General features: G+C 50.9%; 2 protein-coding genes and 2 non-coding genes across 5 annotated transcripts; 2 read left to right on the top strand and 2 right to left on the bottom strand.

Annotated features, from left to right (window-relative positions):
• Positions 1-1,004: 1,004 nt before the first annotated feature.
• LOC122391659 (molybdopterin synthase catalytic subunit-like) lies at positions 1,005-28,081 on the bottom strand. 2 transcript variants are annotated; one of them, XM_043385789.1, is made up of 7 exons: positions 28,018-28,081; positions 27,166-27,305; positions 24,838-24,948; positions 23,175-23,333; positions 20,031-20,133; positions 2,327-2,589; positions 1,005-1,978 (listed from the first exon to the last, which is right to left on the bottom strand). In XM_043385789.1, the coding sequence occupies exons 6-7, from the start codon at positions 2,566-2,568 to the stop codon at positions 1,768-1,770; spliced, it is 453 nt and encodes a 150-aa protein (XP_043241724.1). In that variant the 5' UTR covers positions 2,569-2,589; positions 20,031-20,133; positions 23,175-23,333; positions 24,838-24,948; positions 27,166-27,305; positions 28,018-28,081; the 3' UTR covers positions 1,005-1,767. The 2 variants fall into 2 exon arrangements, with proteins under 2 accessions (XP_043241724.1, XP_043241725.1); XM_043385790.1 differs by lacking the exons at positions 27,166-27,305; positions 28,018-28,081 and adding an exon at positions 27,478-27,557.
• Positions 22,840-22,911, bottom strand: Trnad-guc. The gene has a single exon. It is a non-coding gene; the product is annotated as a tRNA-Asp (tRNA).
• On the top strand, positions 25,566-25,649 carry Trnal-cag. The gene has a single exon. It is a non-coding gene; the product is annotated as a tRNA-Leu (tRNA).
• Positions 28,082-28,396: 315 nt separating the features above from the next.
• LOC122391657 (neuroblastoma-amplified sequence-like) lies at positions 28,397-52,975 on the top strand. The gene is made up of 16 exons (XM_043385788.1): positions 28,397-28,540; positions 34,107-34,869; positions 35,242-35,421; positions 35,682-36,277; positions 36,670-36,865; positions 37,188-37,648; positions 37,916-38,081; positions 39,748-39,848; positions 40,165-40,399; positions 40,744-41,355; positions 41,660-41,914; positions 42,263-42,429; positions 42,789-43,001; positions 44,090-46,288; positions 50,369-50,696; positions 50,970-52,975. Exons 2-16 carry the CDS (start codon positions 34,123-34,125, stop codon positions 51,840-51,842), a joined length of 7,329 nt encoding a protein of 2,442 aa, XP_043241723.1. The 5' UTR covers positions 28,397-28,540; positions 34,107-34,122; the 3' UTR covers positions 51,843-52,975.
• The last annotated feature ends 1,315 nt before the right edge of the window (positions 52,976-54,290 follow it).

The raw sequence follows: 54,290 nt of genomic DNA, 5'->3' as shown, positions 1-54,290 counted from the left end.
CGGAATGTGGAGGAATTTATGTCCGGAACTCGCCTGGTGAGAGGCGAGCGAACTCCCAGCTGGTCGACACTGGCAGAGGCAGAATGGTGTGGTGTCGAAGGTTGAGCGTGGTTGGCAAGGTCGCCGAAATAGGCGGGGGCAATCGGCGGACCCTTATGAGGGCTTTGCTGGGTGCATCACCGGGTCGCTGAGATAATTTCAATTTGTCACCGCCACAGGTGAATAGGTGGTCTAGAGCGTACGCTGAGTGAGTGGGAGGTCAAAGAAAAATAATTTGAGCCGAAAAATAGGACAATCATTCGACAGAAACAGGGTCGATTTTCAGCCACCTTGGCTTGGATGGCACCAGTTTAGCTACTTATAAGACCTTCCTGAAATGATATTTATGCTCAAAAAACAAACATTTCAGTCGCTATGGACGTTTAGCTGCGACCGTTCCTTCTCTGTACCAGCAGATAAATGCGCATTGGTTGCCGCCGGCCGATCCAGACCCATTAATCACACATTGGTCAAGAGCAGGTCAATTGGAAGTGGCCACTTTCCGGGAGGCCGCAGCCGTAAATTGTTCTCAGTTCCGGAGATACCGACACGAGGCGGAGCCGGGCGCGGTCAAACGCCGGTGAATGGGGTTCGAACGGCGCCTCCAGACCGTGTTCCGGCTCACCGCAGCGGTGAACACGAAGATACGGCGGTCAGGGGGTCGCCGGGTGCGGCAGTGGCGGCGGAAGGTCGGTCGGAGAGCTGGCCGGCGATAGTCACAGAGAACTGTCCGGTGAGAGTCCGGAGAGTCCGATGAATTGAAGGTAATGACGGGCTCTTGCACACCCGGCAATCACCAGACCCGTGGCTGCTGACTGGCACCCTATCACGGGCAATGTCGACTCGTCTTCTTTGGGCTGTTCTGTTCGCTAGGCGCCGTTTGGAGTCATCCCGCCGTTTGTTTGTTTATCTAGGACTTAGGGCGCTACGGATGCTATGCCACTCCGGCGAAATGGCTAAACAACTTCGAATCACGTGTGTGCGTGTATTCTATAAGAAACACAGTTACACCGAAGGTGAACATAATTCCGTATTTTACCACACCGTACTAACAATACCGTACGTCAGACATCTCCGGTCTATCAGCTTTTCGCTGGTGCGTGTGCATGTACAATAAAGGTATATTATACAATTCAATTAAAGACGATACAATCCGGTACACACATGGTCACACATACACCTTCAACAAACTCATTAAAATTCGGAAGAAATTGCACTTCTCGAATTGAATTATTCATGCTTCTATTCATTCTGTGAGTTTCGTTAGAAAGTACTAGTGATGCACCATGACAGCATGCACCAAACAAGAGCAAAGTCACAAAACAGAATAACTGAAGAATCGCCGCCATAGCTTGCCTCATAACATAGGGCGCATTCAAAAGACGCTCACATGTTGCTTACACAAAACGATATCAGTTAGATCTACTGACTGTGTTTGGTGAAAATCGGCATCATCGACTTCATCGTTTACCAGGATCATCTAATGACACTTCACAAGTTTTCATGTCCAGCTGGAACTTTCAAATGGTGACACATTTTGAAGGTCTTATTTATAACCTTTCAAATGCTTAAAATACATATTCATCGTCCATGAACACAAACCCTGATTGACATTACCATCCATCAATTTCAGTCGCCGTTCCCCACCCTAGTGTTTCCTTTCAATATTTTACTGTGCCATCACCCGCCGTGCCTTTCAGCGTTAGTGTCGAACTCTCCACCCCAACCTCAGCTGCCCTTAGCTTTTTGTCGCCAGTGGCACTCAGCGTTCTGTTTCCACTCTGCGCCGCCCCCCTCGGCGTACACCTCACGTTTCCAGATGGGCACGCGCGCCTTCAAGGCGTCGATGGCGTGCGCCACGGCCTCCAGCGAGTCGCGTCGGTGGCACGAGCTGATGGCGATGATGATGGAAGACTCACCGACCGGCACCACACCGAGCCTGGCGGACGGCGGGGGTGAGGTCACGTCAGGTAGCGGTGAGAACTACTTACTTAAAACACCTTGCATCTAGGAGATAATAAATACCAGCGAAATTAACGCTTGCACCATACGTTGTCTAAAAATAAATAACAGCGAACTGGGTTCTCTCCAAATCCTGGGCGAGAGTTGGTGGATTTTAAAGTGACTGATGAAATAATAAATACAATTTTAACGTGAAAGTCTATAACTCTCATATTTACTCTTCTTTTACCAGAGCATTTCTTACAAATGATTTTCGAAAACGCATACAACATCCCGAGCAGGCACAAAGGATTGTGATTTTATCCCCACGAAGCAACATCCTCACCTGTGATAAATGGCGATATGTTTCAGACTCCACTTTTCCCTCAAAGCGCCGCAAATTTTCTTCATCTCACTAACAGCCATCTCCTCGTAGGCCTCATACTCGAGCCGCACCACCTGGCGGTCCTCGAACGAATTACGAGTTGTGCCGCAGAACGAGGAGATGGCGCCACAGTCGTCACTGCCCACCTCCTTGCTGATTGACTCCAGTGAGAGGGGCTCGTTCGTCAGACGCAAAATATCCATCGTGGCAGTCTACGGATTAGCCTGGAATCACAGAGACGACTATTCACATCCCAATGTATTAAGATATCCCCGATAAACCAGACTCTAAAGACTAGAGAGTCGAGGGCAATGGGCAATGGGCATTCAAGAAGTCACAGTTTCACATTTCAATCTTTCAACTCCGCAGGATGCAGGCATTTGTATCAATTCAACTGCTAAGAATGTTTTGACGGGGCCGCATTACCCAACGTTAGGCGGCACGGGGGGACATCGATAGCAGCGCCTCTATCGGTCACTAGGGAAAGCTGGGCTGTAGGCGACGAAATACCGGCTGAGTTGTCATATTCATATTCATATTCATATATTTAACGAATCATTCCACGTGTGTGGCTTATTGTGCGATCCGTGTTAGGTTCAGTAACATCAGTAAGTACATGTGCAACAGAAAGAACAGAGAACGAGTGACCAGAGACAAAGACGAAATTGACGACTAGACGATACAAATTTCAGGGCAGTGCATGTTCATCGAGCATAGCCATGAGACGGGCACGGGTGCGAGAAGACCTAAGTTGTTGCGGCAGGCGGTTCCAAGTTGCGGCCGCTCTGTAGGAGAAACTTCGCCGCGACATACTGAGGCGAAAACCAGGTAACTCAAGTACCCCCGTACTGCTGGCGCGCGTCGTTCGCGCACTGACATCAGCCCGGTACGAAAACAGTGCGCGGGTGGCAGTAGGAGCGCGGAAGTCATTCAAGGCCCGGTGTATGGCCATACAGTCGCGACGGTTAACTAACTCTGAGACAGTGCGCCAGCCTAATGCTGTTAGAATCGGAGATATATGGTCGCTACGCCGCGCTCCCGTGACGATCCTCGCAGCGAAATTAAGAGCTTTCTGCACGCGGCCCAGACGGTTTGCGGTGGCTCCTCCCCAGACGGAAAGACAGTAAAGGATTAAGGGGAACACATGTGCCTGGATAAGTAGTTGACGTGCATCAGCATTTAAATGATGGCGGATTTTGTGTAGACAAAAAAGAAAGGAGTTGCACTTTTTAACAACGGTGGATATATGAGCTTCCCATGTTAGATTGCTATCGATGGTAACTCCAAGGATTTTAACGGACGAGGAGGGCTTTAGAATGAAGTCATGAAAGTTCAGATGAAAGGATGTTATCTTCTTGAGAGAATTGGGGGTACCTATTAGCAAGAGAGTGGTCTTTGAGGGGTTCATTTTTAGTGAATTTGCAGTAAAGTAAGACTGAACGGCTAGGAGAGAGTTCTCCTGGCGTGATTTAAGAGATGATAGGTCGTCTGGATGTGCTGAGTCAAGCAGCTGGGTGTCATCGGCGTAAGATACCAAACGACCGTGGGGGAGATAGGATGGAAGGTCGTTTGTAAAGATGCTAAAGAGAATCGGACCAATGAGGGATCCTTGTGGGACCCCATGGGATAGAGGAAGGAAAAGAGAGCCGCCCCTCACCATCTGTCGTCGCCCTACAAGATAACTTTTGAACCAGGTCGGGTCAACACCGTACCACTGGAGTTTCATCAGGAGCACACTGTGATCAACACTGTCGAAAGCCTTGCTTAAATCCAATGACGTGATTGCTACCACATGTCCATCATCGACTCGTCGCGAAGTCCACTCAGTCACATCAAGGACGGCGTCCTCGGTCGAGTGGCACGGCCTGTAAGCGTATTGTGAGGGAGAAAACAAATCACATTTGACAAAATACGCGGAGAGCTGTGCACACACTGCTTTTTCACACAGTTTCGAGAGAACTGGTAGAATGGAAATAGGCCGAAAGTTGTTCGCGACATGGCGCGGTCCTGACTTATGGATTGGTACCACTAATGCCATTTTCCAAGCGGCCGGGAAGACACGGTTGACAATCGACGCATTGATGACATGAAGTAGATGTGGTCCTAGAACGGCAAAACAGTTTTTAATAGCAATCAATGGTACACCGTCGACACCGACGGCTTTTGAAGAGGATAGTTCATTCAGATATTTGGAAAGCTCAGGAAGTGTCACAGGATGTAGGATCAGGTTTGTGGAGATGACACGGGGCGGCTTGTGTGAGATATCAGGCATGTCGTTGCCAATATGACGCTCCTTCAGCTCTGTGGCAATGCGGGGACCAACCGAGGCGAAGTCGCGGTTGAATTCGTCGGCTTTTTCAGTCCCTAAAGGTTCGGAGGAGCTGTCAGTCCCTGGGCGTATGGCGAAGTTTCGAATGTTCCTCCAAAAATTTGTTCGGTCCGATAGCATTGAAGAACACAAGTAATCCCGCTTGGATTTGGCAAGAAGACGCTTGACACGGTTTCGAAGGTGGCGGTACGTTGACAGATCAGACTCTGCACCAGATGCACGCCAGATTGTAAAAGCACGGTCCCGCTCGTCCATGATCTCTCGCAGTTCCGGGTTATTTTCAACCCAAGGACAGTGTGGACGGCGCGGCGTCACAGTTTTAGTTGGACAGTAAATATCAATAGCGCTGAGCCATACTTTCATGAATTCCTCTAATTTGCTTTCGATCCCCTCCGCCCGATACAGAGGTTGCCAGTCGGCCTGTAACAGATGCAGACACAGCGCGTCCCAGTTAACTTTTCGCCAGGGGCGGATCTGAAAAGACTGGCGCGGTGATTTATGACGACGGAGTGGAACGCGGGCCAAGATAGTCATATGGTCGGCTATGGGCACCGGAGGTATTGTTACCGAGCATTCCGAAATGGGCAGGCTTGTGATGATATGATCGAGAGTGGAGGGTGGATTGAATCGAGTAGGGGAACTGATGAGCTGTGAGAGGTTAAGATCACTTAAAACAGATGTATATAGACGCGTGCTTGGAGCAGAGGGACACAGGAGGTTCACGTTAAAGTCACCAAGACAGAACACAGGCCGACCAGTAGCGATGGCGGCTTGTAGTTGGAGATGGAGACTGTCCAAACCTGCTGCGGTCGGCTGAGAGGGTGGGCGGTAGAAGACACCCACAGTGATTGAGCGTCTCCCGCCCCCGCTGATGGAGACCCACAGAGATTCACTAGAAACACTGTCACTGGTAATCGAGAGAGTATCACATTTTAATTGTTCGCGGTAAAGAATGGCAACGCCGCCTCCACGAGTTCCCGCCCCCGGACGATCGCACCGCACCATTTTATATCCAGGGAATACCAGAAATTTCTTTTTGACGTTTTCAGATAGCCAGGTCTCAGTTAAACAAAAAACGTCAATTTTGTGATCAGATAGAGTCTGCTGGACACTGTCCATGTTGGGCATCAGTGAACGGACATTTGCGTGTCCGATGATCAGCGAACGAGCGGTGGCCGACCGGGCTGGAGCATCGTCATTGCCGGATGGCCGCTGTTGCGCTGAGGTCGGCGGCTGAGTGAGGTGTATCGCCGTCCGCCTGGTCTGGCTGATGGTGAGCCGAACAGAGGCCTCCGGTGGCTGGCCAGGACTGTCATGGCTGGTGTCACGGTTTGGTTGTCGGCACCCTACACGACGGGGAGAGACCCCGGTGCCTGGAGCGCTCAGATGGCTGTCGGCGCTCCATTCCCCCCGGAAGATTTTCACCTTCCTGCCGGCCCTGCATCCCCTCCGCCGAGACCGTCGGCGGCGGGCGGGACGGCCCTGCCCATCGACCACTTCAAGGTCGTCGTTAGCGACGGCCGCCGGACCCGCCCCAGTGGGACGGGGAGGGGAGCGGTCCGTCGCCGGACAGCGGCGACTCGACGGTGGGGGAAGTTGGGGTGCTTGCTGATTGGTGACTGGCCTGGTGTTCATCCGCGCCGATGGGAAACATAGTTCTTGGTTTTATGCCGATAACTTGGAAGCCGTTCAGAAAATCGAAGATATGATGATGTTGGAGTGATCCTAGCCGGAAATTGACCTTGGTCGAAGTGTTGCAGGTGTTGTTTCTCGAAGTTCAGATTACTGGCGAGACACACGGCGAGCACGCTGGCGACGAAGATCAGCAGATGATGCAAATGTTTTTAGCCGATAATAAGGTTGAAAAGCACTCACGATTCCGAATGTTGGCTTCAGTAGTACACAGTCACACGTTGAATAGGTTTATAGACATCCGTCTTGTGAAAAAGTTGAACTTTTGCCTTCAATATTTCTACAGGCAATTTTAGAAGTGTCTTCACATAAATTACAACACCGTTCAGATTATTGTATTCACTTCAAGCCTTCCCTATTGTTCTTGATGATGCGGGAACTATTTCTAATTAGTGTTTCTAGCTTAAAAAAAGAACATATTGTGCAAACGATGAAAGAGAACATAGATGGAAGATTTTAAATGCAATTTTCTCTAGCAATTAATGGTAAATTCTCTACAGATCAAGGAAAAGATGCATGCTAACTGATAATTTAAAGTTCTTGGAGCCAGTTGTTTTCTTCTTTTCTTACGTCGCCCCAATGGCCGCGAATACACTTGTGATAACGCCTATCGATATAGGTCTACTGCCCATAGCATCCGCCCCCGCCATCCTCAGGATAAACCCATCCGCGTCCCCCTCACGCTTCTCTTTCCAGGCTGGCGGTCACCCCACTTGATAACCGGTGGATAGGGTTGGGTCCACACCAGGGCCCAATCTTATAAAGGTTGTGCTACCAAATGGCGTACTATCATTCCACCCCACTCTATTTACGGCACCCTATTCACGCAATCTTATAAAGAGAATAGTATGGTAATTCTATTCACGCCATTTTGCCCACAGTACAAATCAACGCCAGCTGGAAACACGCAACATGATTGGTCAATGTCTTGTCGCCGTCGCTATTGGAAATTATGCGTACTGTTTGCGAACAGCAAAAGTTATGTGTTTTAATTTTTATTGGGCATTTATTTCTTTTAGAGACACACATATGTGTAATAAACAAATTATTTATGGAAAACGTGATAGCAAAGTATGGAAAACACCAACATGCTTGAAGAATTCTCCTGAAAAGTGGATTGCCGACCAAATAAATTTCAGCGAGGGCATTCTCGCGCTCAGAAAATCGAGTGAATAAAGTGTTTCTTCAACTTATCATTTGCATTTATTTGCTGTTAAGGCATTGTAATAAATTTGTTAAAGAATTATTTAAATAATAATTTAATTATAGCTCGGCTACTCTTTCAGTAATTGAAGTAATGCCGTTGACAATGAAGCTCCTACAATTTGAGCATCAGGATACGTACCTTAGCTGGATCAATTCAAGATATAGCTTATTTTCCTTCTTGTCTTCATGAAGATAAAGCCACGATAAAGCTACTGAAATTCGAAGATTACGTAAATGAATTGAATTAGGTCAAGTTACAGCTTATTTTCCTTCTTATTCAAGCATAGGTACCTATTACCTAGCCTAAAGCTAAAAAGCAATTCCTCAAAAGATTTAAGTACCCAGTCTACATATCAAAGCTATATCAAGAAAAATACTTGGTTCAGAAGTCAGATCGAGATGCAGGAAGAGAAACAACAGATTGATCATTGATCAGTGACTGTGCCAAACAGAAAGTGAGGAAATACGAATAGTGAGTAGGCATTTATATTTTTTTTGACAAACTAAGGTATATCATCATTAACTTAAATATCTAATCAGAAGCCATGAAGTGCCCGTTATTTGTGTCATACGTGAGACGTGAGAATAGGCTAAAGACCCATACCGATTCTATAATGCAGTGGCTGCCGAAAATCAAAGACGGTTACTAATGCTAAAATCCTCTTAAAAATCCCCTTTTTATTTGAAAAATAAAGCCATATAACGATGAACACTCGTTTTTATGTGTTTTAGTGTCCATTTAGTTCCTGGAAATACATATTTTGAAATTGATCGTTGTCTGTATAATTAAGCATCATTATAGTAAATCATGAGTTAATATGTGGAGGATGTTTTAATCTTAGAAATATCATAATGTAAAATATTGCATACTTATATCTTAAAAACATGGAATTTATCTTAAATCAATTAAACTGTCTGAGAAGCTCGTCAAAGTACGCCACAAATTCTGGCGTGAAATGGACGCCGCTGAAACCGCAAACAGCTGATGATTGTCGGTGTTTTGAGATGTGCACAGCTGCTCACGGTTAAAATCAGTTTACGGTATCCTCAAAACCAGCGGCTACCAATACCGTAAAGAGCGTGCCGTGTTTTCGATTTCACAGAGTTTTATAAGATTGCGTACTATATATCCAGCCTTAGATTGCTGCCATATCCATTTCACGGCGTTTATAAGATTGGGCCCAGGACTCAATCTTATAAACGCCGTGGAATGTATATGGCAGCACTGGCTGAAGTTCAGATGCAGAAAACGGCTTTCAGATGCAAAATGGTTTTCACGCATTCCAGTCCATCCAGTTGACGGTCCAAAGAATCATTTTATTGACTCGGATAACCGTTTGTCGGCACTGGTATCACAACGTTACCAAATGCCGTGAATAGAAAAGTACGGCATTTTATAACATTGGACCCATTAAAATTACTTCCAGGGTGACCGTTTGGGAGGCGGGCGGACTGTCCCATCGGGATGATCCGGTCCCACCGGGACGGTCTCGCCTCTACGGATCACTGTCAGTGGTCCCGCACAGCTAATGTCTACGCCCTATCTATCTTATTATCCCATAGCTCTGCAATGGCCTTTTTAGACCGAAAAAGCTTGCGCCCCCTCCCCCCCAAAAAAAACGTAGATAACAGTACATTCGCTATTTATGGGCTTACCTTTAACCCTAGAACGCCTAGGGGGGGGGGTGTATCACCCCCCCCCCTGAGGTTTTTTCGAAGTGCACGCTAAACGGCTTGTCGTAGCGGGCTGAAATTTTCAATACCCTCTGGGGCAACCTTTGCGCATCTTTTGCCGAAAAAAAAATTGATCGGGTCATGTCAGGTCACGGAGTTATGACGTCATAAGAGGTACAGCCTCCGGCCGACAGTTACCAAAGTCTGTCTTTCTCAGTTTCATAGGCATATTATTTTTCTTTATTTTGGTTTTATTCCTTGTTTGCAATCATGTGTTTGCCTGTTTCTGTCTGAGGTTAAATTGTTGGAGTTTGTTGAATTGCCATAAAGTAGAGTTGGCATATATTTATTTTTGTTTGTACATTGCCAAGTTGAATGAATTGAACCATTTGCACTTAGCTGATACATAACATACATGCTCGTTTTTCACCTGTCACTCGCTGTCGCCGCCCATCGTTTACCAGCATGTGTTGTGTTGCAGTAGCCGCCGCCGTTCGGCCCGGGGTGCCCGTCTGCCGCGCTGCCTTCCCGCCCGACTCGGCACCAGTGGTGGTGACCAGCAGCCGGCCGCTCTCATCGTCCAGACCAGACTCTCTCGGCTCTACTCCGGCGCAGGCTGGTGCACCTCCAGCCGCTCACAGTCCCAACATCCCTCTCATCATCCTTCGAGAACCTTACAGAATGCCCTTTGCACAATCACCCATAAGATTACAATTAATAACTTTAGCCCAGCCCGCCAGTCATGGCGTGTTCCCCACATTGACACTAACGAACTCGCAATGGTCACTAAACAACCTTTACAAGAACATTAGAATTATGCTAGTCATTGGTGGCATTGAAACAAACCCTGGACCCGAATTGTTTGACCACCTCAACATTGCTCACATAAATATAAACAGTATCACTGCAGGGGATAAAAAACACGAGCTAATGCAATTTGTAAGCATGAATAGTATAATGTTATGCGCTCTTACCGAAACAAAACTTGATGATACGGTTTCTCCTTCGTTATACCAGCTCGATACTTACCATGCCCCTTTCGTTCGACACAGAGATAGAAATGGCGGAGGAGTTGCGTTATATGCTCACGCTTCGTTACCGATAAAGAGACTTAGAGATCTAGAGATCGGAGACGAAGAATGGATCTGGGCCAAAGTCTCGGTGCATAAACTTAGCTTGGTAATATGTTGCATATACTTACCACCAAATCAAACAACAGCCAGGTTACAACTGTTTATTGAGCGAATGACTGAAAGTGTTTCACTTGCACAGACCCACTCACCCACAGCTATAATAATAGTAGGGGACTTCAACGCTGGAAATATATATCTAAATAGTACTAAACACAAGCATAGTGGCATCACAAACTTTGATCGCCAGCTTAACGACACTTTTAACATGCTAGACATGAAGCAACTCATATCACAGCCAACACGCATAACTGACAACGTCAGTAATCTGAGAGACTTAATTTTTACAAATAATACTGACATTATTCTACACAGTGACACGCTCTCAGCATTCTCAACTTTGGACCACCTTCCTGTAATCACATCACTGCGTACAACACACAGCTCATCAAACACTGACGTTACGTTTAAGACAATCTGGGACTATACGAGACTTGATGCTGATCTTTTTACCAGACTTCTTATAGACACGGACTGGGATCATATTATCGACAATGACGTAGACATAGCAGCGGAACAATTCACATCTGCCATCTTAAAAGCCGCCGAGACATCAATACCACATAAGAAGATACCAGTGAACCAGCGTAAAAAACCATGGGTGACATCAGACTTGATTAAACAAATAAGAAAGCGTGACAGACTCTTCAGACGGGCTAAACAGACTCAGACCACTTACGACTGGGAAAGATGGAAATATCAGCGTAACATCGTAACGGCGGTAAACAAACGACTAAGACAAACCCACATACAAAGCCAAGTTCAGAAACTCTTACAGCACAAACAAGACCCGCACAAGTACCACCAAACACTTCGCAAATTAACAGGTAAGACAGTTGACAGCATCATTCCACCGCTAGAAACGACTGACGGAAAAGTACTGACAGACGACTACGAAAAGGCGACATTGTTAAACGACTACTTTGCCAGTCAGGCAAAGCTCGACATTCCAAATTCGCACACCGTACCAATGGACAACATAGGACACACGCCGATGCCCACCCTCGGTACAATTGAGACAACTGAGAGAGAAGTCCTACGAATCTTAAACTCCCTTGACTCTAATAAATCCACTGGCCCAGACAAAATCCCAGTAAAAATATTAAAATTATGTGCACTCATCATAGCAGGCCCACTTTCGAAATTGTTTAATAAGTCTCTCGCGTCTGGAATTTATCCTTCAACGTTTAAACAGGCCAATGTGAAACCCATATATAAAAATAATGGATCACCATCTGATTATACCTGTTACCGACCCATCAGTCTTTTATCTTCCCTTTCAAAAGTTTTTGAAAAAATTGTCCACAAACGCATTTATGATCATTTAACAGAACACTTATTATTGACTGACAAACAGAGTGGATACCGGAAAAAGCACAGCACGGAACAACAATTACTTTATTTGACCCATAACATGCACAAATCACTCGACTCAGGACATGACTTCACAGTAGTTTACCTGGACATATCAAAATATTTTGACAAGATCTGGCACCAAGGACTATTATACAAATGCAAACATGACTTTGGCATAACTGACTCACTGTTAAAATGGTTGACTTCCTACCTCAGTGACAGACGACAACGAGTGCAAATAAACAACACCTTTTCGAACCAACAAATTGTTAACGCTGGCTGTCCTCAAGGCTCTGTACTCGGACCTCTCTTAGCCTTAATGTATCTTGACGGAATTCAACAAAATATCGACAATGAAATTTTACTTTTCGCAGACGACACATCTCTCCACGCATCCCACTCAAAGACAGACCTCCACGACGTAGAACTTTCACTTCAACGCGACCTTGACGAAATATATAAATATGGCAGAAAATGGGCAATTACATTCAACACAGCAAAGACAGTCCAGCAAACATTTTCACGAAGAAATAATTTCACAGCACCACGTCTCACATTTGGTAGGAATCCCATACCCATTCATGAAAACCACACTCATCTGGGATTAACGTTCTCTAATGACCTACATTTTCACCATCACATCAACAAAATTTGTAAAAAGGTCAACAAATCACTAAGCCCACTATATCCAATTGCACAGTACGTACCCAGGCCCATTCTCGACCAAATTTATAAGACGTATATCAGACCACACTTCGACTATTGCGACACAGTATACGACGGACATATCACGACACACGACGCCATGCGACTCGAGAGACTACAAAACAGAGCGGCAAGACTTGTGACAGCAACCTTATTTAGAACACCGACTGACAAGCTTTTACTCGACTTAGGGTGGGATAGACTATCGACGAGAAGACGCATGCATAGAATAACACTTTATCACACATTCAACAGCCACGAAGAGTACACACCACAATATATTAAAAATACAATGCCTCACACACGCGCTGAAAACACCGGACGAGTCTTAAGGAATGCCAGTACACATACAACAACACCTAGCCGGACCACTTCGTACCATAATTCATTCTTTCCATTAACGGCTAAACACTGGAATGATCTCCCCGAAACCATCCGATCCCTGCCACGAACATCCTTCAAAAAGACCATTTCTGAGCGGCTGGGGGTGACCAAGCCTCCGAAATTTTATGAAACTGGGTCTAAATTGGGAAATATTTTACACACAAGACTAAGAACCGGAATGAGTCACCTGAACTCTCATCTCTTCCAAATTCAAAAAAGTGAAACATCAATGTGTGCTTGTGGCTTTCTAAACGAGAACGTTCGGCATTATATCCTTGACTGTCCACTCTACGAACCACTAAGGCTAGAAATGTTTCAAACTATTTCTTATCAAATAGGTATTGAACTAAATGAAATTTCTCCTAAGCAAAAACTTGACTTCCTTATTCACGGTGAAACTCTGGACGATGAGAGCGGCTGCGCGGTCGCACATCTCTTTCAAAAATTCATTTTATCATCAAACCGGTTTACAGAACACTAAATTCAACACCAAGATACCACCTTGATCTAGGTTGTAAGGCTGCGGTTGGACGTGGCGCTCCGGGCTGACCGTGCGGTGGCTCGCGCACACTGCTTTACTGCTCGGTGTCTGTCGTGGCGGCGACAGCCAACTCGTATGCTTTGAGTTTTGCCTATCAAATGTTTTCTGTATTTTAAGTTCAGGATCTCATCTGGTATGTTTTTGTCTGTTTGTTTGTATTTTCTTCTTCCAGAGCGATGCTCAAACTCAAGCGCTTTGCGCTTTTGCATCCCTCTGCTGCATTCTTCCGGAATCTTTCTGTCTCTGATAATAAACATTGTGTGTGTGTGTGTGTGTGTGTGTGCGCCGAATCCCTAGGTTTTCTGCCGGTGATACCCACATTGTTTGATGGATCATGATGAAACTTCCCATGCATGTTGGGGCAAGCATTGGCTGTCGTGTGGTGCAAGAAAATTGACCGGGTCAGGTCAGGTCACGGAGTTATGACGTCATAAGAGGTACAGCCTCCGGCCAGGGCCCTGTTTCAGTGCCCGACGCTGCGCGCGCTGCAGCGCGCTGGGAGCTCCTGACGTCACTCAAATGACGTTGCGTGCGACCCGTTAGCTTATGGTAATTCACGTTTGGAACAGAGACCCAGAAGAATCTAATACCAATTGAACAGAAGCTTCAGTGTGAATACTGCTAGCGTGCGGATGGTGCTGGCGCCGGGGTGCCAGCGTTTTGAGATGACGTCATAGCGTAGCGTCAGAGGGAAGTTTGTTGATATTGCCATGGAAACCCAACGCGCCGACGCGCGCAGCGCACTGCAGCGCTCCGCCGTGAAACAGGGCCCGGATTTTCACGAAGTGTGTACCGAGTCCCGAGGTTTTCTGCTGATGCTATCCACATTGCAGTGGATATCCACATATCTTTTCTGAGTCGTTACCTACAGTATTTATAGCGGAGCAGTGGTCAACAGCCGACGAATCGGGACAAACACCGGAGGGTGATGTGACACCATATCACTCATCAGCAATAGGCCTCTTACTTTTATAGGGTAAATACACCAAAAACACCATACATGATGCAGAATTGAGTGGGGAATACGTTGTTGAAGGTTTGAAGTTAATATCTCTCACCGTTTTGCCGCAATCGTTGCGCAAAGTTGAAAAAGTTTGATTTTTTCGGAAAATTTGACCTTTGACCGGTCATAAGTAGGTCAAATGTTGACCTAGGACCAAAAAATATACCACCAATCGCGAGATCTCGTTGAGAGCAATCCGTTGGTTTTTTCCGCTAAGCTCTACGACCTTCCGTTTCGAAACGCCAGGGGGGGTCGTAACAACCCCCCCTGGTCGTTCGTGTTATGAGAAATGGCCTGGTCGTGCGAGGGTTAAAGAGTTAATCACACATAACATAAATGCACGCAACGGGCGAAGCAGCGACAACCTAAATCATTCCCTAAAAGGACGGTTTCAGCGAGGGTGGACGAGGAGGTTTTTCCCCAATATTGTCATATAAAGTGGCGCAAACTCCGGTGGTAGTGAGACATACTAGCAGCCGCAGGGTGGAAGTCGGCAAAATATCTGCGGCCCATTGTAACACTGCCCACAAGTGACTGTAGTCTGTACCAGTCTACCTGTTACCAAACGAACGTCCGTTTCATGCTGTGCTGTATTACACGAGTTAGTTCTTATTCCCGTCCATAGATGTCACTACAGACAAGCGCCTGTTTCACGCCGTACCGCATCACACGGTTTAGTTCTTATTCTCGTCGATAGATGTCCCTACTGACGAACGCCTGTTTCATGCTGTGCCGCACGACACGGTTTGGTTCTTATTCTCGTCAATAGATGTCCCTGCTGATGAACACATGTTTCATGCTGTGCCGCACGACACGGTTTAGTTCTTATTCTCGTCAATAGATGTCCCTACTGACGAACGCCTGCTCCATGCTGTACCGCACAGCATGGTATGGTAGTTCGAATTCCCGCCCCTAGATGTCTCTACTGACACACGCCTGTTTCATGCTGTGCCGCATCACACGGTTTCGTTCTTATTCCCGTTCATAGATGTCACTACTAACAAACGCCTGTTTCATGCTGTGCCGCATGAAACCGTTCCCTGCGGTCGCTCCCGAGCAGCCGCGGAACCAGCAGGAAGACGTGTTACATGATACCCAGAATGCTGCTCTCGACTGATTGGTCGCCAGCCTTTTTGGCCGCGGGAGCCGCCCGTGGCGGCCGCAGACACTTGAACAGGGCCCGCAGTTTTGAAGCCACATATAGGTAATAGTGTATCACAAGCAAGACGAGGATGTTTCACTATAATTGTGCTGTGCCAAACACCGATGAAGTTAAAGGAAATAGTTCACATTTTAACATGGGTTTTGAACTGGAATAGCAGTTCCGTAGCTTGGGCTGAGACGAGCATAAATCAGGAGCTTTTACAGCCCAACGATCACCCTAGGCAAAGATATTCTATTTCTCGTCCCGAAAAATGTGTCTTGCGTTGAGGATGTGTGCCTTGCATATATTCGCATCCAGTATGAAACGAGCATGGGTCCCGAAAATTCTTCAGAAACTAGAGAAATTATCTACGAGAACTCTAGAGAAATTCGCTCCAGTGAGGCGCTCCAGTAACAAAAGCACGAGCAGATCCATAGAGATCTTATATACATAGAGATGACACGCCTATGTTAAAGCACTTGATTTCGTGGCGATTCAGTGGGTCTTTTTAAGCAAGGTTTTCTGGGGTGCCATGGCCCGTGACTTGCATTTTGTAAGGATTCGGTCAAGGAGATTGTGTTCACATCAGCTTATTTGTAAGTACAGTTTTTCTTTTTTGTCTAGCTGTGACGCTTTCGAGTGTTATTATTGAAATGAAATTAGGCATGTTTTAACCTTATGCTCGTATCAGGTACTGCATGGATCATTAACCCTCGCCGTCCGACAGGGGGGGGGGGGGGTGCCGCCTCCCTATAGGGTTTTTTCACGATAGCTCCGAACACGCAGGCGATAGAGAGCTGAAACTTGGCATAGCTGACCTTTGATCCAAGTCGCATCTTGTGACACCAACCGCATTTTCAGGTCAGGTCAGGTCACTGACCTGTGACGTCATATGTGAACCTCTGCACAGTCCTCAGATGTCGCAACTTCGCAACGCCGTCAGTGCCAGAGGAACTTTCACAGGGAGATGAAACTTACATACAGGATGTAGTATCATCCAGAGGTCTCACAACTTGTACATATATCTCGGATTTTCCCTAAAAATCACATGAGGTCAGGTCGGCCATGTGACCTCACCATTAGGTATAGGTCAATGGGGAAAAATGAAAACTGCTATTTTAGCGCCGAGAACTATCTCAAACTGTCTCCAGCACATGGAATCGTGATTTCTTTCACGCCTTGCAAGGTCCGATGCTTCACTTTTGCATTGTTGACATTGCGTGGCGTCATTTATGGTCACTTGGGTCATTGTTAAAGAAAGCGCGGTTTTGAGGCTCATGATTACATATATAACTGCAATGAAAACCGTAAGACGGTTTGACAAAAGTCAGTTTGTCAGTTTGCCCAGCATGTCTTATTTTCTTGGCCCTATTTTTAATATAATTATTAGCATGAGGCTTACGGTTTTCATTGCAGTTATATACTTGGGTCATTAGAGTTTTTCATCAATAACTCCCCATCAAATTGAGTTAGCGAGTCGGGAAATCCACCAATAAACTCAGGAAGACCTGCCGATTCGAGTAATATGTAACATGACCTCTGTCAACCAGCTTCGTGATCTGGGGGAGCTGACCTGCCCTTGACCCGAGGTCAACACCTCAAGTTGACCTCACCCGAACAAAAAGTATACCATTCGACGCGCCTGAGCGAGGCGAACACGATGATGCCAAAATCGCGGCACTCCGACCGTTTTTTTTGCGAAGTTATGAAAACTGAACCCTGGCCCTTGGTCACTTGACCTGACCTCAAGAGACCTTAAAATCGGGTACCAGTACCTGCGTCTTGTAACGGCGCTCACGCTTGTTTTTTCCGCGACGCTCTAGCTTCATCAGGGGGGGGGGGGCGAAACGGCGAGGGAAATCGTACCAACCAACCCCCCCCCCCCCAGCCGGCGCGTATGTAGAAAACCAATAGGTCCGGCGAATTGAATGGGAACATGCAACATATGTATATTTGAGCTTGCACCGTGCTCAGAAAGGTTCAGAACAGCCGTTTTCACGACGGTTGACCGAAAGCGCCAAACTTGACCAAATCTCAAGGAACCTACCCTGAAAATTCCATGAGCCTGACCCAAATGACCTTAGACCTGTAACCTTTTTTTGGGGGGACCATGTCAGGGGGGCCATAAAACATGCATCGCACAACCCTAGTAAAGAGTAAAGTTGGTTCATGTGCTGACCCTTGGTGACCTGACCTGTGACCTGACATGGTATTATCAGTGACCTCTAATAGCAACATATATACTAGGCAACGTACGCCCTATTTTTGACGTACGTGAAACATTTTATCTTTGACCTGCCCTGTGACGTCATCGGTGACCCCGAGGTCAATGAAATTGGAGTTCCATCGACAAATTTGACAGGGCTATCGAACATCGTTTGAATGTTACGGATCCGTCCAGTAGTTTCGGAGATACGGGAGGGGGGCAAAAAAATGCCCCCCCCCCCCCACCGCGCGGAAGGTGGCCGGGAGGTCCACCGCCTGCCGGGTTGATGAGAGCCTGAATGAGAGAGAATGCTTTTAGGCGAGCTTTTAAGGAATTCAATAAAAACACAAAATGAAATCATGCTACAAATTTCATTGCTTACCTCAGGAATGAAATCAGCCAGGAAAGATCAGCAACATTTTTAACCAGTAAAACGCCTTTTGGGGCGACCAACGGAGCGAGCAAGAGGGTGGGCCTTGGACAAGCGAATTTGCAAGGGACACCTCCAACTAACTTGTGCACTGCACCCTACTAACCGGTCCCTAGCGATGTGCCAAATTTGAGCGCAATCGGCCTAGCCGTTCTCGAGATCTGGAAGCTGCACGTGCACACGTGCAAAATGGGTCATTTGCACGGCACCCTACTAACTGGTCCCTAACCATGTACCAAATTTCAGCACAATCGGTTCAGCCGTTCTCGAGATCTGGAATCGACCCCTGCACGTGCGCACGTGCAGCAGCACCCCAACTGTGGCACATGGATATGCATTGCCTAGTGGGTGCCTACCTACATACCAACTTTCAGCGCAATCGGCCAAGTAGTTACCAAGATATTGCAACAATTGCAAAACTGACACCTCTTCGTTTTGCACGTGGCACGTGCATAAGCGGTCACCCACATGCATCGAGAATAGTCCAATACTTGGTAGAAGGAATGAAGCTACCCTAGAAAAATCATCGAATGTAAATCGGTCAAGTGGTTGCTGAGATATAAGCCTCGCAAAAGCGTAACCACGGCCGGCCGGCCGCTCATACTCAGAAATTTTCGTTAATCTACGAAAGACTACGCTTCCTTCGCTCGCTACGTAATAATTTCTTCAGACTAACAATGCCTCAGCCATATTGGCACGCTACTGGCTGAAAATAAGTTGCTTAAAAAGACCCACTGAATCGCCACGGTTTTAAGTGCATGTCATCTCTATGTATATAAGATCTCTATGAGCAGATCGCCCAAATGCCGGTGGCCGCGATAATTTTCAGTTTCTGAAGAATTTTCGGGACCCATGCTATGCCCATGCTCTTTTCATACTGGATCGCGTGTGCCTTACAGAAACTGAAAAGTTCTTCCTATATCAAAAATATAGAAAATAATCTTTTGTTGTAAAAAGGTTTTATTTTCTTTGCTGATCATTTTGAACATAAAAAATCACAAATCCATTGCAAAAAAAAATAATTTCGTGAAAGTGAACTATTTCCTTTAATGTTTCTTTCCAATTCCCACTTATCAGTCTCTGCTTTCCTACTTCGCTGATTTTATTTTTCTGCAAGGGAGTCCTGTGGCTACAAGCTTTCATTTGATCGGACGCTTCCGAATAGGCACTGCGAGTCGCTAGTCCAGCGATGTTCGAGTGGCGACAATCCCATAAACCCTAGCATAGATCACATGGCTTGAATCATATTATCCATGACCCTAGTTACAATTTATGGACGGCGAAGCACTGAAAAATCACAAGGCAGTGTTCTTTATGAAGAACTCCTTAGACTTCGAATTACTAGCGTTCCTATCTACGTAATCACAATGCAACATGTCCCAGTCTTTGAAATCAAATTTCCGCTCGCTTAGCAGACTGCAAAAAGCCCAACATTCGTCAGAAGTGGGATTCCAGCCCACGCCTGGAGAACCAAACTGCGACCCTACACCGCTCGGCCATCCTGACCGCAGACATGCACAGAGACACAATTTCGGAAAAAGTCTGGGGCAAGTTTTGTAGATACAATACTGACCCCCCGTCCCCCTCCCCACACATCTTTTACCAACCAATCAACTCTAAAATAAACTAAGCTTGCCCAAGCTCCCCTCGCAGTCAGCTCTGAGCACAGAGCCCTGCAACTGTCTCGTTCCTGAACTGGACTGTAGCAGAGGGTACCCCATCCCCTCCCCCTCGGCCCCTCGAACCGAAAACACGGACCCAGGACCACGGATCACCGACCACGGACCCCGGAGACCAGGACTCACCTCCGCTGATGGGCGGTATGACGGCCACCTCGTCGCCGCGTCGAATCGTCACCGACTCGTCGGCCTCCAGGTACCTCTGGTTCACCGCCAAAATGAACGTGCCCTGTCGGCGAGCACGAGAGGTTACACACTAACCAATACAGGCCTGAGGCTATGAGCTTTGGGAAGTGGACGTCGAGATCTGTAGCACGCGTAGTGTGCCACCAGAAATGTAGCCTGTATTTGACCAAGGTAGTGTGATGCGATACTGAATACGTAACATGAAGCGGGTTAGATAATAGGTATGTGACGTGACAAGAGGTTTAGAAACTGTAGCATCATACGTGATATTTGGATGTGACGTGATACTGCGTGAAATGGGATACTCGACAGAACGATGCGGCGGCGACGAACCCAGGAACCCAGAAACCCAGGCAGAAGGAAACACAAAAACAGTACACCTGCGCCGCTTATGCATAACATCATCATAACCAAAAGTAACCGGGTGTCCCAAAAGTAAGGTCATGATTTAAAACTTAAATATCTCGAGAAGCAAGAGTCCGAATCACTTCCAATTTTAACACGTGCAAGGTACATCCATAAAATTATTTTCTTGCATGCTTAAACCATTTTTGATCATAACTACACCGAGCAGTAGGCATAAAACTGAGAAGGTCGAAATTCAACTCTTAGAGAGGGTCCGTCATTAAAACAAAGGGTAAATGCCGCCCAGTTTTCGGCCCTAAGCAGACCCTATCAGCTCGCCCCATCTCTGAACTCATGCATAGTTTCGCCTCAACCGGTAAAATGTCAGAAAAAAGGTATAATGTACGCACAGGGCATGTATACTTAGCCACCTGTGCTTCGAGGTCCTGAGGACGACAGCGGGAATCGGGTGACAATAAATCAAGAGAGGTGGCCGAGAGTCCTCCCAGTGGTTCTTCCGCTCGTCGCAACGCAGCTGTGCCGACACCATCAGCCAGCAGTGGTTTCAGCAGGATGGAGACTATGCTTGCACCGTCCTGAAGATCATGCATTGTCTCCGAGAGTGGATGTGAGATCCCGTGCCATTGAATGGCCTCCGCGGTCACCTGACGTTACACCTTCATATTTTTATTCTCTGGATACACAACAGAAAGATTGTCTTTTAGGACAACCCAACGAGCCGGGAAGAACTAAAGGATGATCCCTTCGAGCAAACATAGGCGGCATCTCACCAGAGAATCGCTCCAGAATAGTGGAGGAAGTCAAACGTAGTCTATTCATGCACGCGGCCCGAAATGGCAGCCATGTAGAAAAGCAGCAAATGTGGGGCTACGAGCCAATGTATTGACTCATATGTATGTCAGAATAAAATTTTATAAAATGCTCTTTCATATGATGTCCTATTTATATCTATCCATCGCGTATTTTTGGCAGTGTGGCCAAAACAAATGATGACCTTACTTTTGGGACACCCTGTATAGGACCAAAACACAGTGTGACCAAATTGGTTTAGCGTTAGGGGTAGGATGTATAAAAAAGTCTTACGAGGATGTCACTATTTTCAAAAAACTCGTCTTCAGCCTCATTTTAGGTACAGTTTTTACAGATAATGTGGGGGAAAAAAAACTATACCTGACGTCAAGTTCTGGTGGAAAGTAAAAAAAAAAAATATTGTCATCAAAGATGTAAAAAACGACATTGCAAGCGCGACAGTACAAGTATGACGGTGCGAGGTGCGAATCGTACATTGGAACATTTTCAGTCTTTATTCCTACACTGGGTAGGTATGCTTTCACGACAAAAACGTCGTGATGTAATTTTAAAATTTCTGAGGATGTCATTATACTTTTCATTGGGGGTGACTTTCCCCGCAACATCACCAATTTGGCCACACTGCCAAAACATAATAACTACGTTGACGCCGCGAGGAAACGTGGCGCCCCCTCCCTCGGTGTACTGCGCAACTCGGCGGCTCTCACAATACATTGCCAGGGCAAAAAAAAAAGACTAAAAAAGAAAAAAAGCAAGAAACGCCAAACGGCACGTCGCAACCTTTCCGTATTCGTGAATGTGTGTATTGGGCCGGGTTGCCGTGACTGACGGCCGCCAAGATCATGCTCCAGGGCCTGGCTGCCTGAACTGAGTCCTCCCGTGAGAATGAGCCCTCTCGTGACACCAATAAAACAGAGCTATACAAATGTCTGTTTGTTTTGTTTGTTTTGTTGGGTTAGGCCCTTTCGGTCGACAAGACCATTGCAGAGCCGGAAGGATGATAGGAATTAGGGGGAGACATTGGTCTGGGCAGGCACCCTAGAGAGTCGCCGGGGCTGAGCCCGTCCAAATGGACAGGCCGACCAGCCCCCCAAGCACTCTCTGCACCCGGCTACGGGGTGCAGCTCCCTCGGGAGCAGCGGTGCCGCTCCAAGGGAGCAGCCCGCATGAGATAAAGTTGCCTGTCCACTGTCCAGCCCGGAGGGGGGTTGCGGTGTTGGGGAGAAGGATTTCAGTATCCTGAGGATAGAAGCACGGATAGGTGACAAATGTCTGGTCACTGCCACTGGGTCGCACACTGCACTGAAATCCATAGAGTATGTGGGACGAATGCCCGGCACTAGTCGGCTCGTAGTGTCTGTGTTCAGGGAGATCCTGGTCTGATCTTTTTCCCTGGTGAAAAAGGACCTCCCTCCCTCATACTCGTTTAGCTCGTATGGCAGTTGGCCGCTCAAACCCTTTCCCATGGTGCTGTATGCTGGGTGATAGCTCCTTCAGTCAACATAGTGCTTTGAATTCTAAAAATACGAGCCATTACCGAAATAATATGTGCACCATAGCTAAAACGCAAAAGCTCCCCGACGGGGAATCGAACCCCGGTCTCCCGCGTGACAGGCGGGGATACTCACCACTATACTATCGAGGAGTGAGGACAGTTGGCGCAAAAAGTAAATCTGCACAGTATACTACCTCATAATAAATCTACGAAACGTTCGTGTTCCTTCACGAAGCGAGGTTGAAAGTCATTCTCGCGCCATTGACTAAGCGAGTCATTGTGAGTAGGCAATTCTCGCGCCCTCTCTTTCGCTTCTGAGCCTCTAGGCTCTTTCACACGGGGTCTCCGGCTATGACACTTCAGTGTCCTAACCCCCTCTCTCGATCTCCTATCCGACCCGTTGATATTCTGACCTGCAGCGTAGCCAGCTGAGGGTAGGTCTGCACCAGCAGCTCACGCAGCTCGGCGCCGCTGCACTCAGTCGGTACTGATACGGACACCTGCGGAGACCCGACCAGCTCGCGAGCCTTGGCGAACAGTAGGAGCGTCACGTCAGCGGCAGCCGGCATCCCCTGCCGGTCACAGAGGGTCAGGGGTCACGCGAGGTCACAGAGATCATATCAGAGGGTCATGTGAGGTCACATAGATCATATCAGAGGGTCATGTGAGGTCACAGAGATCATATCAGGGGTCATGTGAGGTCACAGAGATCATATCCAGAGGGTCACATGAGGTCACAGAGATCATATCAGGGGTCATATGAGGTCACATGGGTCACATAGCAGACCGTAAAGGGTTAAAGAAGTTAGTTAAATGGGTAGCACAAACCGCACGAGCCATACTAGTTCAGTCAAGTGGGTTACGGGTCATACAGGTCATACACACATCTGATACAACACACATGGGTCACTCTGGGTCACACACAGGACAAAAGGTCTCGGCCGGGTCAGACAGGTCACAATTATCGCATCTAGCTCCAAGCCTCCCTGCAGCGATAAAAACCTGTTGCTAGGTAGCACTCAGCTGCACGCTACAAAACAAGTGTAGTGCGCGGCATGACTGAAACACACCGCTGCTCACACACTAAGCACAACACTGCTAAACCGGTGCAGGTGAAGGTAGGTATATGCCATTGTTAGATAGCCCGGGTCGGTACCTTCATGCGATAGGCGGAGCGAGGGGGCAGGGGCAGGGGGGGGGGGGTTGTCGAATGTAGGTAAGCAAATATGTCGCCTAACGCGTTCTGAGAGTGTACTAAGCTCACACTGGAACGCTTTGCCCCGTCGGTGAAAGCCGTGTGCGTGCGTTCTGTGGGTTGAGCACACAACGTTCGACGCTGTCACGCTGAAGCACTAGCGACCAAGATTACTGAGCTAATATAGGCGACTATCCGTCTCGGGACAGGGCTGGGTACATGTTGGCCCAGTGGTGCGCTCTGCGAGGTAAACATACAACGGGCCCCGGCCGCCTGCACCACGGACAGCATCAGGTATGTCGGCGTTTTTATTATCATTATTCTTATCGATTGACCCAGCATACGCTGTTCCTGTTTCTAAATCGGGTACAGTAAAAAGCATCGCTATCATTAAATTAAACGGCACTTTGACAGCCCGTGCGTCGAAGCGAGTTCTTCAACTTACTAATAAACTTTAATGAATCATTTATGTTAGACCACTACCGTTTACGCTTTTCCATGATTCACCACTTTTTGCATTCAATAGGGATACATTAAATCGAATCAATTCAAATCAATCGGGATTGAGCCTCGTTAAATTCATTCACCGACAAGGCCGATACCGGGTTGGGAATATTCCGTTCGAACCCATGAGACAGATCAGCAGATCTATGTCAAAACAGAATGTCATATTCACGGCTGGTTGCATAAATTTAATGGCAACGATTAAATCACGGTAAATTCAACGGCCGGATCACCGTTATTCAATACGAGACACAATTATCAATGTAATATCGTGCCTAGTCCATTCCCGACATCCAGGCAGAACCGGATAACAAGTGACAACCAAAGTGTCCAAAACGCTCCACAGGCCACAGCCCCAAATTTCTCCCCTCTCTTACCTCCAGTGGCCGGTACTCCGCTCCGCTGTCCTCTCTACTCGGCCCGCCGACCTCGACAGACGACGCTCCTGGGCCGACGGAGGGCCAGCCGCCTCTCACCCAGGCCCGATACTGGCGGCAGGGGCGCACACCGTGACGTCATCGATCGAGGGGGGGGGGTGAGCGGCGGCTTGATTGAGACAGAGGGAGAGCCGAGAGGAGACAGAGGTAGCTTCATTATCTCTCAGACACAGTATAACGCGCTATGCATGCCCATTTTTTGATACCTGGAGACGCCTCTGTCGCGATGATGACGTTGCAGATTTGGACACCTTGAGTGTTCGTTCAGGGACTCGGGAACTTTGAAGTGTCGGCACTTCTCTCGGCGAGACGAGAGAGGGAGAGAGTGCTACAGATTACCTAGGGCATCTACAAAATGCACAGGTGTTGCCTTATACATATGTGGCTTCAGCTGGCATGCCCTTTGACCATGGTAGCTAGCTATGATGATTTAAAGTCCCTCGGATGTCCGTCACTGAAAGTACCGGGACGATACTCGTTACCAGCCCCGGGGTGACCTTGCCCGCGGTGCTGTTACGACCTTGGTCCATGCGCGCCGATCTCGATTAGTCACTGTCAGCGGGAGGGGGCTGCGGCAGCGGTACAGCCGTCACAGCTGAGCTAGAAACACATGCTGTTCAAAATATAACTGCGATAAAATAATAGGCTGTTTTCAAATCCCTAATAATGTCAGGATGGCCGAGCGGTCTAAGGCGCTGCGTTCAGGTCGCAGTCTGGTTCTCCAGGCGTGGGTTCGAATCCCACTTCTGACAAACACTTTGTGTGTAATCCTGGCCCAACCGAGGTGTTTTCGGCCAAAGCAATCCACCAGCGACATATTTACATAATCGCATAGGGCAACATCTACCGTAAGAATCCGGCCCCAGGGCCTGCTGCGATCAAAAGATCCAAACAAATTGCAACTACTGCTTAAAGTGCAACAAGTGTTTATAGATAGACTGGAAGATAGATAGGTACCCTACAATTCATGGGTGTGATGTAGATGTTGAGCACCTTTCATTTAATTTTCATGAACTGCTACAAAGCTGTCAAGAAAAATGGTTGTCATGAACAGAGATATGAATCAGATGGGATTGAATAGCATGAGTGTGGAACACCATTGCTGTTGGGAAAATGTGAGGGTACTGCCAAAGGTTTAGACCCATTTACCTACCCCATTTGCCTAACCTGTCAATTCTTCCCAGGTGCCTACCTAGCAGGGCCAATTGGGATGTTATAAACCATATCTAAGTGATCACTGAATGCACCTTTAGCATTGATGATGGGTTTCCTGTCCACCAAAACTTTGGTCTTTAATGATTTTTTTCTCTCTTACATTTAGTGTTGTATCATAACTCATTGGAACCCCTTCTTGAAAACTCCTGAATAAATAAATAAATGGATAGGGATTTGGGATTATCTTCATGAAGTTCATGACTGAGCTAGGACAAACCTGGCCCTATCCCTATGCCATTGTCATTCACAAAAATTTTCACTTCGGTTAGGAACAGACAGGGATGGGAATTGGAGCCTTATTGTTCCCCTAAGAGTCCAGCTTGTACATCCTCATCAGCTCGATGAGAGCGGGATCCTCAAGCAAAGTGGCCTTCTTTAACTCGAACTCCTTGAAAGTAAGGTAAGGTATGCAGACATGGACACAAGCTATAGCAGATGATGGGGCTGTTATGTAGCTGGTAGCACAACTGGGATACGTATGAAAGTGCAAAGCATTTTCAAAACAATTAATATGCATTGCATAGTGCTATTCACAGATGTGTGGATTGTCACTAACAATATAGAGGCCTTGGACTTTGTCATGAAAAAAGCAGGCAAAAAACATACCTACACCAGTCAGGAGCCAGCTTGATCAAGCCATCAAATGAACTCAATTTCAATAATTTATTCAAATACTGTACATACTGAGATTTTCGCCTATAGTGTGTGTGTGTGTGTGTGTTTGTGTGTTATTTACATTTCCCTGTAATGCCCACCATCTGGTGGTTATTGGAAATAAACAAAGTAATAATAATAATAATAATAATAAATTTGAACACTCAAAAAGGTTTGCAGCTTGTAGATCTTTTCGGAGTCTACAAGCCTACTTGGGGCAATATCAATAGACCCAAGAGCCATGCATTGGCTATCTGTATCTGTAAGAATCTTGGGCATTACCCAAGGCCCTATATAGAGGCATTACCTACCTTCTAGAATCAGAATCAAATGCAGATAGGTGGTTGAAAGAAATAAGAATGTTCCTCAATCATAGGATAAGAAAAGAAAGAAACTTACCACTTATCGGGGCTCCCACGCAGCATAAAATCTAGCAGCTTAGTTTACCATCATCTAACCGTTATTCTTCCTCTTGCCTCCTTATTGTTATGCCTTTGATACTTCCCGAATCCCAATGCTTCCCAAATCAGTTGGGGAAACTACGAGGAGCCAAACAAAAATTGGATTAGCCAATCAGCGGCTGGAGTGGGCGGGGCGATGACCATATATGGGCATAAAATCAGACAACTTCATCTTTTCAATGAATTTTAGCATTCAAATGAAAAAATAAGGCATAAGAATGTTTTTTAACCACACAAGGCCTACACTCACCCGGTGCATAATTAATTGGCGGCTCTAAATCGCAGAGTTACAACGCAAGGTCAAACCGTGATTAGCAAATATGGCGGATTGAAACAGACGCGCCAAAAAATGTAAGCAGTACCGTGGCTTAAAAATGTCATTATTTTTATTATTTTGTTTATGGTTTTTCTAAGTGTGGTTAAGTTATTATTTTAAAATTAAATGTCTTTGTTTATTGTAACTAAATTAAATCTTTTAACAATTTTCTTTCATAAAACCAATCCATTTATTGAATGGCCAGCTGATTGTGACGCCCAGAACCTGCAGAAAAGCCGTTTTCCTATCGTCATTTTCGAGTCAATTCGCCGAATGTAATCAAATCACGCTAATTCCTAGTGAAAAAAGGAAGCCTTTTCTCTCCAATAAGTGGACGCGATACCGCAAGTACCAGCTTGTTATACCGTTTTTCACCCTTAGTAGCGGGGGCTGCATTTATGCCCATATATGGTCATCAAAAGTCCATTTATTGACCAATCCATTTTTTGACATTCGCCTCGTAGTTTCCCCAACTGAAATGCTTCCGAAGGCTATAGAATTCCATGCTCAGCCATTCGGCGCCAAGAAAAGTGTGCGCAGTATTTTGTCTTTTTTCGTTTCAAGGTCATATGGAATCATAGATTTTCGCATAAATCTAGGTTTGATGGATAATTTTTCCTAAAAAAGATATTTGGAACAGGATAGAATCTCATCATATTTTATGCTTTCAAATTAGATACTTTAGTTACAAATATTTTTAATAAAATAAAGTCTAAAGCACCGCAAAATGATTTTACAGCAAAACAATGAAAGTAAATCTTAGAGGATTTTTTGGCAATGGAGAGAAAATATTCCGAATTAGAGGAAAAATGCCAAATCGGCATTTGCCAAATCGGCCAAATCAGCTTGCTTCTGAGGCGTGAAGCGACGCGGAAGGTTGTGCAGTGATGAATGATTTTCCTATTATACTGATTTTTTTACTTTAACGAATCAATTCTTAACTCTTGTTTATCGATAAAGCCTATCTGATAGCTGAAAGGAAGATTTTTAAGAAAAGGTCAGTTCTGACTTCTGAATCAGCGTATTTGAGGGTTCAGCATTATCAAGGTTAAGTTTTTTTTTTATCCATGTGGCCGTGGGCGGTGGGACTGGGTACTAAGGCCATTTAAGAGAGGTAGAATCATCCCACAATTTCCAATGGACTGGTCGCTTAGCATTAGTGTTACATCACCGGTGGAGATTGTTCGGCAACCGGCTCCAAGCTGTTTGTATGTTGTGGTGCTGTGGGGCTGTTCACCACATATCAGTGACTGGGTTTTACGTTAATCAGAAATGGAAAATATCAACCTGGTGCGTGTTCCAAAAATTCAATCAGTTCGATCCAAACGGCCCCAAGTAAAAGAATTAATTACAAGAGCGGGTTGTTATATTTAAATTACCAAAACGAAGTCAAAAACCAAAACAGCGAATCAGACAATGGAGCGACGAAGAGACGAGAATGAAATCCAAGTTTGCCAAATATGCCCTGCCTAATCTAAGTTATAAATCCCGGACAGAACGGGCCAAATCGCGGAGCCAGACGTGACGCGTCTGCTCGGGCCAAGAGCTCGGCCAGAAGTCCCGGGGTAGCGCGCGGCCCGACGCAGCGGGCCGGGTCCAGACATGCGCAGAAGCACTCGGACACCACGTGGCTGCCGATCGGAGCGCGGATTGGTCACTGGCCGACGCACTGCGGCAGCGCAGGCCGCAGACACGCGGTCGCATCGTGATGGGACAAAGTTCACGAACAGACACGTCCTGGGCCGCCTCCCCAGCGCCGGGGCGGGGTAGCGACGTCACAAGTCGGCGCGCGAATCGGTCTGCGCCGGGAACTCCCGTGCCGGCCGGCGACACACGTGGTTACCACAGTACTCACCGCCTCAGCGCGGAGCGCATACACGATAAGCCAAAACAATCACTTTTCACATCACTCGGTGCGCGACGCGATCGACACTTCACTGCGCGACGCAATAATCACTACACGGTACGGCGCAACGCAATCGTCACTGCACGGTCCTGCGCGACGCAAGAATCACTACACCGCGCGACGCAGTTATCACTTCACTGTCGGCGCCACGCGATCAGGATTGTCCTCGAACGCACGTACGCGGGCGCACTTAAAAGTATCGGAAGTCCGGTTGCGGCCGGAACTGCACGCGGCGGCCGCTGCGGGTGTGCACCGGCGCAGCCGCGGACGGCTTGTCGTCCTTGGCCGGCGATGCGGAAGACGTCACTCCAGGTTTTGAAGTCCTCTTGCCGGACGGTCTTGTAGTCGTCGGCGTCTGTGTCGGCTCGTCGGGCGCCCCAGTGGCGAGGGGCCCGAGCGAGGTCGACGGTGACGGCTGCTGCTCCGGAGCCGTAGGCTCGGTACTGCTCGGACCAAGCGTGTCCTCAGGTGGCGGCATGTGTGCCGGTTTGAGTCTGTCGACGCTTACAGTGTCGTGGGCGCCAGTCGGCAGCTCCAACGTGAACACTTTAGGGCTGCGTCTGATGACTCGCATGGGGCCGCGGTACGGGGACTCCAGAGAGTGCCGCACGCGGTCAACGCGTACCCACACGTGTGTGCATGTCATGAGATCGGATGGCACGTGCGTCGGTGGTGTGCGGGCGTGGTTCGAGCCCTGTGAGAGTGTGACGAAATCGATTTCTGACATACGCTTTGCCAGTTCTTGGACGTACTTTGTCCCGACGGGGACCTTCTCGACGGCGCAGCGGGGAAACAGCACCTGCGCGCCTGTGACAGCAGTGAATGCCGAAAAACCCGACTCTGCTGGCATAGCTCTTATACCTAGCAAAACTACTGGTAGCGCGCGCAGCCACTCTTGCCTGCGCGCCCGGATGGCGGCTTTGAGCGTTCGGTGGACTCTTTCCACCATCCCATTACATGTCGGATGATAAGCAGTGGTTCGGAGGCGATGGAAACCTATCATTGAAGACAAGTGTGAAAACAGTTCCGCTTCAAATTGGGAACCGCGGTCTGTGACAACATGCAGCGGAACTCCGAATCGAGACACCCAAGTGTCGAGGAAAGCAGAGGCTACACTTTCCGCGGTGATCGAGACCAACGGCACGGCCTCGACCCAACGCGTGGCGCGATCGATGCATGTCAACAAATAACGAAATGGCGCGGTGAAGGGGTGCCCGTGAGGTACTGACGGGGGCAGCGGCCCGACTATGTCTATATGTACAGTTTCGAACCGCTGTGAGGGCACGTCAAACCGACCGGGCGGAGAACGAGTGTGCCTGTGCACCTTGGCTTCCTGGCATGCTTCACACTCCTTCACCCATCGCGCAATGTCACGGCGCATATCATGCCAGAAATAGCGAGCGCTGATGAGACGGGTGGTGCCTTTCCTACCCGGGTGTGACAGGCCGTGGAAACGATCAAACACAGCGCGCCTGCATGCCTCTGGTACGTACGGGCGTGGATGTGGTCCAGTGTTTTCACACAGGACTGTGATGTCACCAGACAGTGTCACTGGCTCCAATCGGGAGGTGTCCTGCGGGTTTGAGCGCGATCCTGGACCTGACTCGGAATCCTGGTGCTCTGAATCGGCACTTTCGGTGTCTCTCTCCTTTTCCTGTTTCTGAGCCGCCGCGATAAAATGGAGGTCACATGCATCGAGGGACACTGCATTTACCGGGCGACTGAGACAGTCCGCCACCACGTTGTCACTGCCACGGATGTACGAGACCTCCGTGATGTATTCCGTGACGACACACCAGTGGCGCTGTTGGCGGTCAGACTTAGCCGTGTGCGGGCTGTGAAAAGCGCGCACGAGTGGCTTGTGATCTGTTCGCAGGATAACGTGGCGGCCTTCGATCATGTCACGAAAATGTAGTGTGGCCAGATAAGCCGCGAGTAGCTCTCTGTCATACGCGGCATACTTCTGTTGGGCCTGACTGAGCTTCCGTGAAAAGAAGCCAATGGGAACGGGTACTCCGTCCACAATCTGATGGAGCGCGGCACCCACCGCGACTTGTGATGCGTCAGTGACGAGCTCGTACTGCTCGCAGTGTGGCACTGGGTGTGGCAGAGTGCAGGCGCCAGCCAGCGCTGCTTTACTGTCACTGAACGCCTGAGTCTGTTCCTCTGTCCACGTCAGTTCTTTGCTTTTTGGGTTGAGTCGAATCAGTTCTGTCAGGTGGAACGTGACATCGGCGAATCGCGGAATCATACGCCGGTAGAAGCCGATGAGTCCCAGATAGCGACGCAGTGACTCTGAGTCATGCGGTAGAGGGAGGTCCAGAATCTCCTTCACTCTGGCCTTGGGAGGTGTGACACCTGTGCTGGTGACGTCATGACCGAGGAAAATGAGTGACTTCTTCATGAACTCGCATTTCTCCAGTGAGATGCGAAGCTTGTGCTCAGCCAGCTTGCTGAACACGAGGCGCAAATCTTTCTCATGCTGCTCCTGGTTCTCGGAAAATACCAGAATATCGTCAAGATAGACGAACACGCACGGCACGTCTCGGAAGATGCCGTCCATGACCCTCTGGAATGTGGCACCTGCGTTGCGAAGCCCCATTGGAATGAAGGCGTATTCGTACAAGCCGAAGGGCGTGGTGACGGCCGTCTTCTCTGAGTCAGCGGGGTTCATAGGCACCTGGTGATATGCACGGAGCAGATCAATTTTGCTGAACCACTGAGCGTTGTGGAGCTTGGTTGAGAGGCTCTGAATGTGCGGCAGTGGGTAGCGGTACGGTTTGGTTACGGCGTTGAGCGCGCGGTAATCACCGGTGACACGCCACTCACCCGGAGTACTCTTCGGAACCATGTGGATGGGTGAGGCCCACGGGGACCTAGACGGACGAATCACTCCTGTTTTGAGCAGCACATCGAGTGCTTGCTTTGCTGCGGTTAGTTTGTCGGGCGGCAGCTTGCGTGGGCTGGCGAACGTGGGTGGAGCGCTGCCGGTGTCGATGAAGTGAGTGGTTTTGATTGGCGAGTCTGTGTACTCCGGCTGGTTAGGGCTGAGAACAGCGGGGTGATCCTCGAGGATGGGCCGCACTGCCTCAGGCACCTGAGCGAGATCATTTATCACCAAATGAACAGACTCCCCGGTCGTCGGTACACCGGGAGCAGAGAGCAGAGTGGTGGAGTCGCGGAGAACTTGGGAACCACAATCGACAACCAACGAGTTGTGAGCGAGAAAATCGTTACCGAGTAGTGGCTCTGTCACTTCAGCCACTACAAATGTCCATGTGTAACTGCGTCTGAGTGTGGGGAGGACAATATCGAGAGTGGCCTCGCCATGCACGCGCAGTGGCTGCCCGCTGGCAGTCGTGATCGAAACAGCGGACGGGTGGATTATAGTTCCATTCACATAGGAGGGTGGAACCAGGGATACACCAGCGCCAGTATCCACAATGAATTTCAGGGGCTGATCATTCACCTTGGCTGTTACCCTAAGGAGCGGCAGGCCGAGGGCTGCGTTTACGGCCTGCTCCTCTCGTTTCCCGACTCTGAGGCTGCACGGGAGGGAGATGCAGCTCGTGAGGACGGCTGCATGGTCAGATCAGCAGCAGATCAGTTCCAGATACTGCTGGAACGTACGACCCGCGCCAGCTCCGAGTCCATCATGGACTCAGAGTAAAGATTCACGGGTAGTCATAAAGCAGGTGTTACACTTGTTAATGCAACCAAGGAGAGGCACTATACCTGGAGGTGCTTTTTTCTAACCAAACCAAGACAAACCTTACATGACCTAGCCTGACCTAACCTAACATACAATCTTACAGCTTATAACCCACAACCTAAAAACAAACCAGCAGTACCTAGTGCCTACAACCTACAACCTAGTTACAACGGTATTAGCCTGGCATCCCAGGAAGATGCAAGATTGGGATGACGGAGATATATAGACCAAAACAAACCTAACCTGACCTAACCTTACCTACAGCCTACAAACCTACAAACCTACAACAGTATCTGGCAGCTTCCTGGGACGCCAGGCTTGCTTATACCGTTACAACCTACAAACCTACAACCTACATATCTGGGTATAGAACCTTTCCTTGGTTGCAAAAATGAAAGTGTGAAGCCTGCTTTATGACTACCAATTCAGGCTATGGGCCTTTGGCTTGAGCTGGAATAGAACCCACCCAGCGGTCTTCAAAGGTATAGACAAGGTGTCACAAAGGTATAGTCAAGGTGTCTGTGCTTTGTACTCTGTGCTTTTGAATAGGAAAGTGAGTGGACGCTCACGCTACCATTTAGCTGCTTACCAATGATGTGCTCACTTCTTCCAATGAAAGATGAGATTATCAACTTTATAAGGAAGTTGCAGATCCATGCATGTCACATGTGGCTGCCAAATGTATTTTTTATTCTTCCTCTTCCCCCTCCCCTAAGCTATATAAGCCCCTCCCTCAGGGCCCCAAACCCCATAGCATCTACCTACCATTGGTTTTCTAATTCTTTGATCTAACAGTGCTTTTCTAGAAAATATTGGCCACCAATTCCTACAATATTCCAAGATCATTATGTTAACTCTATTAATTTGCATTAGAAAACACGGAATATCTGTGTTGCAGTCAGCTCAGCAATCAGTTAACACTTAACAGCGATCTGCCTGTTCCAGCTCCCTTGATCACACCATGACTATTGGAGATGGTCCAACTGAATGGGAAGCAGAGCCGGACCCAGCACCACTGGAGTCAGTGCCAGAAGAGAATGAAGAAGAAGACGGTACCTTCACTGAGCCACGGCCTGGCACGATCCTGTACGAGCTGCTGGTGTTCTGTGAGTGGCATCTCGAGCCGCGCCTAGAGAGTCAGGAGCGCACACCAGCGCCCAGTCTGCGCCAGTGGGCGTCCAGCCTGTGGACACCGGCAGCGGCGACCCTGCCAGAGGCTGTCTCAGAGCTGGCGCGATGCCAGCCGGCCTGGCACCTGGACCTTAGCCCTGACGGACAGCTGCTCGCTGTTTTACGAGATGACGCCGTGGAGGTCCGCTCCGCTCGCGACAACTTCACCTCGATCGTGGCCTGTGCGGAGCTGGTGGCGGACGCCGAGCCGCAGCGTCGCCGGCTGCGCTGGTCGCCTCCACCGGCCGGTCTCTCGGCGGCGGAGCCGGACGGCGAGCCTCCGCCGCCGCTGCTGGCCGTCGCCGCCAGTTCGGGAGCTGTGGACGTGCTGGATGACACGCTGAACACGATCTGCGTCATCTACCCAACTGAGTACGGCCGCGCGGTCGGAGCGCCCGTCACCGAGCTGGTGTGGGCTCCGCCACGCACCCCCGGATGGCAGGCGCTGCTGCTGGTGGTGGGGTATAACGGAGAGGTGTCCGGATACCACCTGTCACACACGGAGGGATACCAGCACATGTTCACCGCCTCGCTTGGGGTAAGTGGCGGCGACGGACGATAAGAGAGGCGGGCAATCTTCGAACGCTGCCGCTATATTTCTAGCTGTTGGACTTGCTTCTGTTAAAAACGCACTAGCAGCAACACGTTCTTAATATCTTAATTAGTAGTTATGATAATTTTTTACGGTGCTAATCGTAATTACATAAACCAGTTTTATTTTCCGATGATACCACGCACAGCTTTTAGTGCTGTGAGAGAAAAATGAAAAAAAACTTTGGTTTCAAACGATGCATGATCGATATATGTCTACGCGTGATCTTGTCCCTCGCTATAATTTAACCCAGTGGTTTGCCGGCCGTCGCCCGCTACTCGCTCCCCGTTAAATTTCAACCTGGCTCTGTCGGTGCAGGTGTACCCGCACGGTATCAGCAGCGCCACCTATGACGAGCAGCGTCGTCTGCTAGTGGTGGCCGGGGAGAGCTCCCAGGTGGGCTGTGAGAGGCTCCAGGGTCTGGGCAGCTGCGAGGGCATCACCTGCTGGAGGCTGGTGCACGGGCCGCCCCACCTGCAGCTATGCCAGAGTGAACAGGTGAGAAAAACTGCCTGTTTTTCTCAACCAGGCTGGTAAAATTGGCAGCTCTGGCGGGGTGAACAAGTCGGGGAAACGCAGCCCACAGCTCTGTCAGAGCGGGAACAGACTGGTAAAACTACAGCTCTGTCAGAACGAACAAGGGGAGTGAATGACGAAGTGGGCAAGTTCTTATTAATATCATGCTATCATTGAACTCGTTCTTGGGGCAGTTCTGTGGTACCACCCGAGAATAAACCGTGTATTTCTGTTTCCCGCAGGAGAAGGAGTCGTCGCCGTCACTGCTGTGGCTGCCGTGGAGGCGCAGCCGCACCACCTGGGACCCGGTGATCGCCCTCTCGCTCTGCCCCAGCTCGCGCCGCCTCCTCTCTGCGCACCGCTCTGGCGCTCTCACCATCTGGGAGTTCCCCTCTCTCCGCAAACAGTCACACTGGCCGCTGGAGTCGCAGGCGGGCCACGAGGCCATCAGCCCGGAGCTACTGCGGCTACCCACCGCCCGCCGACAGCGGCGGCTGCGCGCGCTGGGCGCCGGTGCCGCCCGCCCCGCCGCCATCGCCTGGTGGACAGACGCCGCGGCCATTCTGGCGCGCAGAAATGGCGCGGTGACTGTGAGTGATGCGGACTCACTAGAAAACCTCCTGGGCGAGAGTCCAGAGTTTTTCAGCGGCGCTCCGCGGGTGAGCGCGGGCCGCGCGGCAGGCGCCGGACAGGCGTGTCTGGTGTTGGAGTGTGAGAGGAGGACAGAGTCGGCGAGGAAGCGGGCAGAGAGTGGGAGGACGACCGATGAGGAGGAGGATGGGGAGGAGGAGGAGGAGCCGACGCCAGGAGTGCCGCGGAGGCTGCTGGACGGCGTCAGGTGGGTGATGCGTGAGTTTGGGCGGCGTGGATAGTCATGGTGCTGCTTTAGAGGCTGCTAACTTGAGTGTTACTTGAGGCGCTAGTTAGTAGCTAATGGGGGTAGAAGTGATTTCGTGGGAAAAAAACATGCTGTGGAGATGGAAAATGAAAAATGAAAATGATGTGTTGATAGGCAGTTTCCAGACATGTGCTTTCAGGTAGTATAATGATAATAGATTCCACAGATAATTCTCATAAAGTGGTACATATTTTGACTGTCCATTTTACTCTGTGATGGTTTTCTATGAGACTCAACTTGCCCTGTCCACGCAGAATATCGGCTTTCCGCTGGCATGAGTACACTCTAAGCCTTCTTTAGTTGAATGACTCCCCTTTCCTTTGCCCCTACAGGTCGGGTCTCCACTGGCTAACCGACTCTGAGCGTTTTGAGCCGGCCCGCCGCCGTGCCCGCCTCAGCCATACACTGTACCGTCTCACATGTCTACGTAGTACCACACCGCAACAGCTGTATGCCAGGAAGATAGAGCTGGGGGAGTATGGAGAGGCGCTTATGCTGGCAGAGGCGTACAAGCTCGATAGTGACCTGGTAAGAACCGGTTAACACCAGGGGACCGAATGTGGTCGGATGATGATTTGAACTGTCCGGAAACTCTGTCTCTCTGATTGCTGACATAGCAGGCCTCCTCTAAGATGGTTGCTAAATTATCAGAGTAATTCACGAGGCTCCAAATCAAGGTCGTCACGCCTAACTTTTATCAGCATCGCCACCGGCATCATCACCATTGCTGAAAGATGGCTCAATCACTGATCCCACAGGTCCCTCAAGTTTTGTCTCGCTTGGAATTTGGATGTATGTATTTAATGTGGCATGACGCAAGTGCGCTGATGCCTGTATGCTCCTTCTGCAGGTGTTTCTGAAACAATGGCAGAAGTCTGACGTGTGCGCCGACTCGATCCGTGACTACCTGGGCCGTATCACGCGGCGCTCTCTGGTGCTCACTGAATGCGTGTCTCGCGTACCTACCGACCCGGCGGCGGCCCACCTGCTACTCGAGCACGGCCTGCGCGGGACTGACTTTGAGGCAGTGCTGGCTGCCGGTGACCCCAGTGACGTTCAGTTCCACCCGTGTGACCCACGGCGCTGCTACGAGGAGCTGCCTTCCGAGCAGGCGGCGCTCCGGGAGCGGGCGGCGCGCCGGCAGCTGCTGGCTCAGCTGGGAGCCGCGCAGTTGACGGGTGATCAGAGACAGGTGGTGGAGTACCGCCGCCGCCTGCTGGGGTACCGCGAGCGGCTCAAGACCTATCTACGCCTGGTGGAAGGCGCTGGGAGACCGTATGATCCCGCCGAGTATCGACGCTTCAGGGATAGGTGGGTGTGATTGGCGCAAGAGAATGGCTATCTCACGAAAGGCTAAAAAAGTACCATTCAGAGCTGCTCACTTGCTAAAGCTTGGTATGAATTGTGAAAATTGTTCTTTGGGAATATCATATACATGCCAGCCATCTGTCGATTGATGAACTGACTTTTGTTCAGTTATTATGATCACATTATCTACAAGATCTCTGTCGTTGGGTTGCGTGATGTACTTGACACGACGTGTTGATCGGTTACAATGATATCTCGCTTGCACGTCAGGACGGCACTGGAGGCGGCGCTGGAGTTTGCTCACGACTCTGACTGGGAGGCCCTGCAGGTGATGCTGCGTTACCATGGCAGCCAGCTGGCGTCCCACCGACTGCTGCTGCTCTATCACATACCGGAGACCACGGAGCCGGCACTCTACGCGCCTCTGCTGCCCGAGGTACGGAGAGGGGATTGAAGAAGGTGGATGGAAACTGGGCTGAGGATCGAGATTTAGATGACGTGTTACAAGATTTAGCTGAGCGAGAGCACTTGGCTGGATTCCAGAAGCTTGCGGTGATATACAGGGTGTCCCATAAGTTCGTTCTCACATTATGTTTGCATGTGAAACAGAGTACATTGCGTTTTAATATATTTATGACCCCTCAATATGCTCCTCATTTAATAGGCAAACACATGAATACATGCTACAGCATGCCAACCGGCATGTTTGGCTGCATAGTAGGCTTAAAGTTAACCCAGACTGACTTGACATGCGCCGTGAGCTCCTCGAGGCTGGAACAGCGCTACGCTTCGACGAGCCTCAATTTCAGCATAACCAACAAATTTTTATGAAATTTTGATCCAATGAGGTGCCTGGCATGTGATCTTGCCACAAATGCCTGTCACAGTCTCCTTGCACCGCTTTTAAGCTTTGCTTGACCTCTGCACTGATGCACTGTCTTGCCTGAAGATGGGCCTACGACCTCCCGGATGCCATTTTCTCCTCTATAAATATGTCCATACTCGCGGTTCGAGTTCAGCTTGAGGGCTGAAACTCCTCCTAGATGTTCTTGGGAAAGCATTCTGCTTCCCAAAACTGTTTCTGGGTTGCCACTTGCAACTTGGTCAACTCCAGAACGCCTATAATCCCACAACACAGTGACCCTGACCTTTTGCATAGGAACATAACGGGACGAAACGGAGGCCTCCTCCTTCGCCCTTATGGGGTTGTTTTCGGGTTTGGACGGGTGTTTCCTTTCGAACGTGGACTAGTTAGTCCTGATGACCTGGTTGATGTCATCAGCCCTCTGTTTTGTTTAGCCTCAGGCATAACGAAACTCATGTTTGGCCATTTTAAGACGTTTTTGACTGTTTTGAGCCCTCCGGTAAGCAAAGCTTAAGTCACCTTGAGTTATGTACCCCGAAAGAACACTCTTAGACAGCTGGTAATCCATCCTGAAAAGTCTGCTTACCAACTTTGTAACCCTTTGACTTTTTTGATGGCCACTTTGGCGCCACACAGTTTTGGCCACTTGGCTCACTCCTGAGGGCTGACTGGAAAGAGGATAAACTTGCAGTGACTGACTCCCGACAAATCATCGGTGTCACTTGCTGACTGTGCGTCCAGTTAGCGATGGACATTGGCTACAGACTGGTAGGCCTCAATCACCCTCAATCGTCGCGAATGGTCACGTGCTGACTAAATACTGAGACGTACCCGTATCGGAGACCTCTATGTTGCGGCGTTAGCCGTCTCTGTAGGAAGCGGGCTCTATAGCAAAAACTATTTTGTCTACAGAAATTAGCTACTGTGGAGCATATTTCTACCAGCCATGGCAACCACGTAAGCTCAGTTACGAACCAATTTCAGCGTGCTTTTAAGCAAGAGAGGCTAAAAACGTAAAATTTAGGTGAGAACGAACTTATGGGACACCCTGTATATTATCTGTGTTCGATGTTTACTCTTTCCCTGCGAATCTGCCTTTTTGCAGTCTTCAGTCCTAATTTCTGCTGCCGGCTCCGTAGTGTTGTTCCACGGACAACTATTTTACCCCTCAGCTGGACATTGCAGGACCCGGGATCCCTATCTCCATGCTTATATATCCCCTCTTTCCACCCCTCAGCTGGATAGCGCCGACCGTGTCCGACCTCTGGAGACTGAGCGGTGGGAGGACGCGGACTGGGTGGACAGCCTGATACTGGACGACGAGTCGCCCAAACACCGGTAAGGTGGACCACAAACGGCAATTGGAGACCGATGGGACCCGTGGTGTTTTGATGGAGAACAGCCGTGGAGCTAGCTTTAGCACGATTCTACTGGATGACAGGATAACTGTGACGTTAAAGTTCTGCTTTGCTGTAGGTAGTACGTAAGTTCAGGCTACCACTCAGTCTGGAAGGAGTGGATGCTTCGCAATGCTTCAGAGTGGTACGAGTGTTTCAAATTACGTACATTGCCTTGTTTTCATCGTCAGTGGTCCAGGGAAGTCAGCATGCACCCCTGTTAGCCTTTGTAACCCTCGCCCCACCCTTCTCATCAGGCCCACAGAAGCCGACTGCCCCGCTTACGCCACGCCATCGCGCGAGCTCACCGCCGACCAGGTGTCCGCCTGGTACGCCGGCCGGGCGCGCGACATTGTGGCGCGAACTGGTCTGGTGGGCCACGGTCTGGACCTGGTCCAGCTGGGCCGGGAGAGGGGTGTATCCGGTCTGGAACCTCTCAGGGATGATCTGGACACCCTGGCTACGCTGGTGTATGATGCCGGGCACTTGGAGGTAGGTGAAAGTATATTTGGTGACTGGTGAGTCGATAATGTGGTGTTCTGTAGGGGGAACAGTGTGGTAAGCAATGTCAAGTTTTTTGTTATGTTTTTTTATTACGTTTTGCCGTTGTTGAGAAGTTGTATTTGTTGATGTTGACGGTTAACTTCAGATGCTGTGTGAGGTAGTTAGTGGTAGGTTGTGACTGTTGTCAGCTCTTGAATCTCTGGTATATGTTGTCAAACTGTTAGCTTTTTTTAATCGAGTCCGTTCCGCTGTAAAATTGTTTTGTGGTCTTGTTGCGCCCCACTATCAGCCAATGGCCCTAACTTCTTCCCCCTTCGTCTGATATTCACCAGGTGACTCTGGACTCGTTCGCCAAGATGAAGCCCGAGAGGGTCGTGGATCTGATGATGGCCGGAGCCACGGAGAGCACATTCGTCTCCCAGTTACGCGGCCGACTGCTGCCGTACCTATCACGCCGCGAGGAGACTGATCCCGGCTCAGCGGCCGTCCTGCTGCGCTCGTACGTCCTCCGACTGGCCCGCGAGGATCTGACTCTCCCGGCTCTTCTGGTTCGCTTCTCGTCACCTCCCGAACCTCGTCCGCTGATCGCGGACACCGCCGAGCTCACGGCTCTGGCTCTGGATGCCGTGTACGCCTGTCCAAAGCCGGAGTCAGCGGCGGCGGCTCGGCGGATGGTGGCTGCGCTGCCGGCGGCGCCGCGGTCGGAGCAGCGTCAGGCGCGGGAGCTACTGGCGGCTCGGCTGGCTGCTGTGGAGCTCCTGGCCAGTCATGGACAGCGGCTGTCGGTGGCAGAATTGGCAGAGGTGGCGGATAGTGAGGAGCGCGTGCGCGCCCTGCTGGAGAGGCTGTGTCGTACCCAGCTGAGGGATACGAGTGTGACGACCGAGCCGAACTGGAGGAAACTGCTGGATGATATGCTGGAGATGCAGCAGAAGGTGTTCCAGGTGGGTATCTTGGGAGACTAGCCGTCCTGGATTGAAAGTATATTCGTACCGTATGCAGGAGTCAGAGGTGTGCCAACCTCAGGTAAATGGTGATGTGTCTGACTACTATAATTACCTTGTGGCTTGGTGGCTGCTCATTTGGTATTTTATTTGCAGACATTTAAGTTTGTTTATTGTTTCGGTTTTTGATCATCAGTGTGATTTGTCATGTTATATTTACACTGATGAAGTAATTTTGACGAATGCCGCTGCCGCCGCCGTCTACTGACTGCTCGTCCTCCCCCCCCCCCTCCCCCTCCCCCAGGTGGTGAGTCCTCAGACATGCCAGGAGATCTTCGTGCTCGCTCTTCTCACCTCCTCCAACCCAGCGCACATCCGTGCGGCTGAGACCCGACTGGAGACCCGCGCAGACGCGCCAGTGGACGTCACCAACGAATACCTGCGCCGACTGCCCTTCGAGGCCTCCGTGAGGCTAGTGGTCACAGCTGCCAGCGAGTACTTTGACGGATCGGCGAACCTGGCCGACCCCGGCATCAAACTGGCCAAACAGTGCCTACAGGTCAGTGGGAATGCAGAGAGGATGGCGTTACATTTTAGGTCGGTTTAATGGAGAATGGAAATTGGAGATGCCTGTTTTTTTTTGGGGGGGGGGAGAAGGATGTGAGTTTGTTGATCTTGGCTAACCAGCTGTACCTTTTCCTGTTATCATTGATTGATACGTGACCAATCCCTTCGCCGTTTTCAGTCGATTCATAACTCTCCCTGTACCATCTTTCTGCTGATATATAATCCTCCGTGCGCTGTTTTTAGTTACCCACGACTGTTCCTCCGGCGTTACAACTGATCCGTGACCCTCCCACCCTCGTTTTCAGCTGACTCATGACCCTATCCCCCCCCCCATTTTCAGCTGATCCGCGACCCTCCGGAGCCGGTGCGCCGCGAGCTGGGTCTGGTGGAGAGTCTCGACTACCTGGTCCGGTTCGGGGTGACCCTTCTGCCGGTCCAGGTGCGCCTCACCGCCGACCGGCTCAGCCTGCTGAAACGCTGTCTGGACGCCAAACCGGACGCCTACCGGTGGGTTATAGGGAAGGGGATGGAGAAGGGACATGTGTGAGCGGTCTGGTAGACACTATGGTGTTACTTTGCTGTTCGGGGTGGGAGGCGGGGTGGAAAATAGATGGCCTGCGTTGCATGTGGCGATAGCTTGATGTCTGAGGGATAGTTGAACTATTTGATGCGCCTTTGGTGCATCCATCATTTATATTTGTTGTCTTATGGTTTATTTGGCTCGGTGTAACGCATGACAATATTTGCTAATGGTGGCAAACTCGACCGTCACGGTTGAATCTGTCTTTTTCCGTTGTCTGACGCCCGCCGAGTCCCTGAGTCACGTTAATTTCCTGACGCATCTACCCGACCCTGTATGTGTTCAGCCACGACCAGGAGCTGCTGAAGCTGGCCGAGCTGCTGCACGTGCCGGACAGCTGGCGGCTGCTGCAGCTGACGGCTGAGCGAGCGCTTGCGGCCGGCGACCCGGCTGCTGCCGCGCGAGCCTGCCGCCATCTGATGGATGGAGGACACACTACAGCCTGGGACGTGTGCCGTCAGGTGGCTGAGTTTGACGGCTACCGCAACTTTGACGATAGGTCAGTCAGGTGGCAGTGCACTGTAACTTGGTGCAGTTGCAGCATAATTAATGCATTGTCACTTCCCACCAGACAGCCGGTGGTTTTAGACCGAATGAGCTTGTCCCACCAAAGCGCAAAACAATTTGGGTGTCGCGAAAGAGTCATCCACAGTCATTCATCACTTTTAAATCTGGTGGCACTCCTTCCGGAGTCAAAGAACTGTTATTTGCTCTTTTTAGTTGATGTTTTCATGCCGATAGCAACGTTTTATTGTAAATTTCAGCGCTGCTGCATGCTGTCTTCGCATTGGAACAGGCCATTCTTAGAAGATTGTTCATAATGATGTTGCTACGCCTTCACTCCGTTGCATTTAGACCTTGCGTGCATCCACACTTCACAGTGTGATGCGATTAGAGTGGCCCTTGCACATGATGCTCCTGATAGCCCAGTTTTGTTTCCGCGAATTCCGAATGTCCTCCAAAGTGCGCCTGATCAGGGGTCAGCCTTAATCCGGGCTCGCAGGCACTTTGTTGCCTCAATCGCATGATCACTTATCAGACAAGTCGACTTCGACTATCAAAAAGCACACAATCGGAGAATTTAAGGTACTTGACAGTGTGTGGGCAGTTACAATGTTATCGCTGGTCGCAAGATTACGCAGTTGGCTTTTTGCTCCGTCTTCATCGAAAGATATTCGATGTGTCAAGACTCCGAGAGGACATGGGTCCTTAAAAGATTTATGGGTCTGTTTTACTTTTTGGTTTGATAGGCTGATGTAAGCAGCGAACGACACTATTCGCAAAGCGTTTTTCGTCATTTCAGTCAGTGGTTGTTTACGATGAACACAAATTAGCATGCTACGCAGAGTTCGAGCGAGGAGGGGTTGCGTATACTCCACTACCATCGTTGGTGTTAATAAATCCTATTCGAAAACGGTCACACTAAAACGCTTTTTGATTGCTACCTCGTCTTGTTTTCGTCTCCGTTATTTTCATTTTTCTCGTCCATCTAGCACGCATTCTCAGTGTCTCCATATCTGTATTGCTTTCCCCCTGGCCTTCTGCATTCATTCCTTCATTTAACTGTGTTCCTTTTTCTCTCGGCAGGCTGGCCCTGCTCTCGTTCTCTCTACTCCACTGCCCCGCCGCCGAGCTGGAGCGTCTTCTGCGGCTGCGGCAGCAGCTGCTGGCTGCTCAGCTCTGCGTCAAACTGGAAAAACTGGCGACCACCCCGGACAGTTCAGCCAGTAAAGCTTCCAGTCCAGAATGGGAGGAAGGGAGAGGGGCGGAGAACGGAGGAGAGAGGAACGGAGTCCGGCCGTCCGGGGAGGGTGAGGAGGCGGCGCAGGAGACGGGACAGAAGTCGGCGCAGGATGAGATAGACAGTGAGGAGTACTTTGGGGCCGAGGGTGACCGACAGCCCCCACCAGGGGAGGAGGCGGCGACGGGCGACGTCGGAGAGGAGCCAGAGACTGCTGTCGGGACTCGCTCTCCAGGAGATGGACAGGCTTCCCCGAGCGATGGACAGGCCTTCCCGAGCAGTGCTCCATCCCCAGCGTCGGAGGAGCCGCTAGCCGCGCCGGCCGACGAGCCTGACTTCAATCCGGTGTCTCTGTTGCGCAGCACGCGTGGTCTGACCGGCCACATCGTTCGTGCTACGGCTAGCACCACGCGCGCAGTGTTTCAGGCGACCTCGGAGAGAACTCGTGCCGTGCTACAGGCTACCCAGGACGGCACGCGTGCTCTGGTGGCCGGGCAGCTACCGGCGGACCTTCTGAACGCCGGCAGTGCCACAGCGAACCTCCTCCGCAGCACTGTGTCGCGACTGGCCCCGGGTGAGCGCGCGGACCGCTCCCGGGACGCTGTGTCTGCCAACGCGGCACTCTTGCGGCCCGGCGCGCCTGCCTTCCTAGCCGACACAGTGCCGGGATGTCACGACAGCGCGATGGATGTCGACTATAGATCTTTCTCCGCGCCGCAGCCGCCTCTGGCGCTGGAACTAGCGCTGGCGGCTGTGCGACTGGAGGCTCTTCAGGCGGCGGTGGAGTCGCGCCAGCCGGCGGCTCCAACTGAGGAGAGACTGCGGCCCCTGCTGCCGCTGCTTCTGGCTGAGGACACCGGTCTGGCTCTAGCCTGGAGTCTGACGCTGCCGGACAGCGATCTGCGCGCCTGCTGTGAGAGCTGGCCGCCGGCTGAGCTCTCGCTCCGCGCCGCCGCCTACTGCGTGGCTCTGCGACTGGCGGCACGCCGCGGGGAGGTGGACCTTCTGACAACGTCGCCACAGGAGCTTATCACAGCTGGCCTGGAGGGCGGTGAGCGGGACAGCGCGGACACGACGGAGCTACGGCAGCTGCTGAGTCAGCTCTGCGACAGACTCGAGGACGCCCGCCAGGCACGTCAGCTGCTGCGATTGGATCGCGGTGTAGACGTGAGTCGCTTCGCCACCGAGCCGGCCTACCAGCGAGATACGATTCTCGGTTTGGCTATGACAGACGAGGATTCAGCTCTGGAGACTGCCGACCGGCTGGCGCAACGTTATGGTGTGCCGGCAGCCGAGATGGCTCGAGAACAGATTGTCTACTTATTTTCGGCGCCAGAGCTGGCGGCTGATGAGGTCCCTGAACGACTGAAGAGGCGGAAACTGGCTGAACAAGCATTACAGGAACCAGAGGCACTGGCGACCGCTCTGCGCGAGCGTGTACTTCCATCACTGGCCGGCACAGACCACGAACGACTGCTGAGCTGTCTTACACTACTGGTTCGCGCTGACCCGTCCGCTACTGATGAAGTAACGGCTCGGGTCACCCTGTTACATCTGCTCCGCGGCACGGGAGCTGACTTAGACCGACTACTGAAAGCCGACGGAGACCAGTTGGCCGCTGAGCTCGCCTCCGCGGTCTCTGCCGAAAACGTGGACTCACTCGAGGACCTCGCGCCGCGTCTCGGCAACGCGGCTCTCACCGGCTCTGCCGTGGCCGCTGCGTGGATCGCATCAGCCGCCGAGCGAGCCGCCGCGCCGCGCCTACAAACCCTGGAGGCCCAGCGGCGGAGACTGGACTTCCTGGCGCCGGCTGACTTTGAGCGCTGTGCGGCGCGCCTGCTCTTCAGTGACTCGGCGCTGAAAATGTCACTGGCAGCGCGGCAGGAGGTGGCTGCCTCTCTGAAGGAGAGGGCGGGTGAGAGGAGTCCAGAAGAGGACTGGACTCCGGTGACGGAGAGGCTGGACGGGTGGATGGAGCACATGGAGTACCTGGAGTGGGACTCGTACACTGAGCTGCTGGAGTCGGCCGACGATGACGTCTACAGGTGAGTCGTTGGGTGGAAATGGGATGTGTGATTAGACGGTGCTATATGGACTCTAGTATGTCAGATGGGGACAGTATGGCAACGACCTGAGGCTAGGGTGTAATGAAGTTAAATATTTGCCAGACCTCTTCACCAAGGTAGTTTGAAACTCGAGATTGCTGTGTTGATGAAGGGGGCATCTACCGCGTCCCCTTTGTTTTAGCATTTTGCCGCGTCATGTCTTGTAACCATCCATTTATTTCATAAGCGACACGGAGCAATGATAAAAATAAGCAATGTATTTCAGTCGGCACACATGCAACACATGATGCTTTGAGCTGCGACGATTTCAGCTACCAATGATTGTTCGCCATTTTTTATCGTTCTGATCTTCTACCACATCTCTCGACAAAAAGTGATACCTATCTTCTAAAATTCATTGTTAGATTTTCGTCTCACATATAACTTATTTACACACTCATTATGTCATTGAACTCAAAACAGCGCACCCCGCGTCGCGTTCAGTGACAGCCCTCGACGAGCTGTGGCCAGGCGCAGGCGCTGTTGACGGTATCAAACACCAGACCCCCGGCGCACTCCATCTCTGTTACTCGCCACATGCCGCCCACATCTTCACACTCGTAGAAGATGGACGAACACTGCTTCGTTGGGTCGGGATTCAGGCCCTGGTGCTGACAGATGTGCGTCGGCTCACTGGTGGTCGGGCTATCGGTGGGAGCGGCGGTGGGGGCGGTAGTGGGGGCGGCGGTAGGGGCGGCGGTAGGGGCAGGAGTGGGGGCGGCAGTGGTGGGCCGGGTGGTGGTGGGGTTACCCGTGGTGGGCGGGGGCAGGGTAGGCGGGTTCGGAATGTCACCGTTGAGGTTGGTCCAGAGAGCCGTCATGAAGGGATACTTGGCTCCCATGTTGCACAGCCCATGCAGATCATCGGTCTCGACACTCCAGACCATGGCGCCGCCCAGACCTAGCTCACGCACCAGACTCGCCTTACGCGTGACAGAGGTCAGGTCGTCGTAGCCCACCCAGACGTCACCCTTGTAGCTGTAGACGGCGTGCTGATCGGGGTCCGTCACCGTGGTCCAGCCTCCGTCCTGCAGCATCACGCAGATCTCTGCGAACCCACAGAAGCCGGAGGTTCCCGTGTAGCGACAGGCGCTCATGGGCTGCGGGGCCGGAGCATACAGGCCGCTCTGAGTCGGGTCGGACAGCGTGAAACCCTGACCGTAGATAGGCAGACCGAGAGCGATCTTACGTGCAGGCACTCCGCCGGCCAGGAAGTGATGAATCGTGTAGTTGACAGAGTAGTACTCGTATCCATCGCCATGCTCCTGGTCCAGCGGCGAGATGTACATCGGGGCGACATGACCGGTGAACGGGTCCCACGGACCGTGGTAGTCGTACGACATCACGTTGAGGATGTCGAGATACTCGGCCAGCGCCGCCATGCTGTAGCCCTCGTCGATGATGGCCTTCGAGCCAGACACTGCCGCTGTCAGAAGCAGACTCTCCGGGATGAAGGCGTCGCTCAGCTCGCGCACCAAGTGGCTGAAGTTTTCGCGGTCGGTCTGGTTGTTTCCACCGCGCTGGGAGGGATACTCCCAGTCGAGATCAAGGCCGTCGAAGCCGAACCGATTTAGGAACTCGACGCAACTCTTCACGAAGATCTTGCGATGCTCGGGAACAGCGGCCATTTCAGAATACTTCTCCGATCCTTCATTCCATCCACCGATGGCCAGCAGGGTCTTCAGCGAGGGGTTGCGCCTCTTCAGTCCGACGAAGCGCTCGTACGCTCCACGACCCCAGTTCTCATAGAAATCATTGTACTCATCCAGTGAGATGATCTCGTGGGTTCTGGCGTCCAGTCCGGCGAAGGTGTAGATGAGATGGGTGCAGAGCAGGGGGTCGATATCCTCCACGTCTACCTGTCCGTCTCCCCAGCGGTACACCGCCCAGCTACCGTAGTAGCAGACTACCATGTAGGGCGCATCGCTGGACTCCTCCGAGGCTCCTGCTGCGGCAGAGGAGGCTTCTCCAGCGCCGGGGGAAGCCCCAGCGGTACCGCCGACAGTCTCGGTGGCCGCCGCGCTCAGGGCGATTAGCAGCAGCAGGAGGAGGGACCTCATGGTGACTCTGACCACAGGACACTGAGACGCCGCGGTCGGCGACCGACCAGCACGGCTCTTATCTGAGTGCCGGCTGCGTGATGGGGAGGGGCGGCGGTGACAGTCAGTCAGTGACTCTCGGCACGGTCAGGGCCGGGGGGATGAGGAGGCTACCCATGGTTAGGGGAGGGCCTTTCCACTGTCAGGGCAGTGATCAGGGGAGGATCTATCCATGGTGAGGAAAGGGTCTACCTGTGGTCAGGGCCCAGGGGTTTATCCAGTTTCAGCAAAGGGCCTATCCACGGTTAGGACAGGATCTTTGTATGGTCAAGGAATGGTCTATCCTCGGTTAGGGTAATGTTTTTTATTGAGTCAAGCGGCGACGTTGGCAATGTTTTACCTTTTCGTCAAGGAGTACCTGTCGTCAGGGAGCGTAATTCATGCTGACAGAAGAGAAGAGGCGTTACTTGATGCAAGAAGGTCAAGGGTGGTAAGAAATGCCGGATATCGGGTGATGTTTCAAATCAATGTCTGATGAGTTTCATAATTTGTGCTTAAAACTTTAGGCTATCGCCATGCTTTTATGATAGTCATGTTAAGCCCAAATTGGTTAAAATGTCTACAGCTTTGGCCGTACATTTATTCAAAAAAGAAATGAACTTTTTAGCTTGAAGATATAGTTGAAGCTGCTTCGATATTAATTTCGGTAATTCAAGCCAGTTGTTGATAATTTGTGATCAGTTGCGTGGCTACATTCTCCTCCTAAGCCTCGCCGTTTCGGTGGTCGGCTTCTGTAGTGACCTCATGGACCCCACACGAATTATCTCGATCAGAACGGCGGTAACGCTCCGACCTCTGAAGTGCTCTGTACTTTTGTGACAAACCCCGACTATCAGCTGCCGGTCGGATCTCCCCCCCCCCTCCCTCCTGACCCCTCCCCGTCGCTGCGTGTCCCTACCCCCTGGTGACGCACTGATACACCATCCCTCCCCTCCCTCTTCCGACTGATGTTGCACCACTGACGGTCAATGTCCAATATGCGCCAGTGTCCAATATTCGACGGTGGCTCCCAGGGACGATCAGCGCTCGCTTGGTGACCGATCTGATCTGTATTCTATAGACTTATAGAGGGTTCTGGGAACTGCCCTAGTGAATAGGCTCCGGTGATTGACAATATCGAGTACAGCACTCAAGAGTGATAAAGGCGAGATGAGCCTTTTATTCTCCTTCCTTGGATTGGATTTGTGTTGTGAAGGGTGAACAGGGTTATGGAGCTTAGGAGATTCTAGCAAAAGTTGTTCTTGGAATATATGTATCCACTCTGAAGTGTGAGACTTAGCGAGCGACAGCGCTGCTTGACAAGTATGATTTGGAGCACTTGACGGTTCGGCTGTTCATGGAATTGTTTATCTGAGACGTAAATCCTTTAGCGTCCTGTGAACAGAATTTGACAGGCAGTTACCTGACGGTCCCTCAGCCTTGATATGCCTGGCGATGGCGCACCGTGGCGCATCTACCGCAATCGCTGAGTTTAATTTGATAGGTGGTCTCAAAGGTCATCCTCGGTGCTCACATGATCATGATATCATGTGCTGAACTAACCGCAATCGCCTAGTTTTATCTGATGACTCGCCCAAAATGTGCGGAGTGATGATTTCGTGACATGCGTGTTCATTCAGCAATCAGCGTGCTTGCATCATCAGCGTATAATCTTCAGGTCAGCCTGGTGCTTCTCAGCTTCGTGCTTCATGTATTGCTGAATTTTCAATGGCTCATTTTACCAGCAAACGCTCAGTTTACAAGTCCTCTAACTGCAAACCGCAAAGAAATTCTTCTGTGCTGGCACTTCATTTTCCAAAAACTACTTTTTTGGCAATCAGTCTTTGCTCTGTGAGGTTGTGTTTGATCGTTGCCCTGATAGCACATCGAAACTGCGCTCATGTGGTACATCAGCTCAACCCCTTTCCCTTCTTCCCGGCAGGTTCGCTCGGCTATTCGACCAAACCCGGGGCGAGTCGACCCGCCTGGCAGCTCTCCGTACCCAGATGGTGGTCGAGGGCTGCCACCTATCGGCCATACGCCGAATTATGAATGTATTCCCACTGGACGAGGTGGCGCCAGTGCATGAGGTCCTGCTGAGCGTGCTACAGGAGACCCTGGCGGCGCTGCGTGGCAGGAAGGATACGTGTGACCTGCGCGCGCTGTCGGCGGTGCTGCTCCAGCTGAGGCGGTATATTGAGGAGGACGGAGAGGGACTGACGGCAGATCAGGTGGTGGAGGAGTTCAGGCAGCTGTGCGATGATACCGAGGTGAGAGTTGAGAGGGCAGGTGGTTAAGGGTTAGTGCCTTGGCAGTGCCGAGCTGCCTGCGTGCTGCAGCATCGCAACTGTAATATCATGAGATGTCTCTACGATTGTTCATGCTCCCATGGTTGATCGCTCATTAAAATATGTAGATGAATACCTTGTATTTGAGTTATCGTTGATGACGCTTTGTGTAGCTCATCGGCGGTGTTCTGCCGTTCTGTATTCTCCCGTTTTGGGTGTTTTCGCTGTGTCTGAGCTTCCCCATTTCCCCGCCAGGTGGACGCCGGTCGCCGTGTGAAGGCCGCCCGTCTGCTGACCAAACACTTCCCAGTAGACCGCGGACAGTTTCCGGCGCTGGTTCACGCGGACACGGTGGCCGCGCTGCCGGACACCCCTCTGTCCGCAGCGGACACGCGGGACGCCGCCGGCCGCGCCGCTCTCCTTCAGCGGCTGGTGGCGGAGGCCGACTCCGTGGACCGTCTGAGTGTGTTGCTGGGCGTCCTGCGCCGCTGGCCGGTGTTTCCAGACTCGGTGGCTGCCGATCCGGCCACCAGCCCTCTCTGTGTGATCTGTGGGCGCGCTCTGAGGTTGGACCCGGGTGAGGCGGGTCGTGGCCTGGTCGTGGCTGCCGCTGCGGAGCACGCGGGTACGGCAGCGCTACCGGCCCCCGCGCACGGTCGCCTGGCAGAACTGCTGGCGGAGGCTGGCGCGGGCGAGGCGGCGCTACACACCGCGCTACTCTCCATTGATACAGATCTCCGACGGCAAGCCATCGAGCGGGCTGAGCGGGTTGTGATTGACGCTGCTCGCGCCCCTCCGCCCGACCCGGCAGCCACCCCCTCCGACCACAGTGAACCGACCGCGGCCCGACCCTGGCCTCTCTCTGAGTCTGTCCTGGACTCTCTGCTGTCTGCCGGCGCTCTTCCCCTACTGGTCGGCACGTCTTTGTACGGGCCGGCCGTGGCACACCTGTTAGACTCGGGTGGAGACGTGGCGACAGCGGCCAGCCAGCTCCGAGACGCAGGGATGCAGTCTGAGGCAGCCGCGCTACAGTTCGAGGCACGCGCGGCCCGGCCTCCGCCGGGACATGGTACCATCAGTGCTGCCAAACACGCAGCGTCCAAGGTGTTCTCCAAGTGGCTGCACTAGCCTCAGGGCATGCTGACTGAGAGAACGTCCAAGGTGTTCTGCAAGTGGCTGCGCTAACCGCAGGAAAGCGTTCGACCGTAAAAGCGGCTGACTGCTGACTGACTGTGAGAGCATCAATGTTGTTTTCCCAGTGGCTGCACGAGTGGCAGGACATGCTGACTTTGGGAGACTTCGAGGTGTTCTAAAAGTTGCTAAGTAGCCCTCAGACACAGACAAGCTGAGAATGTTAAAGGTGTTCAGGGCGACTTCAGGATATGATGGTGTGGGTGATGGGATTGTGACTCTTGGAAAGGCGGCGATGATAACTGCTAAGCAGTATCATCAGACGTGTGTGCGTCTTGCTGGTGTGGTTATTCCATGGGGTGTGGTGGCTGATCATTGCTTGTTCCAGGGGACTTCCCATGACCGATTGGCGTGGTGCCTTGTTTATGACAAATCCCACTTATCCATGGGCTACGTATTTATTAATTGATGGAGAGTTACCTCACCGTAAGAGCAATCAACTGAGCTAACTCAGCCAAGTCAGACAGGTCAGACAGTGGGTTGTCGGTTTGCAGGAGTACGCTTAAATGTGGCGAAGTTGAAAAGTGCGTATCGCAATCGAATGGGCGACCCATCGAGACTTTCCCTGGTTATACGCGAGCTTCCTTACTTAGTGCTTGGGAAATCACGCGAATATGTTTTCTGAATTCTGATGGTTGTGATATTGTGGCACCCTAGCTTCCTATAGTGATATCTGCAACGAAAGTTTCGTGAGCGGTTTGACATGCTCAGCAAATGATGCATGACTTCGCGTACATTTTGTAAAAGCATTGCCGATTGTTTACCTACCTACCGTTTATCACCAAGCGCTGCAAGCCTTGTGACGGGGTATATCTGCACATGAACCGTTACGCAATAATTGTAGGTTATGTTAGCCAGGATCAGGGGCTTTCCACCGGCTTTGATGGAGGTTTTTGTCTTTGGCAGCGTTTTGGGTCACCCGCTTGCCATCACATGCACGATTCCGCTTCGTTGCTGCACTGTTCAGGGCAATGGTGTCACTTTGCTAGTAATTATGTACGCATGCCGCCTGGTATGTTGGGATGTACTGTGATCAGATGAATATATATTTTGGCTGAACAGGTAAATTATTGTTTTTAAAGATTCTCACTTGCGGTGATTATGGTGACGGGTTTGCGCTCTCGAGATGTGTGCCCCGTCTTTTTTACACCCACCTTTTTTCGTAATTCCCGTGACCTTCTAAACTTCAGCTAAAATAGCGGTATTTTATTCTGCACGTTTTCTACATCTAGCTGCCACATATATAATGCAAACGTCTGCATTTGAGTGATACAGCTGCCGGCGTTGGCGCGGCATAACATCTCCAAGCGAGCGGAATATGCCAGGAAGCCGGGCGACTGTGCTGCCACCTGTCAGTCGACTCGGCGTCATAGTTTCTCAGTCACCCGCCAGGGGCGCTGCAGTCGCCTGCGGCGTTCTCCAGAGCTGAAGTGCCGTTGAGCAGCGACCGATCGGTCCTTGGCCGCGGACCGGGACGCTGGAATATCGGCTTCTGCTGCCGCCACCGGCCAGTGCATGGGACGTCCGCCCAGCACTGTTACAGTCACGCACATAGACACAGAGACGGGCGCACTCGCGCGCCGCACATCTCATCGAAATACCGCAGTCATTCAGTAAACCTCGCACTCACACCCAACAACGCTCACCGATCAACAAGGCAATCGTCCTAAGGTAATTCTGGAATGTTAAGACGTAGATTTGGTCAATGAAGGCGGTTAGTTCGCGACGGGGCGACACGCGAGAAAAGGCGTATAAAATGCGACCGGGCGCGGCGCCCGTCCTTTCGGGCAGTATCACATGTCTACCACCATAGGCATGCCGGTAGCTGCGCGCAGCGCCGGCGGTCCGCACCGTGATCCGCGCGGCCACTAATCCTAGCCCGAGTCCACACAGAGTCCACAGAGTCCACACACGAGTCCACACAGACCACCGCCGGTGGGTGGTCGCTTGTTCTATCAGCTGCCGCCGTTGTATCCCTCCCCAACTCCATCCGCGCCATGGCACTGGTCCTACATGTGCACTTCGAACGTCTTCACCGGGCCCCCTCCAATAAACGGATTGGTCGCCTTATTGGCGCGGTTGTTACGCTCGGCGATCTGCGCCCATTCAGAGTCGAACGGGTCGCTGCGCCAGGTATCCTCTGCGGGAGTGGGCGCGTGCCACTCTGGCTCCGGTGTGGAGCCGTGCGCCGAGTCCGAGCGGCCGGCCGGCGTGCCGCTGCCGCTGTTCAGAGAGTTGAGCCAGTCGTCGGGCCGCGCCGGTGACGGAGACGGCTCCTCGCTGACCGCAGGACGGCTCTGTGGGACCGGGGGAGGGGCGGGGTTAGTGGTGTGCGACAGGGCACAGGAGAGGGGTGAACGGTGAGGGAGGGACGAAGAATGTGTG

This window comes from Amphibalanus amphitrite, unplaced genomic scaffold (genome assembly GCF_019059575.1).
Source record: "Amphibalanus amphitrite isolate SeventyFive unplaced genomic scaffold, NRLGWU_Aamphi_draft 000448F_arrow, whole genome shotgun sequence".
NCBI classification, from domain to species: domain Eukaryota; kingdom Metazoa; phylum Arthropoda; class Thecostraca; order Balanomorpha; family Balanidae; genus Amphibalanus; species Amphibalanus amphitrite.
Note: the sequence above shows the minus strand (reverse complement) of the source record. Positions and strands in the feature narration are given on the sequence as shown.

Coding starts and splice junctions, on each gene's coding strand:
- LOC122391659 (XM_043385789.1), bottom strand. CDS start 2,568: ATGGATATTTTGCGTCTGACGAACGAGCCCCTCTCACTGGAGTCAATC. Junction 1,979..2,326: donor CATATCGCCATTTATCACAG/GTGAGGATGTTG, acceptor GCCGTCCGCCAG/GCTCGGTGTGGTGCCGGTCG.
- LOC122391657 (XM_043385788.1), top strand. CDS start 34,123: ATGACTATTGGAGATGGTCCAACTGAATGGGAAGCAGAGCCGGACCCA. Junction 34,870..35,241: donor TGTTCACCGCCTCGCTTGGG/GTAAGTGGCGGC, acceptor CTGTCGGTGCAG/GTGTACCCGCACGGTATCAG. Junction 41,356..41,659: donor TGCAGCAGAAGGTGTTCCAG/GTGGGTATCTTG, acceptor CCCCTCCCCCAG/GTGGTGAGTCCTCAGACATG.